Raw genomic sequence first — 71,422 nt, 5'->3', positions numbered from 1 at the left:
GATCAGATCCCAGCAAACTGAACTTCCCAGTTGGGAATCTTCCCCCAGTCGTCTCAACATGGGTTGTTCTGCACGCCACAGGATAAACAGGTGACTGAAGCATCAATTCTGCTTCATTCTCTTCAGATAAAAAGCCTTGTGTGTTAATGTACATATGCGTACATATGTGAGATTGTAACAGATTGCTCTGAAATGTGCCTGGCTGTGCTCCTGGCTGTCGCCTCACTGCCTCCTGCCATCAGCATCCATTGGTGCAGGAGCTTGAGCAGCACTGTTAACAGGTAACATGTACAAGAAAGGGCCCTGACGTCTGAGTACTCACATGCTTGCTTTTCCACCCTGCGCTGGCTTTGCCCACTGGCAGCTACTGATTCATAGCATCCCAGAAGTTGGAGTCTGAAGACTGAATGTAAATTCCTAAATATTTTTTCTTTAAACCATGTTATCAGTCCATTTCTTCTGTCATTGGGAGGGAGGTGGGGGGGGACTACACAGAGCACCTTGTAGAGATGTTGGTGGCATGAAGTCAGATGACAAGTCTAACTTGTAAAGTGGGGTGTGAGTACAGGGGCTTGCCATTCTCGTGAGCCTCAACTCTCTTTTTCCTCTCTGCAGTTGAGAGACTGCCAAAGGAAAAATATCTTGGGGTCTCCTGCAGGAGTTAAGAAAAAGAAGAAGAAACATGGCAGTAGGCCAGAGGCAACTACATCTGGTGGCTGTGAGTCATCAAAAGATGTAAGTCTTGCTCAGCCAGGCTTCTTGGGAGAGGGGGTGCTCCAGGGCAGCTGAGTGAGAGGTTAAGAGCATGAAAGAAGTGGGTAAAAACCCTGGGTCTGAGTGCGGCCTCTCTGTAGCTCTGCTGGGGATCTGATTTGGGGCGACAGTTTAAGCTCTTTGTACACCTGTGAGTCAGGGTGCTACAGCTCTACTTAAATCTAGGCAGCATCCATGAGATGACTGTGCATTCATCCCTTCATGCGGGACCTGGTGCGCAGTAAGCCTTCAGTACAGGGCGTCGCTATGGACTTCTTGCTCTGGCAATTTCCCTCATCCCCAGCCTCAAGGGGAAGCCAGTCAGCGAGGACACCCTCTCCCTTTAGAGTGCGCAGATGAGCTCTGGGTGCTTGGGATTAGGTGACCTCTGAGGTGGGAGTCTGTCTTTGCCACCTGCTTGCTGGGTGATCACAGGGAAAATCATGTCCTTCCCGGGTCTCAGTTTCCTCACCTGGAAGATAATATTGTTGGGCCAGATCAGTGTCTTCCAGACTGATTTGGTATCTTTGATCCATCTTTTGGTTCACGTTGCTTTCTGCCTCACACAAGGCAGTGAGTGGCCATTTGGAAAGATGGCACAGACCATGGTATGATCCGTCACCCTTGTCTCCAGCATCCATCATCCACAGCTACTCTTTTTCCTTCTTTACCTTCCTGTCTTCTCTAAGTCACTTTTCTCTTTCTCCCCTTGCCCTTGTTTTTCCCTTTTCACCTGTAGATGCAGGATATTCTGCAGGTGCTGGTGTCTGACCTTAACCGCTCCAATGGGGTAGCGCTGCCCCTATTGGACAGGAGGAAGGTGAGGCCATTCCGAGACCCCCTCTCTTGCTTGCCCTCTCCCAGCGTGCATGCCCGAGGCTTGTCTGGTTGGGGTACTTGGCCTCTGGCTGATTTTATGTTGCCATCATTAACCCTTGGTGTGTCCATGTCTGCGATTTCACCTGCTGGGTTCATTGTTGTTTTCCTTCCCACACATCTTTATCATCTTGGAGAAGATACAATACACCAAGAAGCTTGGGAGGTCATTTGGGAAGAGCTTCCAGAGCAGGGGTGTGAGAATGGGCCTTCCAAGCCTCCAGGGTGAATGCTCAGGGGACCGTCCTACTGGGAGAACGTCAATAAACGCCTCCCCCCAAACATAGGCTTGCCCTCTGGGCATATTCCCCAAAGACCAACAGTCCACATAGCAGTTGATTGTGCAAAGTAATGAATTCAGTTTAGCTTAAGAGTGGGAAATGCAGGTTTAGGAGAAAGGGGGCTTTTGTTATAGGTGCAAAGATTAAGGCGAGTTTTATAGCAGAAGTGCAAAGTACATGAGGTTCACCAGAGATGAGTGACTGGGAAATTCTCCCTCACTGTCTTTTAAAAATCAACTGGACACTTACCCATCTCCCATGGGCCTTGGCAGCAGACACTTTGCTAGGTGACAAGGTGGGATGTGGCAACTGAGGGAGCAGTTGGCTCTGAAGGGTCAGGAGGCTGGAGGGGTGGCCTTTCAGACTGATGTGTAGAGGTGGGCAGTGTTCATCCACGTGGAGAGCGGGGGACGTGGGAGTCTCAGGCAGAGGGTGGGTGCAGGAGATGATGAGGATTCGGAGCCCAGAGAGCGCTTGGCAAGAAGGTAAGGTGCCTGGGTTGCCCCGGGCTGGGAGATGACCTCTTCCCGATGTGGGAGGGGACACCAAGTTCTGGGTTTCCAACTGCACTGGGTGGAGTCTCATTGTTTCTTCTGTCTGTCCAGTCCCATCAGAACATGGAGGTGACTGGCTCACTCCAAATGGAGCAGCACACCAACAGCGAGCTGGCCACGAAACTCGGCCAGCTGCGGGAGAATCTGGCAGAGCTGAAGGAGCTGGTAAGGCCTGCGCCAGCTGGGAAGGGCTCGGAGGCCTCCGGGAGGGAGGTCTTTAGGCCGGGACAGAGGTAGCTCCAACTCAAGGCTTGGGGGCACTGATGACCCTGCAGTCCTGCCAGGTCTGTGACCACCTGTGCCCTAGGCTCTGACATGGAGCGGTGGGTTCCTCGGGACTGCAGGTCACCTTCCTGCTGGAGGCATGAGCCAGTAGGGGACAGACGAGGAGACGTGGAGACATCCTGGTTTCAGACTTGGCTCCGGGTCGCGCTTCAGTGAACAGGGCTGAGCCTCAGCATCCCTCACTTCAGAGAGCACTAGAAAGCAGTTCTGCTGCGGTGAAGGAAGGGGCCTGGACTGGTGGCAAAGTCCCACAGTGCCTGCCTCAGGAAGAGGGGCCCGTGCCTGTCCCCCGCATCTGTGGGCACAGATCTGGGAGATGCCTCGGTGGCAGGAGCCAGCAGCAGCGGTGGTCTCCACTCTGCTGCTCCACCACTAGTCCGTTGAGGCAGTTGCTCCTTAGAACTGCCCTTTTCTGCACGCTTCCTGGGTTATGGCAGGACCAATCAGGTGGAAGCTATGAGCTGATTGGTGCTAAGTGGCCCAGTCAGCCAAGGATGAAAAATGGTCCAGGGCCTCCCTGGTGGCCTAGGGGTTAAGTCTCAACACCATCACCACTACTGCCTGAGTTTGATCCCTGGCCGGGAGCTGACCCACAGTGCGCAGCAGACCTCTCCAGCCTTGCCAGCTACTCCCCTCAGCAGTGTGTTTCAGTCAGTCTGCCTGTTCTGCTCACTCTACACCTCTGGCCAATACCCCAGTTCTTCTGCACAAAAAAAGAAAAATGGTCCAACCAGACATGATGTTGGGACACCCTGAAGAGTGATATAAGCCAGAGTTAGAGGGAGCTTAGGGGCTCTGTTCCAACCTCCAAAGAAAGAAGGGGAAGACTCTGTTCCAGGCCTCTGAAGAAAGGAGGACCAGAAGCTGAAAGAAGACAAGCAGCATCCAGTAGCCAACCTCTGCAGGAGGAAGAGAGGATGAAGACCTCTGTCAGAGACTGGGCCTCCAGTCAGTGTCTGACATCACCTGATAGGAGCACCAAAGGTTCCGCGCCTCATGTCTGAAAGAGCTGTTTGTTGTTGGTGTTGTCCAGCAACTCACAAAGAGCTATTAACTCTTGGTGTCTCTGATACCGGCTGGGATACCAACTGAAAAGGGTATTCACGAGGCATGAGGATGGGATGCCAGGATAGGCCGCAGTGGCACCCACCTGCCTGGGCTCTAAGACAAGAGAGCTGCCAAAAAGCCCCAAAGCCAAAACCAAGGGCTGGAGCAATACAGTACCCATACAATAGGGCCCTACAGGCTGGAGCCGATGGAAGGATAGTGCCCAGTAGGAGACTCATCACTGTGGTTCTCAACCATGTGCGCAATTGCAAGAGACTTCAGGCTCTGGAAACAACCAACTTGGGGGCCTCCCCTGGTGGCACAGTGGTTGAGTGTTGGGCTGCATAGCTGCTTGAAGCCTCTGCTGCCCACAGACTCTGCAGTGCCCTTTGATCCCTGGCCACCGACGAGGGTCCCACATGGCGCGACAGTCCTCTCCTGCTGCCTGCTGCTCCCCTCAGCAATGTACTTTGTTTTTTCTGCATGTTCTGCTCCCTGCTCTGGCTCTGGTGAATTCTCTCACCCTCTTGCACTTCTGACTGTACCCAGTGCTTGTATAAATAAAATTTAAAAAAAAAAAGAAGTTCTGTTTGCAGAACTTCTAACCTCCTGGAACCCCCTGTGCAGAGTAAGCAGGTGCTCTCAGAGACTCCAGCTCCCTTTAGGGCGGCAGGTGCCAGCACACCCGCAGAGGACCTTACACTACTTCAAAGGAAACCTGCACCCCCTGATCACTGCAGCACTATTTACAGTAGCCAAGCTGTAGACGGGATGGTACATAGATAATAGGATACTACTCATCAAGAAACATAAACTCATGCCATCTGGGGCAACATGGATGGAGCTAATGGAAATAAGCCCAAAGGAGAAAGACAAATACGTCACTTAGATATAGATATAGAAAAATTAAACAAAGGGCTAGATTAAGCTATCCCTTGAGTCTCCCCGGTGGTGCCTGACAACTGGCTGGGACTGCAGACCAGCCCAGACTTTCTGGCCTGGCAGCGCTGAATGGTGGACTCACCCTCTCTAGTTTGACATTCAACTCATTTGATGACAAAGCCTGACTCCAGCTGACTGAATCCCCCATTGTGTCTTGTTTCACCTGAACCACTACTGGGTTCCCAGCCTCTGCTGTTTGCTGGGTCTGAGATGGATCTTGTACTTGATGCTGCTCATAATTTTTTCTTTGTTTTTAAGATTCATTTTTATTTATTTATGCATACAAGAACTGGGGCATAGGCCAGAGGTGCAGAGGGTGAGAGGATTCACCAGACACAGAGTATGGAGCAGAATAGGCCAATCCACTGCAATCCACTGCTGAGGGGACGGGTGGGTGAGACAGGAGAGGTCTGCTGCCCCCTGTATGTTGCTCCCTGGCCAGGGATCAAACTCAGGTCTAGGCAGTGATAGCACTCAGAGTTAAACCTTATGCCACCAGGGAGGCCCTCTTTTATATATTTTTTACACATTTTGACATTATTTAAAATAATACAAGCACTCCTACTGCTCTACTTTCATAATAAACACGCTCCTTCCTCCCAGCCCTTGGCTCAGGTCGGGTTTACACGTGTCTTTGTCACCTTTACTCAGTGTCCATCTCTCATGACAGTGCAAGCTCCATGTCTCCAGGGTCCTCTCTCTGCTCCCCATTGTATCTGCAGGGGAGGGAGCTTGGGGAGGCAGGAGCCAGCCAGGGAGAAGATGCTGGGAAGTGAAGAGGAGGCAAAGGCAGAGAACACTTGGGAGATGCTCCCTGGTTCACTGAGAAAAGCATTTCTCAAAGTGTGATTGTGGAATCCTTGAAGTCACCCGGAGCCCATTACAGGATCCACGAGGTCAAAATTATTTTCAAAACGTCACTTAGACACCATTGGCTTTTTCACTATTTTGACATCTGCTGAGGTAAAACTTACTAAAAATGGAGCTTATATTACTAACTGCAGTTATTCTTCACAACTACTTACCTCAGAAACACAACTCCAAGCCATTTTCACTTCAAAATGTTTTGGCTGAAGCATTAAAAATTATCTTCATTATTCTATCATCCTCAAATCCACATTTTACAGCACCTGATGTGATGACATGCAAGTGTACACGCAACACTCCTGCTGCGTTCCCAGCTATTATGTGCCAAGAAAAATATTTGTATGAGATGAATTAGACTACTTTTCTTTGTTTGTAGGCAATACCATCTTCACATGAAGGAATGAATGACAAAATCTGTGGCTATTTGATTTGGTTAATTAGCAGACATTGTCCTGAAAATGAGTGTGTGCTCCTTTAAGAAAATCAACTGACAAGGGCCTCCCTTGGTGGCACAGCTGTTAATCGCTGGGCTGTGATCCCTGGCCACCAGCCTGGCTCCCACATGGCCTGCAGACCTCTCCTGCTGCATGCCGCTCCCCTCAGCAGTGTATTTCCTTGTTCTGCCTGTTCTGCTCCCCGCTCTGGCTCTGGTGAATTCTCTCACCCTCCCGCACTTCTGACTGTACCCAGTGCTTGTGTAAATAAATAAATAAATCTTTAAAAAAAATACATGTTGGGCCTCCCCAGGGGCGCAGCGGTTGAGCACTGGGCTGCGAAGCTGCCTGCAGCCTCTGCAGCGCCAGTTCGATCCCCGGCCACAGGTCTGGGTCCCACATGGTGCGCAGACCTCTCCTGCCGCCCACTTCGGTCCTTCTGCCTGTTCTGCTCCCCGCTCTGGCTCTGGTGAATTCTCTCACCCTCCTGCGCTTTTGACTATACCCAGTGCTTGTATAAATAAATAAATAAATCTTTAAAAAAAATACATGTTAGTTCAATTTCTCTGGGCATGTTATATTTTAACGGTATGTCACAGACCCACACAGACTAATCCATGACAGCCATATAAAGATAATTTCTATACATATTTACCTTTGAGTCACACAGTATTTTGAGGGCACGGAGGCTGAAAACTAAGGACATCATAGATATGCATTTCCAATATGGTACCTAGTAGTCATATATTGTGATTTTTTGGTTTAAATAAAATAAAATAAAACAAAAAATTCAGGGCCTCCCCGGTGATGCGGCAGATTGAGTGCAGTGCTATGAAGCTGTCCAGAGCCTCTACAGCGTGGGTTTGATTTCTGGCCATCCAGGGAGATACCCACATGGCGCAGCAGACCTCTCCTGTCTTGCCCGCTGCTCCCCTCAACAGTGTTTTTGGTCATCTGCCTGTTCTGCTCCCCGCTCTGTCTCTGGTGAATCTTCTCACCCTCCCACACCTCTGGCCTGTACCCCAGTTCTTGTATACATAAAAATAAATCTTAAAAAAAAATAAAAAGCTCAACATCTCAGCTAAAAGCCCACATTTCAAGTGCTCAATAGCCAATGAGCTAGAGGCATCACATTGTTCAGTGCACACATAGAATTATCCCTTGTGTCAGAGTATCTTATGGGACAGCACAGCTCTTCATGCTCTGTGGGCATCAGGTCAAATGCATTAGACACATGAAGAATGAAAGGGCCAGTAATATTCCTCATGAAGAATATGTCAGATCTCTCTCTGAGCTGAGACACCATATTAAGCTGGTATAAAACAAAACCCAAACAAACACAAACTTCTCAGTCCCAAAGGGAAGCACCTGTCCCTCCATCTCCTTTCTCAGGCTGTGGACACTCTCTGGCATGCTGTTTCTGAGGGGTGAGTTGTAGAAGAGTTCAGGGCAAAGATCTAAAACAAGCTTTGGGAGTCAGAGAATCCAACCCAAAGACAGGGATTCTAGGAAATGAAGAGGAGGCAAAGACATAGAACACTTGGAAAACTCTCCTAGTTGACCAGAAAAGCATTTCTCAAAGTGTGGTCTGTGGAACCCTTGAAGTCCCCAGGAACTTTGTGTGGAATCCATGGGTCAAAACTATTTTCAAAATATTATTTAGACATCATTTGCTTCTTCATTATTTTGCCATTTGCACTTGTTAGAGGACCACAACCCAAAAGAGTGGGTTCTTTGCACTCTAGGGAAAGAATTCATCAGAGAGTGCTAGTGGTAGTTGAACCGGGCAAGGATTTATTAGACTCGTGCATGAGGGAGGCAGTTTGGGAAAGCAGAATATGACCCAGTTCTCCTAAGGGAGTTACAAGGAGCTATTTAAAGGGTAAGTTCGGGTCCCCTCTGCAGCAGGAATTCGATCCCGGCCAGCATGAATTCAATCCCGGCCGACGGGTGAGATTCCCATATGGCGTGGCAGACCTCTCCTGTCGCGCCTGCTGCTCCCCTCAGAAGTATATTTCGTCAGTCTGCTTGTTTTGTTCCCTGCTCTGTCTCTGGTGAATCCTCTCACCCTCCCGTGCATCTGGCCTGTACCCTGGTTCCTGTATGCATGAATAAATAAATCTTAAAAAAAATTAAAGGGTAAGTTCCCAAGGTAGAGAGCAGGGTGCTTCTTCTGGGCTGGGCTCTCCCTGAGCCTGCGCACGTGGTGACAGTCCAGCTATATGTGGGCACTTGCTTTCCTCCCTCCTGGAAATGAAGAGATGATCATTAGTTTTCTCCTCAGGATATGTGGTGTAATATGAGAAAAAATTACTGGAAGTCCATGTGCAGAGCAATGAGAAACCTAGAGGGACCACACCACAAAGGTGCCAGATCTAATTTTTATCTCCTAAGGTGCTTCATGTCAGTGTAGTGGGCCCAATTGCTTGGCCAGGGTTGGCCAGTCCATGATTTAGTCCACCTGTTCAAATAAGGACTGGGAAAACTCATTCTACTGCCCACAATTTCCTTTATCTTGGCCATCTCACACTGAGGTGAGGCTAGTAAGAATGGAGATTATTGTAACAACTGAGTAGTAGTGAAACAGATCCCTACGGCACAAGTCACAGGACAGAACAAGCTCCCCCCATAGCCTAAGTGACAGGTGTGCTTCTATGTTAGGGCCTGTGGTCCCAGCATGTACATCTGTTACACAGCAAGGTGAGGGGCAGCCCAGAACCCCCAAACCTGCCTGCACTAAATGGGTTCTGCCATCCACCGCATCAAGACAAAACATACTCTAGTGCATAAGACCTCTAATAGAAAGGAACTTTAATACAATTAGTGAGCAATAAAGGGAAGAGAGGGGAAAAATAGATCATATAGTTTCCAAATCAAGCACCCAAAGTTACCCACCCCTTCATGGGTAATTGCCCAGTCACACACGGTTAGGGCAAAGCAGGGCCACTGAGGCCTGAAACCTGCCACAAGTCTAAGGTACCTTCTGGTGGGCCCCGTAGGAAAAGGACAGAAGAAGCCCAGCATGTCTGGGACAGAAGCTGCAAAATCAAAATCAAGATAAAAGCTGCCATTGTTAACCTCCCCACGGGCCTCTCACCCACATCTGCTTTAACCAGAGCAAGACCAAGAAGCAAGTGCAGTTTCTTCACGTGTCTCTCTGCTCCATGCGCCTCCTCCAGGCCTCCTTCTGGCTCCCCATCTTCCTTCCTTCTCCCGTCTCTCTCCAGTTCCTCTTCCTCCCACTCAGCTTCACCCTTCTGTGGGTTGGGCAAGAGAACCTGGAACCTCTCCTTTTCCGGGAACCACCCTTTTATGTAGCTTGTGGGTCAGCCAGCACAGGCAGCTCTGAAAGCAACAGCAGAGAAGGGAGTTTCCCTGCCCAGTGCCCATGTGTGCTGCCTTTAGGCCAGAGGCCCAGCCACTCACAGCAGAGGCAGCAGGCGGCCATGGTTCCCAGGTCCTGCCAGCACAGAGGGCACAGCCCTGGGTCTCTAGTACCAAAGGCAGCCCTGAGCCCTCTGGCCTCCGGCCCAGGGGCACTTGGAGGAGCATTGGGCCCCACCAGGGCACTTCTGGTGCTGCTGATCCTTGGAGCTGCCAGCAGAGGGACCCACAGAGTGCAGATCAACATGGCAGGCTCCCAGCAGAGCACACTTTGCAGCCACCTCCTCAACCCTCCTCCACTGCCCCCCCCCCATCCCTTCCTGCTGCAGTTACACTGGCCCATCCAAGGACACTGTGTATGGTGTGCCTCTGTCCCACTGTGCCCACTTTGCCCAGTGTGCCCACTGCAGCCCAAAAGCCTGCCCTGGCCTCTGTGCAGGCTCAAGCCTTTTCCCTTTTAAATCTGGTCTTCTCTGGCATTCTCAGTCTCCTGTCATCTCATGGACTCGCCTCAATGTGGTCCCCCAGTCCGTCTGGTGGTTGTGTCACTGCCCTTATAGCCCCATCAGCACAGGTGCCTGTGCTGACAAAAGCTCACCCTGGGCCCAGGTGTCCATAACCAAATGTGTGCGTGCCCCAACCACACCCGTGGGCCCTGGTCATCCATGCAGGTGGGAGGGCATGAAAGGGCCTGGTGACTTCATTTACCCTACACGTGGAATGTGGAATCATCTGAAAACTTTAAAGCAGCCCTTATGAAAATGCTCAAACCAGCAATTGCAAACAATCTCAGGGAGAGAAGAGAAGATATAAATGAAAATTTTAAATTGAAAATACAGTAATATTGGTTGGCTGCATAAAAGTGCTGCTCCAGGGCAAGATGCTGAGAGTAGGGAGGGCTGCCATGTTGGGGCAGAGTGTTGGAGCCTCTGTGCTTTCTGCTCAATTTTGTTATGAACCTAAAACTTGTGTAAAAAATAAAAGATATTTAAATATATATCAAGAAATGCGATAACTAAAATTAAAAAGTCACTGAATGGGTTTGATAATAGAAAGATTATGGTAGAGGGCCTCCCCGGTGGCGCAGCGGTTGAGCGCTGGGTTGCAAAGCTGCCTGCAGCCTCTGCAGCACTGGTTCAATCCCCGGCCACCGGCGAGGGTCCCACATGACCGGCAGACCTCTCCAGCCATGCCTGCTGCTCCCCTCAGTAGTGTATTTTGTCAGTCTGCCTATTCCGTTCCCCACTCTGGCTCTGGTGAATTTTCTCATCCTCCCACACTTCTGATTGTACCCAGTGCTTGTATAAATAAATAAATAAATGTTTAAAAAAAAGGAAGGTTATGGTAGATTTATTCACAAGCACCAAAAACTGGAAACACCCCAATATCCTTCAACGTGTAAAAGGATGAAAAATGCATACACACCATCCAAATAGTACTCAATAGTAAATAGTAAATAGATAAAAACCTATTGATGCACTCAACAACCCAGATGAGGCTTAAAGGCGATATGGAGAGGGGGAAAAAAAAAGTCTGTCTCAAAACATTGCCTATTGCATGATTCCATGTGTATGACCTTCTTCCAGACAAAATGGTAGCAACTGAAAATTGCTGAGTTCTTAAGCTTTGCAGTGAAGGAGCGTGTGACAAAAGATTTAACAGAAGGGAATTGTTTTGGTTGCTCTGTAATTTTATTGTGTGGAGCATCCGGAAATCTATCCCAGGATGGACAACGAATAGTTTCTTCCCCAACACCTGCTTTCCAGCAGCACCGCCATTCTGGCTCTCCCTGGACACTCCAGACATGGTCCCTCCCAGGACGCTGGCAATCACTCATCTTCTGTCTGATCAGAGCCCAGAGGTCTGGGCTACACACCCAGAGGTCCACACTCGTTGCCCCCTCACTCATCCCCCTTAAAGAAATTTGACCAATGCTAACTCAGAATATAAGTTTTTCACCTGTATTTCATTATTAAAATAATGTCATGTGGTCTCTTACAGGTACATAGAGAACTGGGAAATGTGACATTGAAAAAACATGGCATAGGGGCCTCCCCGGTGGCGCAGCGATTGAGCGCTGGGTTGCGAAACTGCGCGCGGCCTCTGCTGCGCTGGTTCGATCCCTGGCTGCTCCCCGGCCACCGGAGGAGGGTCCCACATGGCGTGCAGACCTCTCCTGCCGCCCGCTGCTCCCCTCAGCAGTGTACCTCGGTCCTTCTGCCTGCTCTGCTCCCCACTCTGGCTCTGGTGAATTCTCTCACCCTCCCGCACTTCTGACTGTACCCAGTGCATGTATAAACAAAAAAAAAAATAAATAAAAAGCAGAGTGACATAAATTAGCAGATACTTTAAAAAAAAAAAAAAAAGAAAAAGAAAAAACATGGCATATTGGCGCCAATAAAATTAGCAACTTTAAGTGAAAAAAAAAAGAGGAGTGAATGGCTATTACAATAGGCAAACATTAGGGTCTGCCACTGTCCTCCATGGGAGCAGGGACTGCCTGATTGTTCATTGGTTTCTCCCTGGCACCTAAGGCCATGCCTGGCACAGCGTATCTTAAAATCTCTGGAATAAATTACTGTCATCTCACTGGTCCTCTGAAGATAGTAGACAAAAAGCTATTTAAATGAGGTTATTAAAATTCACATCTTTTGTTATTAGTTAAAGTGATAACTTTTGATGATAGCAGTTTCATTGAGAGAGATAAATTCCTTTGCCCACTAAGGTAACAGAAATGAGGGTTTTTCCAGATGAGGGAGTTGTGTCGGGGCAAGAGAAAATTCCCCACACCCCATCTGGGTTCTTCTGAGACTAAATGGATGAGCAAATCCACAACAGACAGATTCGTGGGCAAACAAACCAAAATTTAATAGCATGTATGTGGAGAATCACATGCTTATGAATTCTGAAGAATAATGGCGTGAGCTTGTGATGTTTACTCTGTGTTTAGGGCCCTGAGGCATCAGGAGAGGGAAGGAGAGACGTCCCAGGATGGGTGGATGAGAAGGGGGTGACTCATCTTCTCTCTGAGAGTAAAGGTGAGATTCTCGGGGGAGCAGACATGGTCACTGTACACGTGCACCAGGATGGTTCCCTCAAAACTGCAGACATAGTCTTGTGGGCTGTAAAAGGGGGAGCCGTGATCACTTCTTTCATCAGGAAAAGGAAAAGGACAAAAAGCTCCTAAGTCCTCATGACTCTTACTTTAAAATATTCTGCACTATTTAAGTGACAGTAACAACTTCCTTAGGCACAGGGTGTCCATGCTGGTGACATCCCTGGAGGAGACCCTCCCTGGACGTGTGGGGAGAAGCCCACCCAACCCTTTTGGGGAGACAGGTCAATAAAGTGGGGCTCCTGTAAGAGTGAAGAAATTGGGAGCAAGGTGTAAAAATAGAGGGAAGTTAAGCTCGATGGCGACAGACAGGGCCCAAGAAGAGAAATGGCCAGTGAGAAGGTCCCTGTGAGGGAAGATGGATGACGATGTCCTAAAACCCGTGTTGCTAGTGAGTTGCTGCTTTTCTTGCACCATCAGCACCTTATATTTCTTTTGTGACAATGTGGAGAGAATGCTGGGCACAGAGGAAGAGTTTTTAACCCAGGAGAGAAGAAATGTAGTTTCAGAAAAGAGAACTGAGAGGAAATTGAGAATAGAAGAACCATGAGTTTAATAAAAATGACCATTAAACACACAGCCCCTCCCTGTCCCCAGCATGGGATAGATACAGAAATACTGGTGGAAAAAAGGGCGGCACTGATTCCCATCATAGCATTTTGGCGAAAAATAGAAGGATAGATGTATTAGAGTTGTCCAGACAAATAGTCCTGTAGATTTTGTGTGTGTAAATGCTTTTTTTTTTAATTAATTAATTTATTTATACAAGCACTGGGTACAGTCAGAAGCGCGGGAGGGTGAGAGAATTCACGAGAGCCAGAGCGGGGAGCAGAGCAGGCAGAAGGACAAAAGTACACTGCTGAGGGGAGCAGCGGGCGTCAGGAGAGGTCTGCGCACCATGTGGGACCCTCCTCCGGTGGCCGGGGAGCGGCTGGGGATCAAACCGGTGCTGCAGATGCTGCGGGCAGCTTTGCAACCCAGTGCTCAACCGCTGCTCCACCGGGAGGGCCCTGCAAATGCTTTCTTACAAGTATTATAAGGAATTGGCCGACATGATTATGTAGACTTAGGTTGTATTTGGTCATTTTTCCCTTCAAGTTCTATGTTTACCTTCAGTCCCCAAATCAAATCCCATCTCTCTAGGAAGTTCTCTCTAACCACTTCAGCTTGGATTCATTCTAGTGGCGCCCCAAAAAAGGAAGAACTGAAAAGTTGCCAGAAGTGAAAGGTGTACTTTTGTTCATGTATTGTTCTTCGCTTCTGTTTCCTTTTTTTGTTTGTTTCTGTCTCCTCATCTCATAAATTAAAAAAGAAAACCAGCACACACATCACTCTACAGTGTCCTGTTTTATCACTATTACTTTACAGATTCCCCAGCTACTTCACCAGGTAAAGGAGAGCAAAGAACACATCTTGTCTTTTTTTTTCCTACATAATCCACAGCACCTAGAAGAGTGTTGAATATTTTTTTTTAGTTTTTTTAAAGATTTATTTATACAAGCACTGGGTACGGTCAGAAGCGCGGGAGGGTGAGGGAATTCACCAGAGCCAGAGCAGGGAACAGAACAGGCAGACTTGATGAAATATACTACTGAGGGGAGCAGTAGGCAGGCAGGAGAGGTCTGCACGCCATGTGGGACCCTCGCCAGCGGCTGGGGATGGAACCGGTGCTACAGAGACTGCAGACAACAGCTTCACAGCCCAGTGCTCAACTGCTGCGACACCAGGGGAGGCATGAGTGTTGAATATTTAATGAACAGTATTTGCTTGAGTTACTTGTGTTTTTTTTTAAAGATTTATTGATTTATGCATACAAAAGCTGGGGTACAGGCCAGAGATGCCGGGTTGGGGGTGGTGAGAGGATTCACCAGAGACAGAGTGGGGAAAAGAACAGGCAAATTGACTGAAATACACTGCTGAGGGAAGCAGCGGGTGAGTCAGGAGATGTCTGCTGCACCATGTACTTGCTCCCTGGCCTGCCAGGGACAAACTCCTGCTGCAGAGGCTGCGGATTGCTTCATAGTGTGGTGCTTAACCCCTTGCACCACAGGGAGACTCGGGTTACTTGTTTTAATAAATGTTCACAATAGTTTAAGAGTGGGTGTTTTACAGAAGTACAGTGAAATCAAGTGTCTAAAACCTAATATATCTATAAACTGGTTTAAAGTTAAAAATATCTCATACAAAGTAGACAGAATTGCCAAATGAATTGTAAAGATAATTTTCTTGGTCATATGAGAGAAAAATTCATATCAGAATATTTTAGAGTTCTGTTAATTTTAGACATATCTTTATGATTTTATTGTCTTTCTAGACATACCCTTCAGCTATATGGACCAATAAAAATTGCATTGGTAATACTAAAATATTTTAACATTGTTAGTGAATGGCATTCTTCTTGTTGTAATATGCCATGTAAGTTTATGTTTCACCCAACAAAAATTTTGAAAACAGACTGACATTCAAAAATCAACAAATACTTCCTTCTCAGAGTATTACAATCATTGACTACATTGGGAACAGTAATAGAGCAAATTAAATTTGATTTCATTTCCAAGATTAGAAAGGCACTAGAATTAAGCTACTTGAAGGAGTCACACTGATTATTGAATCTTACGCATTCCGATAAGCTATTTTCTCAAGACAGGAAAATATGCATACAAATTTGACGCTGAGACTTCAGGAGAGCAGAGAGGACCTGGGTAATTCTATCAGCACCTCAGTATGTGAGCTGGAAACACTAAGTTTATAGCTCACAGGGACCCTGAGGTTAAAGAACTAAATCTCTCCAAGGACAAAGTCAAAGAATATACTAAACATGAGGAGGGTTGGTTGCTGATGTGAGAAAAATCTCCCACAAGTCATATTCATTTTGTATTATATGGGTCTCTTTAACAGAAACTTGATTTGACATAAAGTAAGTTGGGAGCTGGGTATTGCAATGATTGAGAAGTTTCACAGAGTTCAAAGGCAGGAATGCACTTGAGTTCTGGAAGGAAGTGAAACCCAACTAAGCTGACACATTCTGGGAAGCGCTCTTGGTCCAAATCTGCTTCTCCTTTTTTGCATTTCCTCCTGTCTTCTTTCTCCCTGAAGTTTGCCTCTCTCTGGTCTTCACTTCACAAAGTGGGCTATAGTGGAAGGCCACATGAAGTGGCCAACTTTATTCTTGTACATAATGTTGAAATTCCTGGATGAGACCATAATTGGCCAGTAAGTTCATGTTGCCTGAACTTCAGCAGTCAGCAAGTGGACCATCTTACCTGTCATCCTTTTTTACTGCCTGGAGACTCTTCTGTGGTTTTTCTTGTAACAGGATGCTTGAATATAGTTTTGAAGTGCTCAGTTTTGAAACCTTCCCTAAATTTCCTAGTGGTCAGTGTCATAACTAAGTATACAAAGTACACAAAATATGTCTAACATAACAAAAAAAAATAATTTTTTCCACCCTTGCCTCCTTGCTTGCTCAACAGTCAAATTACATTTTTGATAGAGGATTGTGAAATGGGCAATTTCCATAGAAGAGTCTTGAGTTTGTTCAATACTCTAGAAATAGACGTTTATTAGATATGCAATTTGGATCTAGCTTGCAGTTAAAATTTATTTCTTTGGGAAATGAAATGTCATGAAAATGACATACAAATGTCATAAGTTGAAATGAAAGCTAATATGGTCACATTACATTCAAACAAAAATAATAAAATTGCAAGGAATCATAAAAAGAGAAGCACGTGTAAAATAGTATTAGGTAAAAAAAGCATTATACAAATTTTATGATATCATTTGTAGAAGCTTAAAAACATCATCTCAATTTCAGTGATTCCTGGGTTGTATGATAATGGACAATTATTGTGCACTTTTTCTTTATTACTGGAAATGCTATTAATGACTACTGCTATTTTAATAATTTAAAAAGTTTTTTTTTTTTAATAAAGAGAAGGTGCTATCCCTGTAGTAGGAATAGCACTGGAATAGTGGAAATGCTGTCTTGATTGCTGACACTAATTAGTAGTGATACATTACTAATGTGTCACTAGAAAAGGGCAAGAGCAGAGTGTGGTGCTGGATGAGAGCAATGCTGAAGAATATTCAGGCTCCTTTTAAACAAACTTTCCGGTTGAATATGTGATTGTTCCCATACCTTTCGTTGAAAAGGTTTTCCTTGACCCAATGCATTACTTTGCTGTGTTTGTTAAAAATTAAGTGATTGCCCAAGTGTATCTATTTCCGGACACTCTAATCTGTTCTGTTGATGCCTGTCAGGACTTAGGCCAGGATCACACCATCCTGATTAATGCAGCTTTAGTAAATTTTGAATTCAGTACTGTAAATTTTGCAATTTGTTCTTTTTAAAAAGGAATATATGTCCATATGTCTGCAGCCAACCTCAGAGAGGAAATATTTGGAGGCTTTGAAAGTAGCTTAGTGACTGAAACTGTTCCCAGTTTTGCTGCTGTTACAGACTGGCAGGGAAGGCAAAGTCCTGGAGCTGGGCACCTCTCTAAGCTTTGAGTGTGGCCATTTGTCAGGTCTTTTGGCCGCTGCAGCAGCTGTTTTGAGTGTTGCTTGTCTGGTGGTGTGCTGGGGCATCTCGGCAGCTCCGTTGAGCATCTCCTGTTGTGTCTTCTGCTGTCTTCGTGAGTTGGATCCCGGCCTATAGTCTGGCAGCCACATGCTCCAGGCCCTCAGTGGCAGGAAGACGCTACGTGGCAACATTTGTGTTTAGGACTTTAAAACACTGGACAATGCTTCAGGTGAGGTAAATGGCCATTTGTGGTCTCAGTAACTCTTTTTTTCCCCCTGGTTTTTAAATAAACCCCATTATTGTTGTCCTCTGAGCCTGAGTGGTCTTGTAATTGTGTGCATGGGGGAAGAACTCAGAATGGTAAACTATTTGGGCAGTGTCCTTGGACAGATTTAGGGTCCCTTGCTGCCCTGTATCAGACATGATAATGGGCTGCATGAGAAGCACCCCAGACCTTCAAACCTGCACATTTAAGTGGGTTCTGCCATCAATTGCATAAAGACATAGTCTAATGCATAAGATCCTCAATAGAAGAGGACTTTAATACACTTAGTGTGCAATAAAGAGAACAGAAAGACCATAGTTAAAGTAGTTACTAAATGAAACACCCAAAGTTACCATCCCATTGGGTATAAATGTCCAGCCAAACAGGGTTGGCCCAGAGCAGGATCGCTGAGGCCTGAAAGCTTACAATAAGACTAAGGCACCTTCTGGTGGAGACCCATAGGAAAGGGGTAGAAGCAGCCAGACAAGTCTGAAAGGAAAAGAACAGAATAAAAATGATACAGGGCAAAAGAGGCACTAAAACCGGCCAAGGATAGTGCCCAAACAGTTTACAGGTCACTGTCTGAGCTCTTCACCCGTGTGCACAATTGCAAGACCACTCACGTTCAGAGAACAATAATACGGGATTTATTTTACAAACAGGAAAGTCAAAGAATCACTGAGGCCACAAGGGCTGTTTATCTCACCCCAAGCAATATCCAGTATTTTGAAGTCCTGAACAAAAGGCATCTAAGATGGTGCCCACCTGCCACTGAAGATGAAAAAAGACCACTATCCTGAAAAAAGATATTGCTCCCAAAAGGATATCTTCCTGCCACTAATGGCCTGGAGCCTATGGCAGCCAGACAATAGGCCAGTATCCAGCTCACTAGGGCAGTAGAAGACACAACACGAGATGCTCCTTGGAGCTGCTGAGAGGGGCCAGCACAGAACCAGACAATCAGCATCGAAACAGCAGCTTCAGTAGCCAAATGGCTTGACAAACTGCCCACATCGCACACAGCTCAAGGAGGTGCCCAATTCCAGGTCTTCACCTTCCCTTCCAGGCTCTAATAGCAGCAAAGCTGGAAACAGGTGAAGAAGTTGTGATTGCTTCTCAGCCTTAGACTTGTGCCAGAGACTTGGGGGACATGGAGAGAGACACTGGAAACAGACGTGGGTGAGAGACCTGTGCGGAGATTACAGTGGCAACATTTTAAGGTTCTTCTGCCTTCTGGTGGAATTGTCAGTCTAAATCCATCAGTCTTTTCCTTGCATCAACACTGGGACCTCCGAATCGTGCTCCTTTCTTCCTCAAAGATTCTGCTGCCTCAGGGGTCATGGGCTGGTCCTCTTGGGGCCCCTCTCCTGTGCTCCTGCAGCATCTTTAGCTCTTCCCGCAGCTCCTACACTTTGGTCACCACCTGTGCTGTCATGGCGACTCCCGTGTTGTCAAAGGCTCATGGTCAGCTTCTCCTCAGGCCCTCCTGAGGCCTTTGGAGGGCTCCATACCTCCTATGCCAATGTGTAGTGCCAGTGCAGGATCTCCGTGAACCTATGCGGATGGGTGAAGGAGGAGAGTCCTGGAGACGCGGTGGCTTTTTGGGATATTTTTTAAAGATTTATTTATTTATTTATTGTTTATTTATTTATACAAGCACTGGGTACAGTCAGAAGCACGGGAGGGTGAGAGAATTCACCAGAGCCAGAGCGGCAAGCAGAACAGGCAGACTGATGAAGTACACTACTGAGGGGAGCAGCGGGCACAGCAGGAGAGGTCTGCGTGCCATGTGGGAACCTCGCCCGGTGGCCGGGGATTGAACTGTTGCTACAGAGGCTGCGGGCAGCTTTGCAACCCAGCGCTCAACCGCTGAGCCACTGGAGAGGCCCGCTTTTTGGGATTTTAATGGGCTTTTTACCAGGTAGTACACAGCAGTGAGGGGTACCAGAGGCTGGGAGGTAGCAGGACTCCCAGCCCCTGGTGGGTCTTCACTCTTTCTGGGCTCTCTGGCGTTCTCTTGTGGTCCTGCTTCTCCTTTGCTGCTCTGCTGGTTCTGCCCTTTTCTCCTCTTGCTGCTCTTCTGCTGGCATCCCCATGACACTGCACTTATAAGTGAGTCTCAGCCCAGGTATGCCCACCTATGCATGCCCACACCCCACCCCACGTGTCCACCATCATTAATCCTAATGGTAGGAAGGCAGAAAAGCCTGACAATCATTTGCCCTACAAGCTGCACAGGAGGGAGCAGAAGGGGAGGGGGCAGGGACAGGGGTAGAGACACCCTGTCCAGTATGAAGAGCTGCGGGGTCCTGGACAGGGAGGCTCAGGAAAGCAGGGAAGCATCTCCTCAAGCCCTGAGAGAAAAAAATTTGGAAACAATGTAAGCTCAGTATATATAAATCACTTCTGCTACAATCTAAAGTAGTATGTTCCTAGAAAAACAATTTGTATGAGGTTAAATAGGCTTATTTTTCAGGCAACACCATCTTTATTTGAAGGAATGAATAACAAAACTCATTATATAGATTTAGGTAACTTGTAGGCACTTTCTAGAAATTGAATGTGTGTTTTCCTTTAAGAAAATCTACTGACAGTTGTAAACTGATAGTAGTTACTTGCCATGATAAAATGCAAACTCCAAGGGAAAACCAGGTATTAGAAAATTATGTTCCATCCCTAAATAAGCTTTACAACTTTCCGTATCAACTAATTTTTCCTTTGAGATGTTTGGAATATAAAACAAATATGATTTTATTTTATTTTAAAGATTCATTTATTTATTTATACAAGCACTGGGTACAGTCAGAAGCGCAGGAGGGTGAGAGGATTCACCAGAGCCAGAGCAGGGAACGAACAGGTAGACTGACGAAACACACTGCTGAGGGGAGCAGCAGGTGCTGCAGGAGAGGTCTCCTCGCCATGTGGGACCCTCCCCAGCGACCAGGGATCTAAACCGTGCTGCAGAGGCTGCAGGTAGCTCGCAGACCGGCGCTCAACCGCTGCGCTACCAGGGGATGCCCAACAAATATGATTTAAAAAATTTGATTCTAGAATAATAAACACATTATTCATATAACCTAGTGAAACAATGCTTTACATTTAAAAATCATAATAGTTCAAGATCTATTAACATGCGAGAGAGGTCTCTGGAATTAATATAACAGAATAGAAAACATTCAGTGAGTGTATCAGGTCTCTCTTTGCAAATAACATGTGAAAAACTATCATTGTACAGTTTCAATTTATTATCAAAGCTGTAACAAACTTGAATACTCACAATTATCCTAAAAGATTATAAAATGCTACTCCTACACATTTCTTTACGGCTGTATATTTTTCATTGACCAACCAAAACAACAGACTAAACGCAGAAGAAAATATGACAACTCAACTGCCATGAGACAGAGACGACACTTGTAAACTATAAACTGTAAAAGGTCACTTCTCACCACCATGCTTATTTTCAGAAAGCTGATTCTCTTTAAAGCAGTTATCATGCGATGGGTTATTCATAATTTTCTAAATAAAATAAAAACATGCTTAAAATGGTTTTATTCCCTGTATGGTGAAGAATGATAGGTTTGTCCACGTAATACTATCCTTGGCGGTCCTTGAGAACGCGGACGGCTGCGCGCGCGGAGACTCTGAAAGGAAAAAGTGTGAGACCCGGTGAGGCAGCCCCGGGCCTGGAGGAAGCTCTCGGCAGAAGGGGGGCGGGGGCGGGGCGAGCCCCAGGTGTGGGGTGAGGCTCTCGGGTCTCGGTCCCGGGGCCCTGTGGGGCGGGGAAGGCGGCTGTTGGGGACTCCCCACCTCCCCCCAGGGGCACCTCTCCCTGCACGGCCGGCGTGGGGCCCTCCCGCCTGGACGCTGGTGGCTCCGCCCAGTTCCCTCTCCCCGCGGCCTGAGGGCGCAGAGCAGCCGGTCAGCGTCCCCGCGGCTCCGGGCACCGCGTCTCCACCCGCCCCGCCGGGGCGCCCAGCGTCTCGGGCCGGGTGGCGAGGACCATGGGGCCCCCGCACCTCCTGCTGCTGCTCTTGGGGGCGCTGGCCCCGACGGAGGCCTGGGCGGGTGAGTGGGGTCGGGAGGGAAACCGCCGCTGAGGAGGGGGCGAGGGAACCCCCGGTGGCTGCAGCGGCGGCGCTGGACCCGGTAAAGGGTCGGTTCCGCCGACGCCGCCCCGTTGTCCCCCATCAACCCGACCTGTCCCGGTCCTTCCCCGCCCCTCCCCGCCCCGCCTCCTTTTGCCCCCCAGTCTCGGCCCTTCCAGCCCCGCAGCCCCGGAACAATTTAGCGCCCCCCTCGCCCCCTCCCCCCCGCCCTGTCTCCCCAACCCGGGTCTCCCCTCCCGCCCCCAGGCTCCCACTCCCTGAGGTATTTCTACACCGCGATGTCCGGGCCCGGCCCCTGGGAGCCCCGCTTCATGGCCGTGGGCTCCGTGGACGACACGCAGTTCGCGCGGTTCGACGGCGACTCCCCGGGGCCGAGGATGGAGCCGCGGGCGCCCTGGATGGAGTAGCTGGGCCCGGGGTACTGGGACGAGGAGTTGCGGAGAGCTGCGGGCGCAGCACGGACATTCCGAGAGAACCTGCTCGACCTGCGCGGCTGCTTCAACTGGAGCGAGGCGGGTGAGCTCCGAGGCGCGACCTCATCCCCAGACCCCGCATCGGAGCCGCCCCTGAGGCAGGTGGGCCCGCCCCGGCCCGCCCCGGGAAGAGCCCCCGGGGCTTTGCTCCCTGCAGTCAGTTTCGGTTTAGGTTTATTCCCCGGGGCGGGGGGTATGGGGGTGGGGGGAGAGGTGTGGGGGTGAGGGGGGGTCGTCGAGGCTGACGGGGCGGGGACAGGCTCTCACACCGTCCATAAAATGGAAGGCTGTGAAGTGGGGCCCGAGGGGCGCCTCCTCCTAGGGTACAGCCGGTTTGCCTACGACGGCGCCGATTACATCGCCCTGAACGAGGACCTGCGCTCCTGGACCCCCGCGGATGAGGCTGATGAGGCGGCTTAGACCACCACCCGGAGCAAGTATGAGGGGAGAGAGACCTGCGGTACTGCAGGGACTACTTCAGGGGCACGTGCGTGGAGTTGCTGCGCAGATTCCTGGAAATCGGGAGGGAGACGCTGCAGCGCTCAGGTAAGAGGGACCTTGCTAGGCCTTGGTGGCTTCAGATCTCCCTCAGGCTGACACCTCCGGGGAAAATAGAGTAATGGTCGAACACAGACCTCTTTCTGGGGCTTCCCTGGAGGCGCAAGGGGTTAAGCACAGCACTGTGTGGCTTTTGGCAGCCTCTGCAGCATGAGTTCTATCCCTGGCTGGTAGGACACCCACATGGCGCAGCAGACCTCTCCTGTCTCACCTGCTGCTCCCCTCAGCAGTGTATTTCAGTCAATCTGCCTGTTCTGTTCCCCACTGTGTCTCTGGTGAGTCCTCTCACCTCCCCACCCCCCACCTCTGGCCTGTACCCCAGGTCTTGTATGCATAAATAAATACATCTTAAAAATAAAAAACAGAGCCCTCTTTGGTCAGAGAGGGAGGAGACCTCCTGGGTTTCCTGTTCTGTGCTAGAAAGACTCCCCACAGGGCCCTACTTTTTCTGAAGGGATGTTAAGGAATCGTCTTTCCTGAGCTGGAGGGGAGGCCATCCCTGACATCACCCTTCACTGGATCCTTTTGACCTGGCAGCCATCTTGGGGACCATCAGTTTCTTACTATGTCTTGTTTTTGGTCTAATTAGCATTTTTCAGATCTGGCTCCTGCTTTTTTGAGTCCCCATGTCAGGAACATAAGTCTGTGTTCTCCTCCTTAGAGACCTGCATCTTCCTATCCTGAGCTCTTATCCTGATTTACCCATTCTAAGAAACAGATTATCCCAGACTCCTCTGATCAGGATGGTTTATAGGTTTTGTGCTTCCTCTTCCAAACCCATTGCCCTGTCCATTCTGAGGATGTTCACATGAGGCTGCTTCAGTCTCAGTGAAGGAAAAACCCAAAGTGTAATTGTTCTGACTCTTCTCCTCAGATCCCCCAAAGACACATGTGACCCACCGCCCCACCTCTGAGCATGAGGTCACCCTGAGGTGCTGGGCCCTGGGCTTCTACCCAGCGGACATCACCCTGACTTGGCAGCAAGATGGGGAGGACCTAACCCAGGAGACAGAGCTGGTGGAGACCAGGCCTGGGGGAGACGGAACCTTCCAGAAGTGGGCGGCTGTGGTGGTGCCTTCTGGAGAGGAGCAGAGATACACGTGCCATGTGCAACATGAGGGACTGCTGGAGCCCCAAGTCCTCACTTGGGGTAAGAAGGGAACTTGGGAAAAGAGCTTCTCAGGGGCATCAGGAGCCCTTCTGGAAACTTTTAGAGGGACAGGGTGAGGTCTGTGGGTCAGAGTCTCACCTTCCCTTCCCTTCCAGTGTCCCCTCCTCAGTCCTCCATCCCCACTGTGGGCATCATTGCTGGCCTGGTTCTCTTTGGAGCTGTGCTCACTGGCACTGTGGTGGCTACAGCTGTGATGTGGAAAAAGAAATACTCAGGTAGGGCCTCCCCGGTGGTGCAGCGGGTTGAGCACAGTGCTATGAAGCTGTCCGCAGCCTCTGCAGTGCGGGTTCGATTCCTGGCCAGCCAGGGAGATTCCCACATGGCATAGCAGACCTCTCCTGTTCCGCCTGCTGTTCCCCTCAGCAGTGTATTTTGTCAGTCTGCCTGTTCTGCTCCCCTCTCTTCTCTGGTGAATCCTCTCACCCTCCTGCGCATCTGGCCTGTACCACAGCTCTTGTATAAAAATAAATAAATCTTGGGCCTCTCCTGGTGGCACAGTTGGTTGAGTGCCACGCTGTGAAGCTGTCCACAGCCTCTGCAGCGCCGGTTTGATCCCTGCCAGCTGGCGAGGGTCCCACATTGCACGGCAGACCTCTCCCGTCGCACCCGCTGCTCCCCTCAGCAGTGTATTTCGTCCATCTGCCTGGTCTGTTCCCCGCTCTGTCTCTGGTGAATCCTCTCACCCTCCCGCACATCTGGCCTCTACCCCAGTTCTTGCATAAATAAATAAATAAATCTTTTTAAATAAATAAATCTTAAAAAAAAAAAAAGAAATACTCAGGTAGGGAAGTGGGGGGTCTTGTCTACTGGGGGCTTTCAAATCCCAGGTAGAACTTGGCCTACCTGGTAATGGGAAGTACCATCCACATACTGTGTTACCCAGTCTGGAGCTGATTGCTACTCCTCAGTCTTTTGTAAACCACTTATAAAAATGAATCACCACTTGTTCACCTTGATCATTCTTGCCGGAGTCCAGCTCTGGTGAACAGGGTTGAGAGAGGAATCTGATTGAACTGAGGAAGTAAAGAAATGACAGACACAAAATAGAGTTTAAGAGAAGTGGGACCCGGGGCACACAAGGCCTCTCATTTGTGCTGGAGCTTCCTGAGTGCCTGGTGCAACTCATTTTTATTGCTACAAACTGCCCCCTCCCTCCTGGTTAGTTACTAGGCAATGAGCATTCTCTTGGCATTAGCCTTGTCCAGGCACACATTCACCCCAGGGTTCTGCGCTATCAGGTTATTCTGTTTCTTTTCTAATCTAGTTTGTCCCCCAGACATAGTTTTGCAGACACAAGAAAGAACATCCCAATCTATACACAGGCCAGTCTTTGGACCTGTGCTGACCCGTCTTCCAACCATGACTCTGATGTTTTCCTTTTCTCAGCACTTTATGCCTTAGGGGATCTCCAACAATTCTGATCATGGGATCCTGATTCCCAGCAAATGTCAGAGGGGAAGGTCCCTGTTGAGGACAGTCTCCAGGAGGTGGTTGCTCCAGTTGCCCTTCATCTCCTTCCTTCATATCTCCTGGTCCTGCCCAGAGTCCTCAGGCACAGTTTTGGAAACTTCCCTGTGACCCAGAGAATTCATTTAAGATTTCATGGCCTGACTCATTTGTGGTCTTATAGGATGTTTCTTCCCACAGGTGGACAAGGAGGAAGCTACACTCAGGCTGCAGGTAAGTGTAGATCAGGGGTTTGGTCCCTGAGCCCCTGGGGACAGTGTAGATGGAGCCCTTGGGGATGTCACCCACATCAGTCCCTCCTGTGGTCTCATCTCTCGTGGCTCTGACCAGGTTCTGTTTTGTCCTTCCCCAGGAAGTGACAGTTTCCAGGGCTCTGATGTGTCTCTCTCAGCCCCTAAAGGTGAGACCGTGGAGGCCTGCGGTGGGAGGGGCTGGGCCAGAGAGGATGGGACCAGGTGATGGGGAAGCTGTGAGGGAGACATTCTGAGGATGCGGTGGACTATGGAGAAGGTCAACACTTCCCTAACTTTGTTCATGATCATTTTCCTTCACAGTGTGAGCCAGCTGCCTTTTGGGGACTGAGTGATGCAGGATTTCTTCTCATCTTCGTTTTGTGACTTCAATATCTGCTGCAGACAGGGCACCTGATGAAATTTTCTGTCATCAACAAAGACTCTAAATGAATTTGCAACGGGGGGAGGCTGGGAGAGTGTCGTCAAGAGAAGCTCTGCCTCTCACTCTCCCAGCCCAAGCTTTTATTAAAGACATGAACAAAGAACAAGAAAATAGCACGCAATTGTGTTTGTGCTTCTACAGATTATTAAGTTACTGCTGGAACAAGCTTTCCTGATTAGCAGGGAACATGCGCACAAGCCAGCACATCCTCAGAGAACAGGAGTCAGTTCTGGGAAGAAGTTTTGTTTGCGGAACTTCTAACGTCCTGGAACTCAGTGTGCAGAGTAAACAGGACCTCTCCAAATACTCCAGCTCCCTTGAGGGCAGCAGGCTCCCATCATATCTCCCTTTTTGTTTTTAAAGCAAAGTATAACTAGTTTTGGCATAGCCTGTATGACTTTTGGTGTGGTGATTTTTGTTTGTTTGTTTTTTAAAGATTTTATTTATTTATTTATTCATTCATTCATTCATTCATTCATTTATTTATACAAGAACCTGGGTAAAGGCCAGATGCGCAGGAGGGTGAGAGGATTCACCAGAGACAGAGTGGGGAACAGAACAGGCAGACTGACGAAATACACTGCTGAGGGGAGCAGGGGGCATGACAGAAGAGGTCTGCCGCGCCTTGTGGGACCCACCCCCGCTGGCCAGGATCAAACAGGTGCTGCAGAAGCTGTGGACAGCTTCACAGCCTGGCACTCAACTGCCTGCACCACCAGGGGAGACCCTGGTGTGGTGTTTTAAGTGATGCAGCAACTCCTGTATGAATGTGATAGAAGGGTCTCTTGTCACCGATCCTGGAGTTCATGTGGCTACCGGCTGTTTTAGTATTAAGAGTGTGACATTTGAACTAGATTCCCAATATATCTGATTGATACATTGTTGCAGATACGAGTCACTACAAGTAACACCATACATGGAATAGGATGCAGTATAACTAACATGAACATTTCCTGACAACATATGGATTAAGCACACAGGCGGAATCAAAAATTTTCTATTTTGAAGGTCATGTTCATATGAGTTTGGGTACCTTTTTCAGTATGCTGTAAGCCTCCCACACATGTAGGGAGGAGACCCAGCTTTTAGATGGAGTTATGCATAGGCCTGTATCTCAGCCTTTACTGTTCCCCAAGTTCTCCTGGTTTCAGATTTTCTCAGTCCTGCCAGAGAGAGCATGGCACCAGAGCAGCCTCCAGGGTAGGGGGCAGGCTTAGCATCTATCTGGCTACTCCCTACTTGGAGGGGCCAAGTAAGGCAGTGCAGCGGTGTCCTGTCTGAGCGGGTCTGTCCAGGAGATATCTGCAAGCTGAAGGTTTATAGCTTTTAACCTGTGGGAGACAAAACTAACCAAGAGGTTCAGAATGCACAGACCAGAGAGAAGGCCATCAGGGGTATGGCAAGGGGCTGAGCAGGTTGGGAGTGAATTTTGGAGGGTCCTAAAAGGGAAAAAGAAACCTTGAGTTTGTATGTAAGGGAATACAAAAAAACCCACATCTTTAAGTCTATCTGTCGTAGGAATCTGGCTCTACATTTATTTATTTATGCAGTGCCTCCCAGGTGATGCAAGAACACCATGGGACTCTCCTTTTTTGTTGGAAAGGCATATGAATGATTCTAACTTTTTTTTTAAAGATTTATCTATCTATACAAGAACTGGGGTACAGGCCAGATGTGCAGGAGGGTGAGAGGATTCACCAGAGACAAAGCGGGGAACAGAACAGGCAGACTGACGAAATACACTGCTGAGGGGAGCAGCGGGAAAGTCAGGAGAAGTCTGCTGCGCCATGTGTATAGATCCCTGGCTGGGGATTGTACTCATGCCATAGTGGCTGCGGATAGCTTCATAGGTTGCATCTTAACCCCTTGTGCCACCAGGGAGGCCCCTATTTTTTTTTCTTTTTAACAAATCAAGTTCTGGTATTAGTAGAGAGAAGGATCACATAATTTCTCCTCTTAGATAAGTTCTGTTGGATATCTGTTTTTTCAGCTGCCCCCAACCCTGTCCTTAAGTGTAGTTATCCCAGTGCTGACTCGGTTCCAAATTTATGGGATTTTAAATGAGTCAAAAATCACACTCACTGTTGAAAAGTCAGACCCATAAAACCATGATTATCCTTTCTGAAGAATTATGCTTGTGGTCTGTGGTGTGTGTAGAAGGAAGGGGGAAGAGGAGGGAAGCGTAGTGCTTGTGAGAGAAGCAGAGGCAGCGTTAATGTCACTGTGAGTAGAAGTTGTGCATAGCAAGTGGTCTGAGGCCACATTACTAAAGATACTGTTTCTAGAATAGGGAAGTGCTCTACACTGATCATTCATTCAACTGATAATTGTTGTATCAAATATGTGACAGGCTGTTTTTCATGTAGGAAACCTAAATGAACTAAAAACATCCCCAGCTTGCAGGCCTGTGGACGTGTGTCCTAGTGGGAAGGGGAGACAGGAGTCTGTGTGATAGTAAATAAGGGACGTGTCTGGTTAGCAGTGGGTAAGGGTTGTGGGAAGGTGACCAGAGTCAGCGTGCGGGGACAGGGAGGATGGCTGTCTTCCTAGTGCTCCTCACTTAGAGGATTGTTGAGAAAAAATTTGAGGGACAGCTTGTCCACAAGTCTGTCCAGGGAAGCTGTGATCAGACAGGACAACCTCCAGTGCTGATGCCTGAGGCAGGAATGTGTCTGTGTGACTGAGATGAGCAAGGAGGCCAGCTGGCTGGAGCAGAGGGTAATAGAAATGACACCATGTAGGCCTCAAGCATGTTGAAAGGGTTTTGACTTTTCTCTGTGTAAGTTGTGGGGTTACACAACTTTTCTGGACAGATATTGACTTGTGAGATTTCTCTTTAGAAGCCTCAGTCTGACTGCTGTGAAGAATCAAGTGTTGACGAGTGAGAGGTGGAAAGAAAAGTGTAGGAAACCTGTGCAGATTCCAGGACAGAGAGGTTGGTGGCCTTGTTGGACTGTGAGCAGGAAAATAATATGAAGTGATTGGATGTGGGTATATTTAGAGATGGATTTGACAGCATTTCCTAATGGAACATCTGGACTGTGGAAAGAGGGTCAAGATTGACACTCGTATTCCAGACTGTGGAGTAGAGATGTGGAGGGCCTGCAGGGATATGAGGAAGGTTCTAGAAGTAATACATTTCAGGAATGGCATCCTAGGTATTCAATTTAGAGTGTGGAAACTGAGATGTACCAGAAAGTCAGAGATGGTGGCAGTTGGACAGACACGCCTGTAGCACAGGTGGATCGTCTGAGCTGAGAAATAGCTTTGGGAGATGAGATAGAGATAGATAACCCTCGACCATGAATGAGGTCACCCAAGGAGTAATTCTTTCCATTTTCTTTCTTTGCAGAAGAGAAAGGAGCAGGACTGGACCCTAGGGCCCCTGGTATTCAGCAGAGTAAATTGCACAGTCCAACACCACTTGCAGAAGGCACAGAGACCAGGGAGCCCCACTTCAGCGAGCACAGGAGTCACATGGACACTCATGAAGACACAGAGGGTCTAGAGTAGATCCTGAGATTCTATTCTGAGACCCCTCTCCTTGTCTTAGGGGAGAATTTAGGGTTGATTCCAAGAAGGGGGCACTTCATCCTTGGAAACAGAAACAGGAAGAAGTAACGGATCCTGGAGTCCCGAGCTGAGCTGTAGCTGTGCTCCATGCACTGCTGTCACCACCGCTTGACAATGCATATCTTTGTGAAGACCTTGATGGGCAAGTCCCTCATGCTTGAGGGGGAGCCCAGTGACACCATCGAGACTGTCAAGGCCAAGATCCAGGACAAGGAGGGCCTCCCCCATGACCAGGAGAGGCTGATCTGTGCAGGTGGATGATGGGCCACCCTGTCTGACTGCAACATCAGGAGTCCACCCTGCAACTGGTCCTCCACCTCCAGGTTGGGATGCAGATCTTGATGACCCTGACAGGTAAGACAGTCACCCTTGAGGTGGAGCCCAGTGACACCATCAAGACTGTCATGGCCAAGGTCCAGGACAAGGAGGCATTCTCTCTAAGCAGCAGAGATTGATCTTTTCTGGGACACAACTGAGGAGTGGGTGCACCCCATCTTAGTACAACACCCAGGAGTCCACACTTCATTTTGTCGTGTGCTTGAAGGGAGTTTTCTTAAATATATCTCCCTTTTAAGCTTTCAAAATATTTCATGGTACTTTTCTTTCAATAAAGTTGTTGCATAAAAAAAAAAGGACTCCAGAGACTGAAGGACCCTCTTTATTTGGGGTATCTGCAAAGAATGTGGGAACCAGTTGTTTTTATTTTTTTTAACATCATCTTTCATTTTTGTACAATGTACGCATTTTCATCTTGGTTATAGTCCCCGTGAAATTCCCTCCACCCGTTCACTCGTGGACTGTCACCGTGGTCCCTTGTGCTCTTCCCACCCTTGTTTTGATCCTACTACCTTCTCCCCTCCTGCAGAATGTCTCTGGGTTACAGTTGCATGTTCATTTTCAATTTTACTTTATTATTATTACTTTTTTTTCCTGATCCCTTCTTTGGATCCTCTACATTCCTCCTATAAGTACCAGTTGTTATGACTTGGAAACTAGGTGCTTTCTTGAGTCCCTAGGACTCCCTAGGGAGGTAACTTGAGTACCTGTCACTTGTCACTAGACCTGGTGCCCTTTTCACAGATCCCTGTCCTGCCACTGGGGGCCCAGCGAGCCTGGGGAGGGCCTGGCTGAGCAGGAGAAAGGGCAGCTCTTGTCTCCTGTGCTCAGCCCTGTGGCCACAGGGGGGCGCTGCCGCGCTGCTCCGGATTCTGGTGGAGCCGCCAGGACGGGGCGGGGGCTGAGGTGGGCAGAGTTAGGGGTCCTGGAGGGCGGCGTCCTGGGGTGAGATGCTCTGTGAGGAGTCAGAGAAGCAGGGCTCAGAGGAAAGGAGACTCCGGAGCCTGCCCTGTGTGTGAGGTTTCCAGCTTTTCTCGCAGAACCCCTCTCTCCAGTCCCTGGACGGCGATACCTGGGAAAATTGGAAAAGAGAAAAAATTTTCCTTCTACAGCCTATTAAATAATGAGGGCATTTGAAAAAATAACATTTAAAGAACACTGTTAGATTTACAGAAAAGTTGCAGCGGTAGTACAGGTCTTGTTTATCCCACACCATTTCCATTTTGTTAACATCCTACATGAGTACAGGTATTTTTTTACAACTAATGCAGCAATGTTGACATAATTACTAAATGCCATACTTTCATTAGTGTTTGCTACTGTCCATTTTATGCTCCATAATCCCATCCAGTTTGCCTGGATGACAGTTTCTCAAACTTTTCTTGTTTTTATAGCATTGACATTGGTGAGGAGTGATGTTTAGGAGATGTGTTGGGGTCACAGGTGGGGGTTCTTGGGTCACCTCTAAAAAAAATCTTCGCCAGAGTCCTCCTTTCAGTGGCGTGAGGGCACAAACACACACACACACACACACACAGAGAGAGAGAGAAAGAAGATGTCTGTGTAGACACAAGCAGGCAGAAATTGTTGCCCCCGGAGTGGGCGGGTGTGTTAGGAGAAGCCTGCAGGCCCCAGGCAGCAGCCTTGGGGGCAAAGCTGCGTCATCCTGGGGCAGAAAGGGCACGGAGGTAGTGTTCTTGTTGGGGGGGCTTCATTCTTTTGTGGGATTGTCATCTGTCTTTAAATTAATTATTCTTATGATGTGACAAGCTTCATTTGTCAGGAGCAGCGAGTCTCTGCAATGGCTCCATCCCCACATGCCATCTCTGGTCTGTGCCTCCTTATATTTCTTGTAGCATCTGATACTTGCTATCTCAGCTGGCCCCAAGCATGTTTCATTTATATAGTTGGTTTAATGACTATGTTAACCACTTCTACCTCCACCTCCACTTTCTGGTCATGTGACCCCTCCACCCTAAATTTTCTACTCTTGGCTTCCATCAAGGAGCACTGCTCAGGACTATTGTCCCTCAATTTAGTTTTTTTTTTTTTTTTGACTGGGACTGTGGGTTTGGGAAAGCAGACCCCAGGGGTGCAGGACCATTTTCCATTCAACACATCAGCGCTCATCATGTCCACCTGACTCATCACTGATGGTGTTAACCTGCAACACCAGGTTAAGGCAGAATTTCCCAGATATCTTCCTGCAAAACTTATTTTTGTTCTATTTATTTATTTATTATTATTATTTTTAAAGATTTATTCATTTATTTACACAAGCACTGGGTATAGTCAGAAGTGCGGGAGGGTGAGATAATTCACCAGAGCCTGAGCGGGGAGCAGAACAGGCAGACTGACAAAGTACACTACTAAGGGGAGCAGTAGGCATGGCAGGAGAGATCTGCACACCTTGTGGGACCCTCGCCGGCGGCCTGGGATCAAACCAGTGCTGCAGAGGCTGCGGGCAGCTTCAGGCACAGCCCAGTGCTCAACCACTGCACCACTGGGGAGGCCCTGTTCTATTTATTTAAATTCTGTTGTCTTTTGAAGTTAGTCACTATGGGTGGCTCACATTTATGGGTGTTCTGCTATAAACATTTACATGCATGCAGAACCTGGTCAGACATGAGACCACAGGAGGGACTGATAAAGGTGACTCCCCCATGGAGTCCATTTACACTGTCCCCAGGGGCTCAGGGATCAAACCCTTGATCCACACTTACCTGCAGCCTGAGTGTAGCTTTCTCCTTGTCCTCCTGTGGAAAGAAACATCATGTGAGACCAGGGAGCAATCAAGTCAGAACACCTAAAGGAATCTTTTAATCCTGCACAACAGGGAAGTTTCCAGAACTGTAACTAAAGACCCAGGTCAGGACTGGGAAAAATGAAGAAAGGAGGTGAGGGGGGATTTGACCAAATGCCCTCTGGGCAAAACCCGTGTGTGTGAATGGTACTTCCCATTAACCAGGCAGGGCAAGTTCTCCCTGGGATGTGAAAGCCCTCAGTGGACAAGATCCCCCACTCCCTTCCCTACCTCAGCGCTTCTTCCTCCACATCACAGCTGCAGCCACCGCAGCTCCAGTGAGCACAGCTCCAAGGAGAACCAGGCCAGCAATGATGCCCACAGTGGGGATGGAGGACTGAGGGGGCACTGGAAGGGAAGGGAAGATCACACCCTGAGCCCAGACCTATCCTGAGCCTCTGAAGGGCTCCAGAAGGGCTCCTGATGGCCCTGAGAACAGCCTCAGTGCCCATATCCTATTCCTTACCCCATCTCATGACTTGGGGCTCCAATAGCCCCTCATGCTGCACGTGTATCTCTGCTCCTCTCCAGAAGGCACCACCACAGCCGCCCACTTCTGGAAGGTTCCATCTCCCCCAAGCCTGGTCTCCACCAGCTCCATCTCCTGGGTGAGGTCCTCCCCATCTCGCTGCCAGGTCAGGGTGATGTTCGCAGGGTAGAAGTCCAGGGCCCAGCACCTCAGGGTGACCTCATCCTCAGAGGTGGGGTGGTGGGTCACATGTGTCCTTGGGGGATCTGAGGTGGTAAATCAGAAAACTCACTTTGTGTTTCCTCCATGGACACTGAGGAATCCTCATGAGACCATCCTCACAATAGACAAGACAACTGGTGTGGCAGGAATGACAGGGGTGAAGGATGTCCTGAGAAAACTCCATACAGGCTTTGTGGACTCCACCCCCATGACACTGGGAACTACAAATCCCACGATCACCAAAGGGAAGGTTGGGAGGACCTGAGGGTGGAGTTAAGTAACTAGGCTCTCCGTTTGGGTATTTAACTGGTCATGTGGCCGGGAGTCTCTGGCTTGGCCACGAGGCATGCTAGGTTTCGCCACCTCCGTGGGTCACTGGGATTCCAGGTCAGCAGAACGGGTAGGATGCATTTACGAACTTATCTCCCTCTTTTTCTCCCTGAGTTATTCATTTCCCATTTCCCCTTCCCGTGTAAATAAACCTTTCATCAACCTTTTGTGTGTGTCTGCAGTTTAGCATTCATAAGTCCCCTTTAAGCGCGCAGGTGAGGACCCACAGTCAGGAAACCCCATTTTATATTAGGGTTTGCCCTGTAACAGCTAGAAGCATAAAATGTAAAAAAACAGGCTAATCTGGGGAATCTGTGAGAATCTCCTATTCCTTAGAAAGTTTTAGAATGAGGATGAGAACCCAGGGTAGGATGAAGCAAAGGGGGTGGAACACAGACTTTTTATTCCTGACCTGGGTGGAAGGTGAATGACACAGAAAAGCAGGAATCACATAACTGAAAATGTTCTCAGACCAGAAACAAGACTGAGAGAGAAACTCATGGTTCTCAAACAGGCCCCTGGTCAGAAGGACCCGGTGATGTGTGATGTCAGGGACTGTCTGTCTTTCTCAGGAGATACGGGATCCCTTCACTGTCCTTCAGGAGAAGCAGGAGTCTCTGGGAGTCTCTCTAGTGCAGAACATGAAACCCAGGGGAGTCCCCCTCTCGGCACTAGAGAGAGGACTCATTTCCCGCAGTTATTCCAGGCAGGGAAGGACTGGGAGGCCTCCAGGCCCCTCTTACCCGTGCGCTGTGGAGTCTCCTTCCCGTGCTCCAGGAATGTGTGCAGCCACCTCAAGTACTTGTTCTTCACAAAGCCTCTGAATCTCTCTGCCTCACCCTGGGCCTCCCACTGGCGCCGGGTGATCTGAGCGGCCGTGTCCGCCGCGGTCCAGGAGCGCAGGTCCCCGTTCAGGGCCAGGTAATCCGCGCCGTTGTAGGCGAACTGACTGTACGCGCGAAGGAGGCGCCCGTCGGGCTCCAAGTCGCAGCCAGACATCTTCTGGAAGGTGTGAGAGCCTGTCCCCACCCGCGCCCACCCCCGCCGGGAATAAACTAAACAGAATGAAAGGGGGTGAAAGTCCCGCGGGCTGTTCCTGGGCATGTTGCAGAGAAGCCTGGGGGGGAGACCCTGAGCAGCCCCCCCACCCCCCGCCCCGCCCGTGGGGATGGGGGTGCTGACCCGGTCCCGACCCGCGCCAGCTCACCGCTCTCGCTCTGGTTGTAGAGGCTGCGCACGAGGTCCAGCTGCGCTAGGTACCACAGTGTGCCCTCCCTTAGCATCTGTGTCCTCCAGTCCCAGTCGTCCTGGTCCTCCTGCCGCACCTGCTCCGCCCAGGACGCCCGCGGCTCCAAGCTCTGGCCTGGGGAGTCGCTGTCGAACCGCCCGAACTGCGTGTCGTCCACGTAGCCCACGAAGATGAAGCGGGGCTCCCCGAGGCCGGGCCGGGACATCACGGTGGAGAAATACCTCAGGGAGTGGGACCCTGGGGACGGGAGGGGAGACCAGGGCTATTCTTCTCCCTTTTGGGGGCTCGAGTCCCAGGGGGGCGCCCACGAGACAGAAAGTGGGTGAAAGACGAGTGAGAGTGAAAAGCGGCTGCGGGACGAAAATGGCCGGGACTCGGGGGGCCAGAGGAGGCTGGGGTCTCGGGGGACGGAAAGGGGCTAGGACAGGGCTGGGCCGACGTGCTGGGACAACTAGGGCGGCGGCGAGGTCGCGCCTTTCCCACGTCCCGCCCACGCCCTCGCTCCCGCCTCTGGTAGCGCCCTTTCCCCTCCCGACCCGCACTCACCCGCCCGGGTCTCCCTCGGGGCCGCGGCCACCGCGAGCAGGAGCAGGAGGGCTGCGCCCCCGCATCCCCCAGGACGCGCCTCTTCCGGGTCTGGGGAGACGGAGTCCCGGCAGGTGAGTGTGGACTTTGGAACGGGAGCCGCGGGGCTGCTGATTGGCTGCTCCAGAGACTTCCAGGCAATGGGGAGTGAGCCCTGGGGTGAGTCACCAGTATCCAGGCAGGAGGACCCGCCCAGGCTGTGAGCCCAGAAGTGGAACTGAGGGGGGAGGGCGAATCCCCAGCAGTCACCTTCCAGCCCTGCACCCCGCGCTGGGGACTGAGACCCAGACAGCCACACCCCGAGACCTGGGACTTTGCCGCCCCCTCCTCTCCTGCTCCGAGACCTTTGTCACACCGTGTCCCTGAGTCCAGGCCCAGGGAGTGGGTCCGCAAGTCTCAAACATTTTTCTTTCAGAAACTCTGTTCAGTCTCACAAATTATTACGGATCCCATGTATAATTTTGTTACGTGGGTTACAGCTTTAAATATTTACTTTACTAGAATAAAACCTTTTTAAAAGATGTTATTGCTTCTTTACTTTAGAATATAAATAACCTGGGGCCTCCCTGGTGGCGCAAGGGGTTAAGCATCAGCACTATGAAGTGACCTGTAGCTGCAGCAGAACCAGTTCAATCCATGGCCAGGGAGCAACCCACATGGCACAGCAGACCTCTCCTGCCTCACCTGATGCTCCCCTCAGCAGTGGATTTCTGTAGATCTGCCTGTTCTGCTCCCCACTCTGTCTTTGGTGAATCCTCTCACCCGCCACACCTCTGGCCTCTACCCCAGTTCTTGTATGCATAAATAAATCAATCTTTTTAAAAAAAGAATATTAATAACCTATGGTATGCTAATGATGGAGTTTTTGGAGTCAGTGGGTTTGGAGTGTGGGGTCCTCGGGTTCACTCTGGGAAAGGTTTCACCAGAGTTCCTGTTTCAGCGACACGCGAAGATTCCCCAGGCGAGTTTCTCCACAAGACAGAGACATTAGTTATATTTAAAGAACAGATTTATTAGACAAGGGACAGAAGAGTACAGGACACTTGCATAGACACAAGCGGGAAGGACGAGCTGCCCCCCGAAAGGGACAGGTTTGCTGAGAGAGACCTTCATGGTTGCAGGCGGGCAGCTTTGAGGAGAGCTGCTTCCACTGAGAGTGGTCAATGAAGAGAACTGCAGGCATGATGCAGGTAATGCCCAGGCAGGAGGCTGCTGCTCTGCAGAGAAGAGAATTGGTGAAAAGATGCACCTGCATAGTCACAGGTGGGCAGAGGGATTGCTGCCCCCAGCCTGTGCAGAGACTTCACTGACATAGTCTTTTTCTGTTTGGGAGGGGTCACTCCTTGTGAGCCTTCTGGTTAGTTGTTGATGTTGAATAACTATGCAGAATCTGAAAGGGACAGGAGATTCTACAATGGGCTCAATCTTCATATCTTTACCCTTGGGCCTGTGCTCTAGACAGAAGTCTGATACCCAATTGGATTTTCTGCTTTGTAATCTAGGCTTTGGAGCCTAAGGTCTTGGTTTCTAGATCTGTGTCAATGGCTGTGTTAATCCCTTCTACCCCCTGCTCCTTGTGTGAGCCCCATTTTTTAAAAAATAATTTGATTACAGTGTAATGAATACTGAAGATCTTTCTAACTTAGTGGAACACTATATTACTTTAAAAAAATCACAGGTTAGCACAAGACCCAACCAATATGCAAGAGAGTGATGAGAACATATATTATTGAGCAATGAATATAATAAAGATTCCAGCAGAATTTCCAGTCTTGGTGCAATTGTAACAGGGTGCTGCCCAGGAAAAGGGGAAGGTCCAGGTTCCCTTGCCCCACTCAAAGGAGGGTGGAGCTAAAGAAAAGAGAAGAAGCTGCAGAAGAGACTGAGGAAGGAAGGAAGCAGGGTGGAGACATAAGGAGACCTGGAGGAGGCACATGGAACAGAGAGACACGTGAAGAAACTGCGCTTACCTTTTGGTCCTGAAACTGATGTGGGTGAGAGACCCATGGGAGGTGACAATGGCAGCTCTTATCTTGATTTTGAATTTTCTCTTTTCCTCCCAATCTTGTCTGGTTATTTTTGATCCTCTTCTGTGGGTCCCCACTAAAAGATGCTTTAGATTTGTGGCAGGCTTCCGGGCCTTGCTCTGGCCCGAAAGACCATTTGGGTGGTCTTTTACCCACAAGGGGATGGGTAACATGGGTGCTTGATTTAGAAACTATATTCTTTGTGTTTTCTGTATTGATTACTGATTGTATTCATGTTATAGAGCAACCCCGATATTAAACGGGTTCCTGGCTGTGGGTCCTCACCCGCGTGCTTTAAAGGGACTTATGAATACTCTACTACAGACACACACAAAAGGTTAATAAAAGGTTTATTTACAAGAGAAAAGGAAATAAGGAAAATGTACAACTCAGGGAGAAAATAGGGAAATAAAGTCTTTAATGCGTCCTACCCGATCCGACGACCTGGAAACCCAAAGTCACTCTCAGAGCTGGCCGGATGCTGCGAGCTGGCGGAGAGCCAAATATGGGGGCCTCCCAAAGCCCACGTGTCTGCCTTTTATATCCACCTGGCTGCTTAACCCCACCCTCAGGTCCCAGCCACCTTCCCTTTGGTGGTGATGGGATTTGGAGTTCCCAGTGTCTTTGGCTTTGACCTGGGGTGGGGGTGGAGTCCACAAAGCCTATATGGAATTAGCTTTGGGACATCCTTTTCCCCCTAACATTCAAGTTCCTTCCCATTACAGTCTTACATGTTTTCTATTGATGCAGTGGATGGCAGATCCTATTTAGAGCAGGCAGGTTTGCGGGGCCTCTCCCTGCCCTGTAACACAATGAACACTCCCATGCAGGCATAATTAACAAGTTTGCTTACTCACAGCTCTTTCCCTTTTAAGATGCATGGCCAGGGCCTCAGCACTCTTATCTACAAGGTTGGGCAGTCAACCCGCTGGCCTATCTCTTAAAGGGCATCCCCAAATGCCTGCATCTTTACCCCCTTGCCTGGCCCCCCTTGTTGGGGGACTTTGCAGCAAATGGTTGTGCCTGCTGAAAAAGGATGCTATTGATGGAGGACAGGAATGAAAAAAAATTAATAAATAAACTGCAAAAGGAAGCACCACACGACCAGAAACGTGGCTCTCACAAGGAGGTGGAGGTAGAAGAGATTAGCATAACCGTCAACACAGTTATGGAAACTAGGATCCTTAGGCACAGACTACATGTTGTGAAAACTAAGATCTTCAGGCACCAATGCCTGGATCACATAACATCCAAGTAGGTATCAGAGCACACATCCACAGGTAAAGATATGGAGAGTGAGCCCATGGTGGAATCTGCTGTCCCTTTCAGATCTGCTGTCCCTTTCTGCTTAGTTATCCAAAATCAGCAACTAACCCTAAAGCTCACAAGGAGCGGCCCCTCCCAAACAGCAAAGGACTATATCAGTGCAGTCTCTGCACAGGCTCAGGGCAGCACTGCCACTGGTTGTCTGCCCACCTGTGTCTATGCAGATGCCTCTTTTTACTAACCCTCTCTCTCCGCAGGACAGCAGCTGCCTGCCTGCCTGCCCGTGACCTGCACCATGCCTGGACTTCTCTGCACTGACCTCCTTCAGTGAAGGCCGCTCTCCTCAAGGCTTCCCGCCTGCAACCACACAGGCTTCTCTCAGCAAACCTGTCCCTTTCGGGGCAGCTCTTCCTGCCCGCTTGTGTCTATACAAGTGTCTTTTACTCTTCTGTCCCTCCCTTGCCTTAATAAACCTATCCTTTAAATATAACTAGTGTCTTTGTCTCGTGGAGAAACTCGCTGGGGAACTCACCATGTGTCGCTGAAAGGGGAGCTCTGTCGACACCTTTCCCAGAGTGACCCCAAGGACCCCATACTCCAAACCCACAGACTCCACAAAAACCATGTCACTATCAATGTAACAGATATGGACACAGTTGTGTATAAAAGGAACCCTTGGTCTTTAAACTGGTGCTCTGACTTAAGGGGCTACCCAGGTCTGGGACCTCATGCATGAATAATAAAGCTTCTGACCTCACCATTATGAAGGACCCCTTGTTCTTCCTCTGCCTGGGTAAAAGGCCAGAATTTATTTCTCCAACAAGAGGACTATGGAAATATAACAGAATAAGAAATATTCAATAATATTGTTTCAGGTTTCACTTTGCAATTAACCTTGGAGAAAATACCAAGGTTAAAACTGTATAGTTTTAACGTAGTATCAGTGGAATATTCCAAATTGTCTGGAAACACTACTTCAACATATTTGTGTAAGGCAGTGTCTGCATAGTTATAGTAAGGCAGTGTGTATTTTTTCATAGACTTCAACCAGAACAACAGACTAAACGGAGAAGAAAATATGAAGAAAATCCGAAGGTCTTCTAATGAGACAGACAAGAAAGACAATTGCAAAAATAAAAAAATGCAAAAGATCCACTCTTCTCATTGGCCTGATTATTTTCAGAAATGTTATTTTTGTTAAGAATACTTTCTCCGGCCTCCCCGGTGGCGCAGCAGTTGAGCGCTGGGTTGCGAAGTTGCCCGCAGCCTCTGCAGCGCCGGTTCGATCCCCGGCCGACTGGCGAGGGTCCCACATGGTGCGCAGACCTCTCCTGCCACCCGCTGCTCCCCTCAGCAGTGTACATCGGTCCTTCTGCCTGTTCTGTTCCCTGCTCCAGTTCTGGTGAATTCTCTCACCCTCCTGCGCTTCTGACTGGACCCAGTGCTTGTATAAATAAATAAATAATTTTTTTTTAAAGAAAACTTTCTCATTTAAAGAAAGTTTGCTGAATAAATGGTGCTGGGAAAACTGCGTCGCTACATGCAAAAGAATGAAGCTTGACTACTACTTCACACCATGCACAAAAACCAATTCAAAATGGATTAAGGAACTAGACATAATACCTGAAACCATAAAATACATAGAAGGAAATACAGACGAAACCTTACATGACATGCACCTCAAAGACATCTTTACAGACACGTCACCCAAAGCAGTGATAGTGAAGGCAAAGATAAACACCTGGGACTACATCAAATTAAAGAGCTTCTGCACAGCAAAAGAGACAATAACCAAAACAAAGAGAAACCCCACCAACTGGGAGAACATTTTTGCACACAACACTAATGATAAAGGACTGATCACAAAAATCTACAAAGAGCTGATGAGACTCAACAAGAAAAAGAAAATAATCCAGTCAAAAAATGGGCAGAAGAGCTAAAAAGAAACTTATCCAAAGAGGAAATGCAAATGGCCAACAGGCATATCAAAAAATGTTCAACATCACTTGTAATCAGGGAAATGCAAATCAAAACTACCATGAGATACCATCTAACACCAGTGAGAATGGCACGTATTAAAAAAATTAGCAACAACAAATGTTGGCGAGGGTGTGGAGAAAAAGAAACTCTCCTGCAAGGCTGGTGGGAGTGCAAAATGGTCCAACCACTATGGAGAGCTGTGTGGAGATTCCTTGACCTACTAAACATAGAGTTTCCACATGATCCAGCAATTCCACTCCTAGGTATTTACCCAAAGGACACAGAAACATTAATTCAAAAGGGCGCCTGCACCCCTATGTTTATGGCAGCACTGTTTACAATAGCTAAGCTTTGGAAACAACCCAAATGCCCAAAATAGATGACTGGATCAAAAAGATGTGGACTATATACACCATGGACTATTACTCAGCATTCAAAAAAGATAAACTCATGCAATTTGCAGCAACATGGATGGAGCTGGAGGGGATCATGCTCAGTGAAATAAGCCAGAAAAGAAAAACAAAAATACCGTATGGTCTCGCTCATAGCAGGAATTTAGAAAACCTAAATAAGAGACCAGGATAAAGACTAATTGCAATAAAGTAAAAAATCAAAATCAACAAGCAACTATAGACCAGAGACACATTACAGTGGGGGCGGGGGGAGGAGAAGAGGGTTTATGGTCAGAAAAAGGGCTGGGAATTGTATGGGGAATATAACCAAAATGAAAATGCACACATTATATAAAAATGAAAAATGATGTAAGTATATAAAATAATTTATTAAAAAAAGAATACTTTCCGTCAACATGCATTGGGTTATTCATATTATTCCAAATGAAATAGTTACATGATTAAACACAGCTTTATTCCCAGTGTGGTAAATATGGGGAGTGATATCTCATACACAAAAGTATACTTGGTGTCCTCACTTATTTACTGAAAGGAAAATGACTGAGAATCGCAGACCCAGTGCTTGGGTCATGGAGACAGGGTGAGGAAGCTTTGGGTGAGGAGAGGAGGGGCCAGATCAAAGCCCCAGGTCCCCTAGTCTGGTTCTCATGGTTCCAGGCCCCAGAGCTGTGTCTAGGGCAGGAAGGTTACTGTTGGGGATACCCCACTGCCCCCTTAGCCTCACTTCTGTCTCCACCACCTGTGCTGGGCCCTGGACACTTGTGACTCCTCCTCAGTTCTCAGTCCCCAAAGCCTAGATGGTTCCCAGGGAAGCCAATCAGCATGGCCCCCAGGTAAGTTTCCACCCACCAGCCTAGAGTCAGAAGCTCCCCTGACCCCAGTAGTGCTGGTCATGGGGCCCCCAACCCTTGTCCTGCTGCTTCTCTCCAGGGCTGTGGCCCAAACCTGGGCTGGTGAGAGCAGGGAGGAGGGAAAAGTCTTCTCTGGTGGAGGCTGTTGCCTTAGGCTCCTCTGTCCCCCCATGGCTCCTCTCAATCCTAGTCCCTTTCTGTCCCCCCACCCTAGCGCCCTCTTCTGTCCCCCTGAGTCCCACTCCTTCTCCACCTGATGCCCCTTTTCAAGCTCTCGAGCCTCCTCCCTTCCTGAACACTTTCTCCCCTCATGCCCCATCTCCCTGGGACTCAGAACCAGTGCAGGGAGGAGGTTCGGCCCAACTTTCACCCCTTCCTGCCCCCAGGCTCCCACTCTTTAAGGCTTTTAGAAATCAAGCCCTCCAGCCCAGCCTCAAGGAGCCCCAGTACATCGCAGTGGGCTACATGGACCACGCACAGTTCAGGCGGTTTGACAGCAACTCTCCAGGACACAGTGTGGAGACGCTGGAGCCCAGGGCGGAGCAGGTGGGGCAGGAGGACCTGGACAAGGAGACAGAACCAAAGACAATAGACAGAGAGGTTCAAGCTGCCCTAATGGCTCCTGGAGGACCTGCATGGCTGCTACAACCAGAGCTAGGACAGTGAACAATGCTTGCCCAGGGCCAGGTCACAGCTCCCATTCCCCAGAGACCTTTGCCCTTAGTAAGGGCCACAGTGATTCCCAGAGGCTATGGCACCTGCCATAGTGGAGGAGGAAGTTTGGGTAAAGCATGAAATGAACAACCCGGAGGGCAGGTACTTGGAGTGGATCCCAAGTCTCCTGGAGATGGGGAAGGAGGTGCTGCAGCTCAGAAGTAAGAGGAGCTACAGGGCCTTTGATCTCCCTGAGGCTCACACCCCACAGGGAAAACTGAATGGCCAGAAAAGCGCCCCCTTCTGGTCAGAGAGAACTGTCTCTCAAGTTTTCAAGCTCTGTATAGAGACTGGCCCTGAGGGTCCTATTGTTTCTGAAGGACAGTTAAGGAATCCAGTTTCTCCTGAGAAAGAGGGGAGACCATCCCTGAAATCACCCTGCACAGGACCCTTCACCCTTCAGCCATCTTAGGACCAATGAGGTTCTCTCTCGAGATCTTGTTTTTTGGTCAGAGAGCATTTTTGGAGATCTCACTCCTGCCTGTCTGTGTCATCACCCTCCACCCAAGTCAGCAACAAAATGCTCAGAGACCTGCATCCCACCCTGGGCTCTCATCTGCTATCCCGGACTCCCAGAGCAGGCTGGTTTCTGGGGTTTGTGCTTCCTCCCTCCAAGCATGTTTTCCTGTCCATTCTGAGGATGGTCATGAGGCTGCTTCAGTGACCACAGAGGAAATAGAAACCATAAAATGTCCGATTCTTCCCACTTAGGCCCCCAAAGGGCATGTGTGACCCAGCACCCCATCTCTGAGCATGACATCACCCTGAGGTGCTGGGCCCTGGGCTTCTACCCTGTGAACATTACCCTGACCTGGCCCAGTACACGGTGCTGGTGGAGACCAGGCTTGGGAGATGGAAACTTCTGGAAGTGAGTGGCTGTGGTGGTGCCTTCTGGAGAGGAGCAGAGATACATGTGTCATGTGCAGCCTGAGGGGCTGCTGGAGCCCCATATCTTGAGATAGGGTAACTAGGGGGACTTGGGCACAGAGCCTCTTCTCAGGAAAATCAGGAGCCCTCTGAGAACTTCTAAGGGTCAGACTAAGGACTGGGGTCTCCCCTTCCCTTCCCTTCCAGTGCCCCCTCCTCAGGCCTCCATCCCCACCGTGGGCATCACTTCTGGCCTGGTTCTCCTTGGAGCTGTGCTCACTGGAGCTGCGGTGGCTGCAGCTGTGATGTGAAGGAAGAAGCACTCAGGTGGGGAAGGAAGTGGGGGATCTTGTCCACTGAGGGCTTTCAAGTCCTAGGGAGAACTTGCCCTGTCTGGTTAATGGGAAGTACCATTCACACATGTGTGTTGCCCAGAGGGCATTTGGTTCAGTCCCCCCTCACCTCCTTTCTTCATTTTTCCCAGTCCTGACCTGGGTCTTTAGTCACAGTATTCCAGGATTAGAAGATTCCTTAAAGACTGTGTGGGCTGACTCCTCCCTTGTCTCACATGATGATTCTTCCCACAGGAAGACAAGGAGGAAGCGACACTCAGGTTGCAGGTAAGTGTGGATCAGGGGTTTGATCCCTGAGGCACTGGGGATAGTGTTGATGAAGCCATTCAGTTTCCATTCATGGTGGTGATTTTCATGTCTTCATATCTTAAGGCCACTTATTAATGGCTCAGCTCACCATACAGACATTCACCTCTTCTTTGACTTCAACTGTGGACAATAATTTACATTGTGGGGTAGAATTGGAGGGGCATTCTTTGAAGGAAAGAGACCACAGTTATGTGAAGAAGGTGACAGAAGAAAAGCAGAGCAGCAAGCAGGAAATGGTTGTAAAAATGAGAAATTAGGGTATCGCTGGTGGTGCAGGCAGTTGAGCACAGTGCTGTGAAGCTGTCCGCAGCCTCTCCAGGGGCACGGCAGACCTCTCCTGTCTTGCCCGCTGCTCCCCTCAGCAGTGTATTTCAATCGGACTGCCTGTTCTGTTCCCCACTCTGTCCCTGGTGAATTTTCTCACCCTCCTGCACATCTGGCCTGCACCCTGGTTCTTGTATAAATAAATCTTGAAAGAGAGAGAGAGAGAGAGAGAGAGAGAGATTATTCAACACTGGCATTACAAAGACTGAGCACATTATTTTTTTTTTGTATGTCATGGCACATTCTGTCCTTGTTTTCTTCAATGTATTTTATGGTTTCTGGTCTTAAGTCCCAGCCTATTATCCATTTTGAATTGATTTTTGTGTGAGGTGGGAGACAGTGGTCTAGTTTCATTCTTTTGCACGTGGCTGTCCAGTGTCCCCAGCAGTTTATCGAAGAGGCTTTCCTTGTGAACCCCTCATCCTAACCTTGTCTACATAAACTTCACTGGATGGCACGTTGGAGAAAGGGGTTTGCTTCTTCCCATCAGTAGTTGTATTTTAAAATTACAATTCATTTTACGTTCTCCATTGTCTTTCAGCAACCTTAGGTATTTACCTGGAACTATTTCAAAAGCACTTGAAACAATCGAAAGATTAGAGGCATATGTCCATTAAAGAGGAAAGTAAATGATGAACCCATCTGGATCAGGACCATTAATATCTGACAAGACAGAACAAGGAAGAGTGTGGGCTGACAGAGCAGCAGGAACAGGCCCTGAGGGTTGAGAGAGGCAGTGAGGGGGTGAGTGTCCTTCCTGCAGGGTGTCCAGGATCCCCTAGTGTTGTCCAGGGACACCTGCCCTGTGCTCTGTACCCCCCTCTTTTCCTTCTCCACTTGGAACAAAAGGAAGCACTAATGGGGAGACATGTGTCCTCCTGGGACAGTTTTGAGTCCAAGTCACTTCCTGCTCCCCTCCCATGAGGTGGGTGGATTTAGGGCCTGGACTGTGCTGAGAGCTGGGGTGGGGGTGAGGTATATCCTGCAGCTGCAGCCCCTCCCCCCAGGAAGTCTGGCTGGTCATCTACCCTGGGGAGAGGGGGGCGTGGTAGTGCCAGAAAGGCACAGATCTGATTCTCTATGATATGAGCAAATGTGTTAAGAAAAGCCCTGGAGCCCTCGGTGGCTTTCTCAGGTTTTTATTGAACTTTTACATGTAGTGCAGCAACCAGGTACAGGGCAGACAGGGGTGCTGGGGTGCCAGGAGGCTGGCACTCCTTACTAGGCTCTCTGGCAGTTCTCCCTCTCCTGTGTTCTCTGCTTCTCTCGGCCAATATAAATACTGCAGCCCTGGCCCACAGAAGTAAACAATACAACTGAATATAACAATGTAACAAAATGCAGGTATTCCATCAGGCATGCGATGCTAATGGTGGAGGGCAGAAAAGCCTGACAATCATTTACCCTGCAGGGTGGATAACTTTCAGTGTTTTGTTGGGAAACTGTTATCCCATTGTAACAGGATGGTCTCCAGGAAAGGGGGAGGTTCCAGGTTTCCTGCCCCACCCAAAAGGAGGGTGGAGTTGAGCAGGGAGAGAAAAAGCTGCAGAGGAGACTGAGGAAGGAGGATGGAGCCAGAAGGAGACCTGGAGGAGGCACATGGAGCAGAGAGACACGTGAAGAAACTGCACTTGCCTTTTAGTCGTGGACTGGGTGACATAGATGTGGGTGAGAGACCCGTGGGGAGGTGACAATGGCAGCTTATCCCTTGATTGCGATTTTTTTCTTTTCTTCCCATACTTGTCAGTTGTTTCTGATCCTTTTCTGTGGGTCCCCACTGGAAGATGCATTAGACTTGTGGCAGGCTTTGGGGCCTGGCTCGGGGCCAATCCCGTTTGGGTTGACTTTTACCCATGAGGGGATGGATAACTTTGGGTGCTTGATTTAGAAACTATATTCTTTGTTTGTTTGTTTTTAAAGATTTATTTATTTATTTATTTATTTATTCAGGCACTGGGTACAGTCAGAAGGGCGGGAGGGTGAGAGAATTCACCAGAGCCAGAGCCGGGAGCAGAGCAGGCAGAAGGACCGAAGTACACTGCTGAGGGGAGCAGCAGGCGGCAGGAGAGGTCTGCACGCCATGTGGGACCCTCCTCCCATGGCCGGGGGTCGAACTAGCACTGCAGAGACTGTGGGCAGCTTCGCAACCCAGCGCTCAACCGCTGCACCACCAGGGAGGCCCCTATTCTTTGTCTTTTCTGTATTGTTCCCTAATTGTATTAAATTTACTTTTCATTAAAGATTCATATGTTTTGTGTTGTTGGGGAGCATGGCAGAACCTATTTAGAGCAGGCAGGTTTGCGGGGTCAGGGTGCCTGTCTCCCTGCCCTGTAACACCATCTTCCCTTCCCCTCTGGCGCTCCTCTGGTGTGTTCTTTCACACTCAGAGTGTGCTCTGCCTTTATGAGGCAGATGGCAGAAGCGATTTGGAGCATACAGATTTGGGTGTCCCGGGGTGCCCCTCATTCTGCCTGCTGATTGAGGGTGTTTTCTCTGATCAGGACTCATTTCCCTTCTCTACTGCTCTGTCTCCACTGGATCCTCACCCAGAGGCAGGAATTCCCCAGGAGGAGGACTAAGCCGTCAGTGGGGATCTGACCAGGTTCCTGCTATTTGAGGTGGGCCCTTGTCTTCGGCCCTGGCATGTCAGGGCTGGGGAGGGACTGACCTTCAGGTGAACTAATGAAGCAGACAGAGCAGAACAGAACAGGGGTCTGTGGGGGGGACCCCACATCCTTGGGGACAATATTGTGTGTCCTGATGCTTCTACATGACACATGCTCACACTGAGGGGGACAGGACCACAAGCAGGCGCTGGCCTGTCCTTCATGGGGGCCTGGGTCTGGGACTCTGACCTGGGAAGTCACTGGGTGATGAGGAGGAGGGTAGAGCAGTTTGCACCCGGGACCAGGTGCTGGGAATGGAGGAGTCCAGTGTTTTGAGCAGAGTGGGTCTGGGGTGTGGGTTCCACGGGGTGGGAAGGGGAGGATGTTTTTTTCCAATAAACTTCTAGGTCTCTAGCAGCACAGAGGCTCAGGAGAGGAGCCAGGTCTGTCCTTGGTGTCAGGGCCTAAGGAGTCACCAGGAAGGGCCCTGCTCCTGCTGGTGGGGGTCCCTGGGCCCTTCTCCCCCCTGAGTCCGGAGCTCCTGGCTGCCCTGCTCCTCTGTGTGGGCCTGGCTGCCTCTTGCCCTGTCTCTCCCCAGCCCGAGGAGATGGCACCTGCTCCTGTCCCAGCTCTGTGCTCTGCCTCCTCCCCTCCTTGCTGCTCCTCCTCCAGCTGCTCCCGGGAGTCCGAAGGTGAGTGTGATGACCGAAGGGCATGATGGCTCAGAGTAGGATCTCTATGAACCCATGCAGAAGTGTGAAGGAGTCCTCGAGCCCTCAGTGGCTTTTTCAGGCTTTTATTGGGATTTTCAGGCTCTTATTGGGCACATCCCTGCCTGCCATGTGCCTGGGGGCCAGGAGGCTGGCAGGCCTCCTAGCCCCCGGTGAATCTTCACTTTTTTTTTTTTTTGCGCCCCACAGCAGTGTATTTCAGTCAATCTGCCAATCTGTCTCTGGTGGATCCTCTCACCGCCCCCCTTCCCGCATTGCAGGTTTTTGTGTGCATAAATAAATAAATCTTTAAAAAAAAAAAGAAAGAAAAAGAATCTTCACTCTTTCTGGCCCCTCCAGCGTTCTCTCATGGTCTTGTTCTCTTCTGGTCATTTTCCATTCTGCGACGCTGCCCTTATAAGCCCCATCTCAGCCCAGGTGTACCCACCTACGCATGCCCACACCCTTCTCAGGTGCCCGCCATCAGACATGCATTCAGGGCCCACAGGGATCCATCATCAATCCTAATGGCAGAGAGCAGAAAAGCCTGACAATCATTTACCCTACAGTGTCCCTCCCTGTTCTGTTGAAGTGGAAACTGTCCAAAGTAATGTTGAAACTGATGGTGAAGGGGAAAGCCATGAAACAACTGATGCAGTAAAAGGGCCGATCACACCCTCCTGGCACAATTAGCATGTTTACCATCTTAGCATTTGCAAGTTCCCCTCCGAGCAATTTATGACTGTCTCTATCTTTTTTTTTTAAGATTTTTATTTTATTTATACAAGAACTGGGGTACAGGCCAGATGTGCAGGAGGGTGAGAGGATTCACCAGAGACAGAGTGCGGAACAGAACAGGCAGACTGACGAAATACACTGCTGAGGGGAGCAGGGGGCGAGACAGGAGAGGTCTGCTCGCCAGGTGGGTTGCTCAGAGGCCGACGGGGATGGAACTTGCACTGCAGAGGCTGTGGACAGCTTCACAGTGCTGCGCTCAACCGCCTGCGCCACCAGGGAGGCCCTGGTCTCTATCTTAACAGGGCCTCATTCCAAAAGAAAGGAGTCAAGTGGCTGGCTCCTTTCCTCTCCCATAGCACAGATCCTTGTCTAACCGCCCCTCCCCCCCTTTTTCTAAACAGCCCTGTGCTCTACCAAATGGCCTGCGCCAAAAAAGGAAATTTGTCAAATTTATCTGTGTAACAAATGCTGAAATGACGGAGTATAAATGAAAACCTTTGTGTATGTTCATGGCCCAGATCTTAGAGGGGAGACTCTCCTGTCTGGTGCCCACTAGTGTGATAATAATGAAACCTGTACCCACTTGTCCTTGGAGTGCCCTTTGGTCCTTTCTAGCCTGGCAAAATAGTTTTTCATCACACTGTCTCCCTCGAGTGGGTAGGGCCCTGGGGTCTGGAGCTCTTCCTTCAGGAAGGATGGCTGTGTGGGGGGACCCTGGCTCCAGAAAAATTGGGGTACTTCCCAGAGGAGAGAGAGGGATCGAAACAGAAGAGGGAAGAACACAAAGGACAATGCTGATGGTGCGTGGGTGAACTGGTGGTGGGAATTTTAAGGGGACTACACCTGAGAGTGCTACAGGGCAGGGAGAGGGGCACCCCAGAACCCTCAAACCTGCCTCCTCTAAATAGGTTCTGCCATCTGCCTCATCAACACAAAACATATAAGACTTTAATGGAAAGGAACTTTAATAAAATGAGTAAACAATGCAGAAAAGACAAAGACTACAGTTTCTAAATCAAGCACCTAAAGTTACCCGTCCTCTCATGGGTAAAAGTTCACCCAAACAAGATTGGCCCCGAGCAAGGCATGAAAGCCTGCCCCAAGTCTAAAGCACCTTCTGGTGGGGACCCACAGAAAAGGATCAGAAACAACCAAACAAGTCTGGAAGGAAAAGAGCAAAATCAAAATCAAGACAAAAAATACCATTGTCACCTCCCCATGAGTCTCACCCACATCTGTTTCAACCAGTCCACGACCAAAAGGCAAGCATAGTTTTTTCACAGTTCTCTCTGCTCCATGTGCCTCTTCTAGGTCTCCTTCTGGCTCTCTGTCCTGCTTCTTTCCTTCTGCAGTTTCCTCCTCCAGCTTCTGCTCCTCCCTGCTCAGCTCCACCCTACCTTGGGTGGGGCAGGGAACATGGAACTTCTCCGTTTCTTGGGCACAACTCTGTTACGAGAGGAGAAAGCACACATTCCACAAAAATGTAGAATGATGTAATAGATAGATAGATAGATAGATAGATAGATAGATAGATAGATAGATATAAAAGATGGGGGTGCTCCCCAAAAACTATTGTGATGACACAGTTAAGAGCAGTCTCTGAGCTGTAACAAGAGGGGGAGGGATGACAATTGCTCAGTCAGGGGTTATGATGTTTCAAAAAGTGAACTATCAAAAATGTGAAAATACCTATCCCCTCATTTTTTACTTTTGATTTATTTGTATCAAACACTTGTCAGTTAACTTAGGGGGAAGAAACAGATACCTTATAAGGGAAAACCAATCAGGTTAACTTCAGACTTCTCTGAAGAAACAATAATAACAGTACAAAACAATAAAGCAAAAACACAATTATAAATGAGAGACATACTGCAGGGGAGGAGGAGGGAGAGGGATCAGAGGGAGGGAGGGAGGAGCACAGGGGTCTGTGGTGATGGTGCACGGACACATTGGTGAAGGAAATTCTATGGGGACTACACCTGAGGGTGGGGGAGCAAATATTGTTTAAAAATGAACAATGATGTAAAAAATAAAAATTTTTAAAAATTAAAAAAAAGAAACACTTGTCAGTTACTAATTCATTTAACTCCACCAATATTTATATATTATGTGCTTGGTGCTGTGTACAAAACAGAGACATTCCTAACTTCAGAGAGCTGCTTTCATGCAGGAGACAGGGAATAACAAAGACAAGAAACCCACCCCATCCTGTAGAGGGGCTGAGAGGAGGGACAGGCAGGGAGCAGGTGGGGCAGCAGGAAAGGGGGTTGTGGGGGCAGCTGTGTCCATCAAGGGGGTCAGTGCAGATGGTGGGATAGAAACAAAGCCCTGGAAAGGGGATGTTCAGGAGTGAGGTTCCCATGGAGGGAACAGCCTGTGATGGGCTGGCTGGTGCCAGGGGTGCAAGGGCAGAGGGGGTGAGCATCAGCTAGAGCAGAGGGAGAGGGAGGGACACAGGAGTGGGTATCAGAGGCCTGGGAAGGGGCCACACTGTGAGACTGGGGGTAACTGTGGGGATGGGGAGCCCCTGCCAGGCTGTGAGCAGACCAGGGCCTGGTTCAGCTCCCAGGTGGCAGAAGAGACTAGTCTGTGTGTCTCCAGGTGAGACAGGAGGGTGTCAGGCCAAGCTGGGGCAGCACAGGTGAGAAGTGGCTCTTTGGAGGTGCAAGGGGCTCCCGAGGACAGTGCAGTCCTGTCCTGTCTTCCCAGGCCTGATCAGGTGGAGGGCTCTGACTGGGGAGCAGGCTGGGTGAAGCTTTTTCTTCTTCTTTTTTCAATTGAGGTAACATTAATTTACACACTGCATAGATGTGAGGTGTAGAGTTTCTCAGCAGGCAACTGTATATTTCACACATACCCAGCAGCAAAAGTCCAATCACAATCCTTCACCAAGATATTCCCTCTACCCTCCATCCCCTCTGGTGATTGCCATTTTGTTGTGGTTGTTGATTGCTTTATTCCCTTCATATTCCACAAATGAGTACAATCCTATGATATCTGTCTTTCTCAATTTGACATAGCATAATTCCCTGAAATTCTATCCACATTGTTGAAAATGGCCAGATTTCTACTTTTTGCAGTATCTGAGTACCATTCCATTATGTGTGTGTATGATATTTGTAAATCACATTTTGTTAATCCATTCATCTGTTCTTTAGAACTTGAGTTGTTCCCTATTTTGGCTATTGTAAATAGCGCTGCAATGAAAATAGAGGCCCTGTCTTGTTTTGAATAAGTGTTTTCTTATTCATCAGGTCAATATCCAGAGGTGGAAATACTGGATCATATTGCAATTCTTTTTTAATTTTTTGAGAACCACCATATTGTTTTCCCAAATGGCTGCACCAGTTACATCCAACCAATAGTGCAAAAGGTCCTTTAATCCTTGTTCCTCACAGAATTTATTTCTTGACTTTTGATAATAGAAATTTTTACTGGTGTGAGTGGAAATCTAATTGATTTTTTTCAAATTTTGACCCATCCTTGTGTTGCTGAGATAAACCCCCCTCAGTCATGACGTGTGATCCTTTTTCATGTGTAATTGAATTTGGTTTGCTAAGGTCTTGTTGAGGATGTTTGCATCTATGTTCATCAGGGATTGGTCTGTAGCTTTCTTTTTTGTGTGATGTCCTTCTCTGCTTTTGGTATCAAGGGACTGTTGGGCTCATGAGATGTGATGGCAGCATTCCCTCTTCCTCTGTGTTTTTGAAGAGTTGAAAATGTCTGGTCCTGGGCTTTGATTTTCAGGAAACTTTTGATTCAAGTTTTAGTGTCTTTGCTTGTAGTTGCTTTGTTCTGAATCTTCCTGACTCAGTCTCAGAAGGTTGTATACTTCTAAGAATTTGTCACTTTCTTCTAGGTTATTTGAGGTCATTCAATTTATCGACATACAGATATTTGGCATTATGACGTATAGATATTTGGTATTATGATCTTTTGTATCCTAATGTGTCTGTTGTAACTTCTCCCCTTTTGTTTCTTATTCTATTTATTAGTTTTTTTTTCCTTTTTTTCTCCTTGAAAGTGTAGTAAAATACTTGTCTATTTTGTTTATTTTTTTCAAAGAACCATATTTTGGTTTCATTGATTTTTTTTATCTGTCTTTGATTTCTCTGTCATTTATTTCTGCTTTAATATTTTTTTCCTTCTACCGTCTCTTGGTTTCATTTGTTCTTTCTAGCTGTTTAGATTCTTTACCTGAGCTCTGTCTTGACTCTAGGTGTGGCCTGTATTGCTCTATATTCCCCTTTTAGTGCTGCTTGTGCTGTGCCCACTGATAGGTTGTCATTTGTCTCAAGGTATTTTTAAATTGTTGCTTTCCTTCTTTTTTTTTTAAAGATTTATTTTTATTTATTTATACTAGCACTGGATACAGTCAGAAGTGCGGAAGGGTGAGAGAATTCACCAGAGCCAGAGCAGAGAGCAGAACAGGCAGAGGGACCGAAGTACACTGCTGAGGGGAGCAGCTGGCGGCAGGAGAGGTCTGCGCGCCATGTGGGACCCTCCTCTGGTGGCCGGGGAGCAGCCGGGGATTGAACCAGCGCTGCAGACTGCGGGCAGCTTCACAACCCAGCGCTCAACCGCTGCGCCACCAGGGAGGCCCGGTTGCTTTCCTTCTTAACCCAAGAGTGATTTGGTAGTGTATTGTTCAATCTTCACACGTTATTTCCCCCCCCCCCGGTTTCCTTTTATATTTCTTCGAGTTTGATACCATTGTGATCAGAGAGATACTTACATGATTTCAGTCATCATGAATTTATGACACTTGTTATGTGACCCAACAAATGATGTATTCTGGAGCCCATTCCAGGTGCACCTGACAAGAATATTATTTAGCTTTTTGGAGTGTAGCGCCCTATAAATATCTACTCAGCCTGGATGGTCTAATTTCTCACTTAAAATTATAGTTTCCCAGAGTTCTGTCAGGTGGTGTGTCCTTGATGAAAGTGGAGTGTTGAATTTCTTTACCACTCTTGTGTTGCTGCCAATATCTGTTTTCAGATTTGTTAATAGTTGCCTTATGTATTTTGCTGCTCCTTTGTTTGGTGCATGTGTACTGATGAGTGTTATGTCTTCCTGATTTAGGATTCCTTCATCGTATGATGTTCATCTCTGTCTCTTGTTACCTTTTTTGCTGGAAGCTTTTTTTATCTTATATGGCAGCCCCTGCAATTTTTGGGGTGCCCCATTTTCTTGTGTTTTTCCCAAGAACTGTTTTGATCCTGTCTCCTGGAGGCAGCATAAATTTGGGTTTTATTTTTTGGTACAACCAGTCACTCTGTCTTTTTCTTTGGTGAGTTCAATTCATTTCCATAAAGTGATAACATGATGACTTACTACTGTGCTTTTGTCTTTAGTCAAATCCAGACAAGAAATGGGTGGTATTTGGAGCAGGTGGTGAGGACTCCAGGGTCACTGCCTCCTTGGTCCCCTGGTCAGTTTGGAGGATGGTGTCGGTCCAGAGGCCCAGACATTAGCCAGGTGGCTGGGGTTCAGACCCGGACACTGCCATAACCCCTCAGTCTCCATGTCCTTGTTTCTGAGAGGGTGTGGGGGAGGGGTGTCAGGACAGTATCACTTCCCAGTTCACAGAGTGCTGGGGAGGGACCCCCGAGGTCACACAGAGAAAGTGACTGCTGAGGTCACATAGTCGACCTTCAATCAGCTCCCTGAGCCACTTCTGTTCCTTTGCCCACTTCTGGCTTTCAAGACCCAGCTCCCATGTCCCCTTCCTGCTGAGGAAGGAAACTCTCTGTCTCTGCCTTGGCCCCCTCTGAGGCAGCTACTGCAACCCTTCTCTCCTTACACACCACAGGCTGCAGGTCCTCCAGGGCGGGGTCACGTGGTTCTCTGTGACCCCAGCACACAGTGGAGTATGTTCCTGTGCAACAGCATGCTTTGGGCTTGGGGACCCCAAATGCCTGACTGCAAGTCTGTGCCATCAGGGTCACCTGGGGTGTATTTAGAGAGAAGTTCCCAGGCCTGTTCCCAGAAGCAGAGAGTGGGCTCTTGCTGCCCAGTGCTGGGGAAGGGAAGATCCTTCCACACTGATCACGGCCCTTCAGATCCGCCAACATCTCATCCCCATCGCAGCCTCGTGGGACGCGGAGCTGGAGCCTCTGAGTGAGGCCCCTCCTGCCGCCTCCCCCTCAGAGACTGTGGAGATGCCAGATCTTTGTTTTAGGTGCAAAGTATGAAGTGATTTGGTACAGACCATTAAAAAAATTAAGGTGATAAAGTGATCAGTGGCTATTTTCTCAAAAGAAACAGGTGCTCCAGAGTAGCTCACGTGACAGTCAAGGTCCTGATAACAATGAGCTGTCAGGCCAGGATTCCATGTCCCTTGAAGTGTCCTTCAAAATAAACATGATTGTAAAAAACTATTTCTACTGCTTTTAGATTCCATTTAATTTTGCTCTTCATTTATTTTTCACACTATCCCCAAAGCAGTATCTGCAGAGTCATGGCACAGAGGGGCTCTCTGGCTTCCTGCAGATGTGAGCAGGGCTGACTCTGTCCCACCTGCAGGGAGTGGAGCCCTGGAGCCCCAGAATCAGCCTCCAGGGTTGGTCTTCCAGGGCGGCGCAGGCCTTGCTCTGCTCTCCTCTTGGAACCCTGAATCTCCCTGGCACCCCAGCATTCATGCACTGAGGGGGGATATTCTGCATTGGGAGCTTCCCTTATACATCTATATCCCCCATCTCTCTGCCATCTGCAGCATTAAAACAAAACATCTAAGTTCCTTTAATGGAAAGGAACTTCAGTACAATTAGTGTGCAACAAAGAAAAAGGAAAGAATAAAGTTTCCAAATCAAGCACCAAAGTCACCATCCCCTCGTGGGTAAATGTTCAGCCAAACGGGCTTGGCCCAAAGCAGGGCCTGAAAGCCTGTCACAGTCTAAAGCACCTCCTGGTGTGGATCCATAGAAAAGGGTGGACGGGGCTGACAAGTCTGAAAGGAAAAACCAAAATCAAGAAAGAAGCAGCCATTGTCACCTCCACATGGATTTCTCACCCACATCTGTGTCACCCAGTCCAAGGCCAAGAAGCAAGTGCAGCTTCTCTACCCCATGTGCCTCCCCCAGGTCTCCTTCTGCCTCCATTCTGCTTCCTTCCTCCTCAGCCTCCTCTCCAGCTGCTTCTCCCTGCTCAGCTCCGCCCTCCTTGGGTGGGGCAGAGGCCTGGATCCTCCCCTGGGGACCCCCATGTTACAGTCCTCTCCATCACCAGCATGTGCCTGGGTGTGGGTGACGCCAGCCCTGCAAGGACGGGCAAGGCCCCAGATGTGCGCAGTTCCTCTGGGCAGTTACAGGCCAGCACTGCTGCATCCCCCCAGGTGAGACAGACGCTCCAGCCCCACAGTGAGAGCCCGTGTCACCCACACATACCTTCCCCTTCAGTGTCCCCCGTGCTGCCCCGTCCCTGCCCGGTCCTCTCTGGCTCCCCCTGCACCGCTTTCCACCTCTGTCCCCTAAAGTCCCCATTTCCATCCTCTGCTCTCTTTTCCAGGAGCCTCCCCATCCTCCTAGCCAGTGCCCTGGGGGCTCTTCTAGGCCCCTCCCTGATCCAAAGGATGGAGAATGTCAGGCGATTCCCAGGAGGAGGGGCTTTCATCCTTGGAAGCAGAAGCAGAAACAAATTACAGGGACCCTGGAATCTAAGTTTTCATCCCAACAGATTGAGGCAAACTTTATATTTGGGGATTTGCCCAGAACCTAGGAACCAGTTATATCCTGGAGACCACTGGAAACTAAAAATAAGGACACTGATCTTTGCCTTCACTATCACTGCTTTGGGTGATGTGTCTGTAAAGATGTCTTTGATGTGCATATCACGTAGTGTTTCGCCTATATTTCCTTCTATGTATTTTATGGTTTAAGGTCTTATGTCTAGTTCTTTAATCCATTTTGAGTTGGTTTTTGTGCATGGTGTGAGGTAGTGGTCAAGCTTCATTCTTTTGCATGTAGCGACCCAGTTTTCCCAGCACCATTTATTGAACAAACTTTCTTTGCTCCAATGCATAGTCTTTGCTCCTTTGTCAAAGATTAGTTGACCATAAATCTGTGGGTTTATTTCTGGATTTTCTATTAGATTCCATTGATCTGTGTGTCTGTTCTTGTTCCAATACCATGCAGTTTTGATGATTATGGCTTTGTAGTATAGTTTGAAGTCTGGAAGTGTGATGCCACCATTCCCTTCTTTTTTTTTTTCAGAAGAGCTTTGGCTATTCAGGGTTTTTGGTGATTCCATATGAATCTCATCAATAATTGTTCTATTTCTTTGAAGAATGACATTGAAATTTTCATTGGAATAGCATTGAATCTGTATATTGCTTTTGGTGGGATGGCCATTTTAATAATGTTTATTCTTCCAATCCATGAGCAAGGGACTACATCAAATTAAAGATCTTCAGCACAGCAAAAGAGACAATAACAAAAACAAAGAGAAACCCCACCGAATGGGAGAACATTTTTGCACATAACACTAATGATAAAGGACTGATCACAAAAATCTGCAAAGAGCTAATGAGACTCAACAACAACAAAGAAAATAATCCAGTCAAAAAATGGGCAGAAGAGCTAAAAAGAAACTTCTCTGAAGAGGAAATGCAAATGGCCAACAGGCATATGAAAAATGTTCAAAATCATTCTTGTAATCAGGGAAATGCAAATCAAAACTACAATGAGATACCATCTTACACCAGTGAGAATGGCACATATTAAAAAAACTAGCAACAACAAATGTTGGGGAGGTTGTGGAGAAAAGGGAACTCTCCTGCACTGCTGGTGGGAGTGCAAACTGGTCCAACCACTATGGAGAGCTGTGTGGAGATTTCTTGACCTACTAAACATAGAGCTTCCAATGATCCAGCAATTCCACTCCTAGGTATTTACCCAAAGGACACAGAAACATCAATTCCAAAGAGCACCTGCACCCCTATGTTTATATCAGCACTGTTTACAATAGCTAAGCTTTGGAAACAACCCAAATGCCCCAAAATAGATGACTGGATCAAGAATATGTGGTACATATACACCATGGAATATTACTCAGCATTCAAAAAAGATAAACACATGCAATTTGCAGCAACATGGATGGCGCCGGAAGGGATCATGCTCAGCGAAATAAGCCAGAAAGAAAAAGAAAAATACCGGATGGTCTCACTCATAGCAGGAAGCTAGAAAACTTAAATACAGGACCAGGAAAATGAATACTATAAGAAAGTGAAAATCAAAATCAACAAACAACTATGAACCAGAGACACTCTAAGAGGAGTGGGGTGAGGGGAGGGGAGGGATTGGGGTCAAAATAAGGGGGTTGCAATTGTATGGGGAATATGAAAATAAAATTAATTTAAAAAAAATTAAGGACTTCTGACCTGACAGTGGTCTTGGGCGCCCCTTTGTGTACAGATCCCTGTCCTGCCGCTGGGGGCCCAGGGAGGGCTCATTCCTTTGTGGGATTGTCATCTGTCGTTAAATTAATTACTTCTATGGTGTGATTAGACTGATTTGTCAGGAGCAGCGAGTCTCTGCAATGGCTCCATCCCCACATCCCAGCTCTGGTCTGTGCCTCCTTATACTTCCTATAGCGTCTGATACTTGCTATGGCAGTTGGCCCAAAGCGATTTTCATTTCTATAGTTGGTTTAATAACTGCTAATCAATTCTACCCCCACCTCTAGTTTCTGGTCATGTGACCCCTCCACCCTAAATTTTCTACTCTTAACCTCCATCAAGGAGCACTGCTCAGGACTATTGTCCCTCAACTTAGTTTTTTTTTTTTTTTCAATTGGGACTCTGGGTTTAGGGAAGCAGACCCCAGGGGTGCAGGGCCATTGTCCACTCAACACATCAGTGCTCATCATGTCCACCTGACTCATCACTGATGGTGTTAACCTTCAATGCCAGCCTAAGGCAGTGTTACCCAGGTGCCACCTTACACTTGTGAGAATGACCCACTGAAGGGTGTGGAGAAAAAGGAACTCTGGTACATGGTGGGTCAGAATGGAGACTGGTCCTGCTAGCCAGCAGAATGAGGGGTTCCCTGGCCCCTCAAACCTGTGCACTTGATATGAGTTGTGTCATCAGCTGCATAAAGAAAATACATATTCTAATGCATAACACCTTCATTAGAAAAGAAAATTAATACAAATTAGTGTGCAATAGAGAATTAGTGTGCAATAGCAAAAGAGAAGAGAAAGAATATAGTTAGAATAGTTCCCAAGTGAAGCACCCAAAGTTACCTGTCCCCTCATGAGTAAGGCCCAGCCAAACAGGCTTGCCCAAAGCAGGCCCGCTGAGGCCCGAAGGCCTGCCACAGGTCTAAGGCACTTACTGGTAGAGACCCATGGGAAAGGCTCAGGAGGGGCCAGGCAATTCTGGGAGGAAAAGAGCAAAGTCAAAATCCACAACAAGATAACAGCGGCCATTGTCAGCCTCCCCTTGAGTCTCTCATCCACGTCTTTGTCTCTTTCACGTGTCTCTTTCCATGTCCCCAACTCCTTGGCAAAAGTCCAAGCCTGAGGAGCAAGAGTGTCTTCTTCTTCGAATGTCTCTCTGCTCCATGCGCCGCCTCCAGTCTTTTCTCCCCATCTTGCTCCACATCTTCCTCCTCTTCCTTAGCTTCTCATCCCTGCTCAGCCCCACATTTCCCTGGGCGGGGCAGGACAACTGGAACCTCCCTTTTCTATGGATAGCACACGGGTATAGTCCTACCCCTGTGGAGAACAAACCAAGGTTCCTCAAAATAGATCTGTCACCTGGTCAGGGATTCCATTCCTTGGTATTAATCCAAAGAAGGTAGAACACTAATTCCGAGGAATATGTGCCTCCTATGGTCACTGCAGCCCTGTCTACCATAACCAAGCTATGGACACAACCTAAGTGCCCAACGGCAGAGGAGGGGATGAAGAACACAAGCTTTATACCCAGTGGAATACTACCCAGCTGTGAAAAAGACGAAATATTGAATTTGCAACAACATGGACAGATGTGGATGGGATGACACTAAGTGAAAAAGTTTGAAGGTGAAATTTAAATACTGGATGATTTCATTCATATGTGAAATATAAAGAAACAAAGCAGGGACTGGTAAAACTAAACCAAAACAAACTCTAGAATTATAACTGCAAAACTGAAGCTATGGGGTGGGGGTAAGAGCAGGAAACAAGGTAGGAAGAGGGTCCAATGGACTGTGGTAGAGGACTGTGGGGGCCCTTAGGTGGGTGGGAAGTGATAATGAACATCTGAAGAGGGTGACCCTGTGCCTCTGCACATATGCAGTGTGTAAACCAATGTTACCTCAACTGAATAATACAATGAGGGGGAAAAAGAAAAGTTTTAAGCAAAAGAAAAAAAGTAACTTGTCTTCTCCATCAATCACCGGCCTCAGGACTTTGCCTTCGCCTCCTCACTGTCATGCAGGCTGAGGGGCTGGTTTCCCACAAGGTCAGAGGCAGGAGGTGCAGGGACTCCTGGGGCTGCTCAGACTCCGCTGGGTAGAGACACTGCAGAGAGGGCGGCTCTGAGGGGAACCAGAGACAGAGGGTCAGAGTAACCCCCAGTGCTGAGTGAGGATCTGGTTCCCAAGCAGAGGGGAGTGAGTGTGTGTGTGTGTGTGTGTGTGTAACAGGAATGACAGGATACACAACATAAGATGATGGGAAGTCAATTAACATCAAGCCCAGAATACATTAATTCAAATTACACACAGAGTAAAGAGTGTCAGAAAAAACAGTAAATACAGTTCCACGTAGAAGCAGTTTTTGAGCAGGACTGAAAAAGCATTGGCTCTGAAGAGGAAGAGGAGGTTTAGAAATACCTCATGGTTGGCTTGAGGTGTAAGGAGCTGGACAGGACCCTCCTCCAGGCCCCATCTACAATATGGTGGCACCTTCACCCTGACAGCTCCCTCCCCCAAACCCCAATTTTTCTCTCCTTTGGAGTCACCATAGAAAACCCACTGGCCTCAGAGTCAGGGAGCACCATGGGCTGCAGCTACTTTCTCTCTAGAGCAGAGCAGGAGGGAGCCACACAGGGGCGGGGGAGGAGTGTGTGTCCTGCTGGCCTGGCCCAGGGGCAGGATTAGCCCAGGTCACCCCAGTTCCTGAGCTGAGCCTTTGTCCACAGTCCAGGAAGGGAGGGAGAGATGGAGCAGGGTCTCCCTCAGCTCCTGGAAGAAGGTGTAACGTTAGGTGGGTGAACTTAGGTTTCTTTCTCATTCTGGGCTCCCCCATCTCCCCAGGTACCCCTCCATGTGCAGCAGGGAGAGGATCTCAGATAAACCCAGGCTGGATCCCACACCTCCCTCCCCACTATAGTGTTCAGGATGAATCCCCTTGTATTCATGGCTACACTGGAGGAGAGCACAGAAAGGTAAGTATTATTATTGTATTTGCAAGTGATTAGAAGTAAGATTTTTTACTGTAAATGCTCTTTTATTTTTGTTGTTGCTGTAACACTGCTGCACAATCAGAAAAAAAAAAACCTGGGAGAGGGAGAAAGTGTGGAATTGAGTTTTCATGATGCAAAAAAAAAAAAAAAAAAAAAGGAAAAAAAGCCAAAAATGAAAATAAGACAAACATGGATTATTCAGTTTAACCCATGACACCCTGGAAGTTGCCAGATATCATGATCCCAGAGCAATTAATGACTGTGGGGAGTGAGACTCAAAAGCCCAGCCCAGGAAACACAGCAGGGGATGCAGGGCTCTGACCAGCCCAGGGCCCCCTGCTATGGCAGCTGCAGTGAGGGTCTCCGAGCTGAGGAGTCTGGGAACTCAGTTTGGTCACATCCACTGGAAACATCCAGAGTGAGGTTGGGTCATCTTAGTGACAGCTGCCTCACTACCAGCCCAGGCCATCCTACTATTGATAAGTCAAATTTAAAAAATTCCTCCCTGGAGGGAAAGTGTCAGGGAAAGTGGTGGTGTCCATGCAGGCCCTTCCCTCACATCCCGGCCCAAGGAGAGTCCCCGAGTGTCTCCTCAGGGGCCTCTGCTGCCTCCTCTAGTGAGCAGAGGACTCACGTCACAGGGGAGGGAGACCTTCCCTGCCATGTCTTCCCTCCTGGGGATCATGTGGGGAGTGAGCCCCTGAGCACGTGTGCAGACAGCACGGGATCCAGCACAGGGAGTGCTTGATCCTGAGGGCTCCTAGGGCCTTTGTGGGAAGGAACTCGAAATATAATTAGGTCTCCCCAGCTTCTCCTGGCGCTCCCAGAGGGACAGGGCTGTGCACACAAAGGGGAGCCACATCCAGAGTGAGGTTCTGTGTCTTAATTGTCTCCCCACGAGGACATTTCCTGCTCCCTAGAAGCTTCCTGGAGTGCTTGGATATCTAAATAACATTAAAATATTACAAAAACCGAAGCCTCCACCATCCGGGTGACTAGCTCATCCCAAACCTGGGATTTATCCTGAAGATATTTATCCTGAAGGCATCCTAAGACATTCAGGCACCCTAGCTCAGAACGCCCCACCCACTGCCTTCTCAAAACAGGACCATGCCTTGAGAACATCTTATTGACAAGGTAAAGGAAGGCTAAGGCTTAGGGTAAGGCAAAACTTTATTCTTTGCTCCCTCTAAGGAGCCATGTGGAATGGGGGATGGTGAGAATCTGAGGTTTAAGGAAAACCCAGCATTTGGGGATGACCTGACAGTTTGACTTATAAGTTATGGTTTCCAATAGAGAATACTGAACTTAAAAGAGTGTTCATAAGTTTGTTTAATCACCACTGGGTGGTAAAAACATCAATTGTGATGCTGAAAAACGATGCCTCTGGTGTGTTTCAGTCCCTAAACTGATGTTTGCAGGAAGTTTGCCTTTTCTTTCTTCTGGATTGTAGAATCAAGTGCCAGGTATCAACTTTCATTCCATTTTTTTCCCAGTGGGAAATTTTCTTCAATTCTCAAGTCAGGATTTACTAATATTTGAAGCTGCTGTCACCTGATGATTTTGGAACTGATTTCCCCAACCTTCTTCATTCCAGTACACATTTCAAAATCCTTCATACTTAGAATCTTCACCCTGAAGATTTCCTCTGTGAGGGCTGTGATAACCGACTCTTTGAAATAGAAAGTTGCAGGCCTCCCTGGTGGTGCAGTGGGAGGAACACTGCGCTGTGAAGCTGTCCGCAGCCTCTCCAGTGTGGGTTCGATTCCCGGCCACCCAGGGAGAAACCCACATGGCACGGCAGACCTCTCCTGCCTCTCCCGCTGCTCCCCTCAGCAGTGTCTTCTGTCTGTCTGCCTGTTCTGCTCCCCACTCTGTCTCTGGTGATTTCTTTCACCCTCCCAAGCCTCTGACTATACTCCAGTTCTTATATAAATAAATAAATCTTTAAAAAGAAATAGAAAGTTGCCTATATTTTCCAAAATTCAAATCCTAATTCATAAAAGGGGTTCAATCACTTTCCCCACCTCTCAAAAACACTGTCTCAATTCCTTCCCACTGCACGTTCTGGTTAGGAACTGAACCAAACTATATTAAGGACAATTATAAATGAAAGACTTGAAACAGTGGATCAGAGGGAGGGATAGTGGAGGAAAGAAAATTCTGAATAAATGGCATCATTCCTCATAGGGCCCAAATCAGCCTTTGGAACACATCAGCCAATTTAATTCCTCTTGTTATCTCTCATAAGTGAGAATTTTGAGGCAATACCAAATGCCTGAGAGTTCAGGACATTTTTTTGTCTTTTTCTCCAAGTGGGAGTTGGAGTTATCTGATTTCAGCAAGGTTGGAGGATGGTGTGTGAGGAGAGCAAGAGGTTCCAGTGGAGCTCAGATTGAAGTCCAGCCCTTGCTATGCAACTAGTGGGCTCTGCTCATGCCTTGACACTTCTTTTGACAAGGTAAAACTTCTATTTACTTCTGTAGGGAAGGGTTTACTTTCTGGCTTCAGGGAAAAAAGATTTTTTTGTGTAGATGTCTAAAGTGAGATATACCACCTTGTCTCATTATTTGTACTTCCATTTTTACTGTGTTTCTCTAATTATATTATATAAATATCACACATTCATTGTGAACAACTCAAACCATTTATAAAATATGAAACTTCTGAAATATAAAAATGTAAGAAAAATTATCTTGTCATCTTACCATAATAATAAACATTAATATTTTGGTGACATTTTTGCATGCATCTCTTTACATATCTATGTGTTTTTACATAAACAGCATTTAGCATAATTGATAATTTTCCTGTGGATACCTTTCTACACCCATATCAGCAGCTTTATCCCCATCTCCATTTTCCCCAAGTAACACACATATCTTAGCCAGAAAAAAAAAAAAACTTGAGATTTTGCATGCGAATAGTTTATTTGGGTTCATTACCTTGGGAACAGGAAGCATAAAGCAGGGAGTGGAAGAAAAGTTGATACCAGGGAGCTTTACTGACCTGGGTATGGCCATGGGCAACTGGGGTTCAATCTCCCTGACAAATAAGGTGCAACTGGACTAAGGTGGTGGAAGGTTATACCTGCATGAAACTGCTTACTATGAAACAATAAACTATAGCAGTAAAAAGGTGAACCGAAGGGATAGAAGACATGAGGACTGAGAAATGTCCAATACAGTCTACTCCTTACACCACTCAGATCTTTTCGCGCGCTCTGTGGAGTCCAGTCAGTCACAGGGTCTTTGATGAGGTGGCCAGTGACAAGCTCTACAAAAGACTCAGTTAATGGACCAAGCCTCCACAGATGAATGTGGTCACAACACCATTATTAATGTGCTTTGTCTCTTTCCCACACAGCCATTCCAGATTCCCCTCTCCCTGGAGCAAACCTACATTCTTCATCCCTGCAGAGTGGGAGGCTGAGTCCCTCACCCCCATCAGGACATGGTTTCTGCATGGCCTGTTTGTATTTCTACTTGGCAAGAAGCCCCAGTTCTCCAGAGTTTCTACACGTGCTCCTTTCTTACTCCATTGTGCAGCAGCAAGCCTAGCTCCTCATAGTACTCAGGGTCAATTATTCTGAAAGCTATAACAATAGAGTTCATTCTGGCTCACTGGCTCAAGGAATATAAATGCTTAGGCAGTAGATATAACATCAAATCCAGCAGAACCTTGCTGGTACAAGTATGCCTCCCAACCTCCCACCTCACGTCCCTGGAGAGCCTCTAATCTAATAGGGTGAAGGTGTGGGGTGAGAAGTATAAGTTCCTCCAGTGCATCATTAGGAGTAATAGTGAGAGTGGCTGATCCTTCTTCACCTCTTAGTTGCAGGATCCATGCTTTCTCGATATTGGAACACAGATTATATATTGGCCATTACTTCAATGTGTATAACACATGTTGAAAGCTGCCTTCCACCATCTCAGAGTGTTTTGCCCAAGGTAAAATGTTAAAAGTTTTTAATGTCTCTCCTACTTCAATTATGCTGTCAACTTCCAAGTGACATGCTGTGTGGTAGAATCAGTGATTCCTCCAGACACGCCGCCAATGTGATACTTATTTCACCATAAAACGTGCCCCTTATCAGAGGCAATGTTATATAGTCTCTATGCTGGTGAATCAGGCAATCTGTTGGCTCTTGAATGGAGATGCTAGCAGTCATGGAAGGGAATCTTACATCCAGAATGGATGTCAATTCTTGAGAACAAATCACTCTCCATAACAGGGTAAACTGAGTGAAGAAATCCACCTGTTATCATGTAGCTGTCTGGTCTACTTAAGTGATGTTATCACAGCAAGAACTTGACTATGATTTCTTTGACTGGAAATCTGGGCATTCATGAGTGACAGTGACTGATGAATCTCCCATGATGAGAAAAAACTCATGCTACTGGACTCAGGTATGATCAAATCACCCTTGATCTCGATTTCTATGACTTTCAGGGACTGTTGAATAAGCCCTGGGGTGACCAACGAGAGAGGCTGAGTGTTATCCACACAAAAGGGACATTATCTGTGGTAGGTGCTCTCTGAGGTGAGAACTAACATGAGACACAAAGGTCTTAAACCCTGTGTCCACTCCCATGGACAAAAATGCCTCATTTGCTAACTTCCTTTGACATTCATCTTCTCATCTTGCTCCTTCTCAGCACGGAATCATTCAGAAAATCACAAGCCACTGCCAGGAATCTATTTTATAGCCATATCAGAGGGAGGTCAACATTGCCACCATTCAAATTAAGTCATCATGGCACTGCCTGCAACTCTTGCCACTCCTCACTGTCTCATTGGGCATTCCTGGGTGAGGCTATTTAATGAAATTGTAGCCCTGGATATCCCATTACATCTCTAATCTTAATATCTTCCTCCTAAAACATATGTTCTTATAAATGGATGTCCTAACATGGACTGATATATACATTAATAATGATTTCTTGATTATACATATGTAATGACATATGGCTGATTTGATAGATATTGCTCATTTACAAAACCCTACTGTTTAACTAAAATTCAATATCCCCAATTTTTTTTTCTTTCTGCATAGAAGAACTAGAGTATAGGCTTGAAGCATAGGGATAAGAGGATTCAGCAGAGACAGAGTGGGAAGCAGAACAGGTAGATTTACTGAAAGACACTGTTAAGGGGAGCATCTGGTGAGATAGGAGAAGTCTGCTGAGCCCTAGGAGGGTCAGCTTCCTGAGCTGGGCTAGATTCAGGCCTCAGTGGTGACAGTGCTGAATCTTCACCCCTAGGACACCAGGGAGGCCCAACAAACCAAATTTGCATTATACCTACCATGTGTACTACCTCTATTGTGTACTTGGGAAGATACCAGGTCACCACTTATTTGGTTCCTTCTCTGTAAAACGCCCAAGTAGAATTCAGAACAGATGCAGCAGACATGTGAAGGAATCAGGGCCTGAGGGGCCTGGGCAGTGAGTGGTTTGGCTAAAGGGTTTACACTGGTTGTAGATCTTCTGCAAAGGCCATAGCAAGAAGGAGGCCAGCACTATGACAGAAATGGATGCAAAAGGAGTGAAAAAACCTGGGTGATACAAAACAAACTTTATTAGTATTTCTATAATGAACAAGAAACCCTGGAGGAAATAAAATGAAAACAACTTGAAATCAATTAGGAAACAAAGATTTTGAACGACAAGAGGAGGGCCAGGTGTCAGTGGGTGGAGGGATAGTAGAAGTTAAACGAGGATATGTGGCTAGAGAGGTGGGTGAGGAGACGTTTGGGGTCAGCGGTGCTTAGTCTGCACCAGAGGTGGGCAGGCAGGACAGGGGTCAGGGGATGGGACCCTGAAAGAATGGCATCAGGTGAGCACCCTCTGCATATGTTGTACCAGAGCAACAGGAGAGCCCGGCAGGCCTGCTGGGTCAGACAGACAATGCCCACGGTACTGTAGCTGTTCCTGGGCAGTCTGAGCTCACTAAACCCCTACATAGCCTGAAACTCCCCAGATTCCAGCAGGATGTCCCCAGGCTGCTGAGCTAATACCAGCCCTTCTGGGGAAACCAGGCCAGGACCTGCAACCTGTGGGACAACCTGCTGGGCATAAGCACACACCACCTGTTTGCGGGGATCCAGGCCCTAGCCAGGCCCCAGCAGGGCATGCCTGGCAGTGGTGTGTTTACACTAGCCCCACTGTGGGAGACAGGTAGAGGCCAGGATGCTTCAGGAGCTGCCCAGTGTGGGCAGTTCACACCCGCCCCTTCTGGGGAAGCCAAGACTGGCGCAGGATCCCGAAGACTTCTTTGAGGATTCTGAGATAAGAGGAGTGCTTCAGGAGGAACCAGACAATGACGAGGATGCTGCACCCCATGGGGACAGTGCTGAGCTCACTCCATCCCTGCTGGGACAGACAGGCCCTGGCCAGGAGAATGCAGCCTATGCAAGAGTGTCCTGAGCTCAAACCACACCTGTGGGAGGAAGCCACCTCTGGCCAACATCCTGCAGGTTGAAGTGAGGGTGGGAAGGCAGCAGCAGCCCTGCCTGGGGAACCAGCCCCTTCAGGGATCCTGCAGCACAAGCAGAGACAACCCCGGTGTCTGCTTCTCTCCAATCAGCAACTTGGCTGGGCTCTGGCCTGTCCCATGGGCTTCAGGGGAGCCCGGCTGTACTCCTTGAGAAGCGGCTAGAGATGCAAGAGGACAGGCCATCAGCCACACGCCAGATTGCCACTTGCCTTTTCAAACAAACTACATGCTAGAGCCCTGAGCTGAGACCAGCCTAAAATAAGGGGCCCTTGGGATTCTGTTCCTCAAATTCGGCAGCTGCAGATGCCAGGTCATACTGCTCATGGTCCAAATCTAGCCCGTGTGGTCTCCTCCAAGGAGCACCTGACCCTACCCCACCCAGTCGGGCCCATGCACCAGCCTGAGCCACTCACACTCGGACAGCTCCTCCAGGGATTTCATGTACTGCAGCCAGTTCCTTTGGACATGTGCCCCAATCTCAAAGTTGCAGGTGCACTTCAACCTGGGCTCTATGCTGGGACAGATCCCACACTGGGCTGTGGGAGGACAGTTGGGGAATGGCACTCTCTGGATCTCTTCACCTTCCTGGACACAGAAGACCTCCTGGGAGTAAACAGACACACCTGTTGGGTAGCAACCAGCTGGGGAAATGGGAGCAGCCATGACTCTCTGGGTCCCACCACCAGCCAGGCTGTTTCTGCTGTAGACATGAACGGACTCCTTGGTGGGCCAGACCCTCCTTCCTTGAGCACACACACACTCACTGTCACCGCACGCACACCCACACTCACAGGGGGGATGGAGGAGTGGGGGCATAAGAGCCCTGGCGTGGCCTGACCTGTCCCCAGGGCCCCCCTAGTTACCTCAGGGGCAGTGCAGGTGCTGGCCTGAGGCATACGCACAGGCTCCTCATGCCTTTCAGCAGAGTGTGACACGAGTTTCGGGAAACTTTTTTGGGTCCACTGTGGGGAGACCTGGGCAAACAGCAAGAAAACGTGGGGCCGGGTCCAGACACACCAGGCAAGTGAACTGGGTCAGGTTTGGTTCAGAACCAACTGCCTGGGGACCAGGGTTCCGAGGTGATGTGTGCCCTGTCATCACGCGGAGGTGATATCACTTCCTGGGTCTCCTTCCCTGAACTTCCTGCTCAGACAGATGCCCCCCTGCACACCCCCCTCTGCCCGCCACATGGCTGCCTGGGCCACTTCCTGTTGGCCCTCCATGCCAGGCTCATCTCACAACACTGACAGCAGCACAGCCTCCCAGAGACCTTGGATGGCGCCATGCAGCTAGGGACAACCTGGGGACCCAGGTCTCTGGCTGCTGACCTGGCTCATCCTCCCTGCCAGGGAGCAGGCCCTGGAGCATCGGCAACTCCAGGCTCCTGTCTCCCATGGGCCCAGAGGAGCTCCAGAGTGTGGAGCTTCTCCCTGGGGTGGTCCTGGGGAGTGGGCCACTCCTCTCTGCTGCTCTTGGAGGGGAGGCTGGTGTCAGGCTCACAGCACTTGGAGGGTCCCACCCAGGAGAGGGCACCTGCACACACCTCACTCAGGCCTGGACAGCCCTGCTGGGGGCTGAAACATCTCCAACCCAGGGTGCCTGTCCTCCCACCCAGTGTGCCTGTCAGCCCTGCTCCTCTCTGGCCATGCCCTACAGGGCCTTGCAGGCCCAGTCAAGGTGCCAGGGCCACAGACAGTGCATATGTGCTGGCCACAGACTTCTCAGGGCCCCCTCCCTGCTCACACACCTGCCCACCTGTCTGGAGGTTGTATCGACTTGGGGCTGGGTTCTGATTGGGACGAGGCCACCCAAGGCATGGGGTGTCCACTCCAACAGTGACTGATGCCAGCGAGGCCTCTTCTGTCTCCTTCCCTGTCCTCAATGGCTGTTTCTCCCTTCCTCTTTCTGTATGAAAGAAAGAAGAAGAAGAAAAAATCAAGAAGAAAAACATCAAGAAGAAGAATAAAAAGAAGAAGAAGAAGAAGAAGAAGAAGAAGAAGAAGAAGAAGAAGAAGAAGAAGAAGGAGGAGGAGGAGGAGGAGGAGGAGGAGGAGGAGGAGGAGGAAGAAGAAGAAGAAGAAGAAGAAGAAGAAGAAGAAGAAGAAGGAGGAGGAGGAGGAGGAGGAGGAGAAGGAGGATAATAATTTGGGGAAGAAGAAGAAGATGAAAAAGAAGGCGAGGAAAAGAAGATGAAGAAGATGAAGATGAAGATGAAGAAGGCAAAAAAAGAAGAAATTGAAGAAGAAGAAGAAGGCAAAAAGAAGGTGAAGAAGTAGGAAAAGAAGAAGTTGAAGAAGAAGATGAAGAAGAAGCAATAGAATTAGACGATGGTGACATCTTTCATATTTTTCTACATGAACTTCTCCTTTTTCTTCTTCTTCTTCCTCATCGTCTTCTTCGTCGGCTTCTTCTTTGTCGATTTCGTCGACTTCTACTTGTTTTTTTTCCTTTTTCTTCATCTTCGTAGTCAACGTGTTTTCTGCTTTTTATCCTACTTTTCTTCTTCCACTTCATCGTAGTCATTGTCATCTTCTTCCCCTTCGTCATGGTAATCTTCTTCAACTGCTTCTTTATCTTCGTCATCATCGTGTTCTTATGCTTCTTTTTCTCCTTCTTCATCATCATCGTCACCTTCTTCATCGTGGTTGAATTCGTCTTTTACTTCTTCTTTTCCTTCTTCATCGTCTTCATTGTCATCTTCTTTTTCTTCCTCTTTTTCTTCTCGTCTTCTCCTTCTTCTTCCTCATCATCGTCAACTTTTCCACTTCATCGTTGCACTCGTCAAATTCTTTTTTTTCTTTCATGTCGTCTTCGTTGTTGTCTTCTTTTTCTTTCTCTTCTTCGTCGTCGTCGTTTTCGTCTTCTTTTTCTTTGTTGTCATCATCTTTTTCTGTTTCTTCTTTTTCTACTTCTTTTTAGTCGTCATCGTCATCTCCTTCTTCATCGTCGTTGACGTCATCGTCTTCTTATTTTTCTTCTTAATCTTCATTGTAGTCTTCTTCTGTTTCGTCTTCGTTGTCTTCGACGTCGTTTTCTTTTTCTTCATCGTCGTCGTCATCTTATTATTCTTTTTCTTCTTCTGTTTCATCTTCTTCATCGTCGTCATATTCTTCCTCTACTTCTTCCTCTACTTCTTTTTCTCCTTCTTCTTGCACTTCGTCTTCATCATCAACTTCTTTTTGTATTTCTTCTTCGTGTTCTTCTTCTAGTCATCGTCATCGTTGTCTTCTACTTCTTTTTCCTCTTTGTCTTCTCCTTTGTTGTCTTTTTCTTATTCTACTTCATATTGCAGACGTCGTAGATGTCTACTTCTTTTAAGTCTTCTTCATGGTCGTCGTCGTCTTAGCCTTCTTGTTTTACTTTTTCTCCTTGTTCTTCTTCATCGTCATTTTCGTCGTCTTCTTCATCTTACTCTGTGTCATCATTGTCTTCTTTTTCGTTTTCTTCTTCCTTTTTGTTGTCTTCATCGTCGTCGTCATCTTCTTTTTTTCTTCTTCGTTTTCATCATCTTCAATTTCTTTTTCTTCTTCATTTTCACCATCGTCTTTATCTTCTTCTTATTCTTTTATTTCAACTTACTCTTCTTATTCATCGTCAATATCGTCATCTATTTCTTTGTCCTCATCGTCCTCGTCTTCATCTTCTTCATCATCGTCCTCAGCTTCTTCTTCTTCTTCTTCTTCTTCTTCTTCTTCTTCTTCTTCTTCTTCTTCTTCTTCTTCTTCTTCTTCTTCTCCTTCTCCTTCTCCTTCTCCTTCTCCTTCTCCTTCTCCTTCTCCTTCTCCTTCTCCTTCTTCATCTTCTTTTCAACTTCTTCTTAAATCCAGAAAGGGTATTCCTCTTTCTCTTCCGCTGTGTCCATTTCAACGTCATCATTTTTTGTCTTTTTGGTTATACATGACTTTTTTCATCTTTCTTTTCTCTCTTCATCTTGGCCTTCCTGATTCCACATGTTTTCTTTCCTCTTTCTGTTACGCTGTGTGACTTTCTATGTCACCATCTTCTTTCTTGTTTTTTCTACTAT

The 71,422-nt window shown here is 48.2% G+C and overlaps 2 pseudogenes across 2 annotated transcripts; one reads left to right on the top strand and one right to left on the bottom strand.

The window, feature by feature from the left end:
* The first annotated feature begins 21,332 nt into the window (after positions 1–21,332).
* On the top strand, positions 21,333–25,565 carry LOC311183321 (class I histocompatibility antigen, Gogo-C*0202 alpha chain-like; annotated as a pseudogene). The gene is made up of 5 exons: positions 21,333–21,396; positions 21,684–21,953; positions 22,197–22,321; positions 23,399–23,618; positions 25,459–25,565. The product of its transcript is annotated as a class I histocompatibility antigen, Gogo-C*0202 alpha chain-like (transcript).
* Positions 25,566–32,725: 7,160 nt separating this feature from the next.
* LOC311183320 (class I histocompatibility antigen, Gogo-OKO alpha chain-like) lies at positions 32,726–70,038 on the bottom strand (annotated as a pseudogene). The gene is made up of 4 exons: positions 69,894–70,038; positions 34,258–34,569; positions 32,960–33,228; positions 32,726–32,841 (listed from the first exon to the last, which is right to left on the bottom strand). The product of its transcript is annotated as a class I histocompatibility antigen, Gogo-OKO alpha chain-like (transcript).
* Positions 70,039–71,422: the final 1,384 nt, after the last annotated feature.

Source organism: Talpa europaea, assembly GCF_964194135.1.
Source record: "Talpa europaea genome assembly, chromosome: 13".
NCBI classification, from domain to species: domain Eukaryota; kingdom Metazoa; phylum Chordata; class Mammalia; order Eulipotyphla; family Talpidae; genus Talpa; species Talpa europaea.
The sequence above is the reverse complement of the archived record's forward strand: the minus strand, read 5'-3'. Positions and strand labels throughout refer to the sequence as shown.